Raw genomic sequence first — 71,566 nt, 5'->3', positions numbered from 1 at the left:
TTGAACCTGGAGGTATATTCTTCTCCCACTGATGAGCTTTGCCTCCCAAGCTAAAAGGAAACAGCCTTAGCTTGAAACCATCTTCAGATACTACATTTATCTTGGTCAGTTTGCAGACTCTATGACTGTGCTCTAGATGATCAAGGAGATCTTCCATGGGGAGTCCATGAAACCTAGATTTCTGAACCATGTTAAGTAGTGATGCCTTAACCTTAAAGTTGTTTTTTTGGACCGGTGGAGCTTGAATTCCTGCACGGTGCTAATGTGAATTTGCTCGGTCATTCTCTCCAACAAAGACCGGTTGTGGCTCTTGACGTCTGGGTAGGTTTGGGTGGGGCTGTGTCTGATTATCTTGAGACCGGTCGTGGTTCTGGTTAACCTGAGCCTGTCCCTGATGAACCTGACCTTGTGGAACCTGAATTACATTCCCATTAGCTCCATTACAAGCTCTTTGACCTTGAGCAGCTTTTTGAGCCTGGTGCTCATTCCCGACTTGCTGATCCATTCCCAACCTTGCTAAGTGAGCAGCTCTTTCTCTTTGTCTTCTTGCTTGACCTCTTGTGATCATACACCTGAAAACAAAGACAGAACTTGAAAAGGAATCAGTAAAACAAACTAAACTTGATCTCAAAAACTATATCAGAAACTAATGCTAACAATCCCCACACAATATGGCAACAGCGCCAATTGATAAACAAGAGATTTAAGCACTTAAAGGGTTATCAATCCCTTTTCTGTTGTAGCATAAAAGGTAGTCAATCCATATGTGTGGTAGTTAGGCACTAGTTTATGTGACAAGTTCTTAAGTCAAGTGAAACAAGAAAGGTTTGGTGACGACAAAGTAACAAATGAAAGCATAAACAAGAAACAAACAAGCAATGATTAATGAACTAAACAAAGTAATAAACAAAGATGATGATTATAAAGCAAATGATAAAAGCTAAACCTCTAGATGTGATCACTGATTAGGGTATTTTCAATGTTGATCCATGATGCTAAGAAAACAATGCAACACTTGTTACTCTTTAGTCTAGACTTCAAAAGCAGATTAACTCATTCCCATGACAATAATCCCTTTGCAAATCCCTTAATCAAGATTAATTCACTTTAAGCAAGACTAAGAAATCAACAAACATAAAGGTTCAAGTCTAATACTGACCAAACAGCTTCTACTACGAGAATACTGAATCTTACACACAAAGATATAACACGCAATCACATGATCGTAAATCCAATCAACATAGAACTCTAATCTAGACTAATCCTCTCATGAAGGTATTAATCTCTATACTAATCCTCTTTCATACCAAAATCCCATTTGAGAAGCATGAATCAATAAGCATTAAGCATCAGTTCTAATCTGTCATTTATGCATTAAACTATCACACTCACCTTGAACAAGGCATAAACCTTTAGCTTAGCTCTTTCAAGCATTTCATCAAACACCTTTTGGTTAGAGAAATGTCGACGCTCTAGATCACAGATCTAGCATTAAGAGCAGGTAACTTGATATGTTCATAATTTGCATAATTTAGGTTGTACATTTCATTCCAAATCATATCTTATTTCATGCATTTTAGGTATTTAGGTGTTGTTTTAGGATTTAGGGGTTTGCATTAGGTCCAAGTGACTCTTGCATGTTTTGGAGTGTTTACAGGTGATTTGGAAGCAGTTTGGACCTAAAAAGATGAAGCCAGGAGGAGAAATGGTGAATGGGGGCTTAAAAATGGTGAAATCAGCCTTTTGGAGATTCTCGGCGCTAGACTATACTGCGGGAAGCTTTTCTCGGCTATTTTCATGTACCGCGGGTGGATTTCTCGGCCAAAACGCGTATCGGCTGTTCAAGTTTCTTGGCCACAATTTCCGGATGCAGATACATATCCGAAATTGCATTACCGGAAGGTCTTGCCGAGTGATTCAGCCTCCGGGGTCTTCAGCAAAGATCAAGATAATGGAGTCTAGATCTCAGAACAGTTGGAAACGATGAGTTTGGAGCACTGAGCCGAAAGATACGGCCACCGAAAGACAGACCTTTCTCACATCCGTTCTGGAGCATTCTCATACGTCTGGAAAGATCGCCTGTGCTGGGAGTCTTAACGTCCGATTCAGATTACAGGGTCTTCAGAAACCTTGGATATGATCAGGTCACGGAACATCTGAGTTCATCCAGTTTGGTGCTGTGTGCTGAAAGATATCGTCTCCGGAGTAAACACTGGTCCAGGAGATTCCTTTTGATCGTTTCAATGCACTACAGATATGAGCCGTCCAGGGAACCTTCCACTTCCCAAGTACTGAAGGGTTCTTCACCAAAGTTCAAGATATTTTAGTTCTATTTCCATTGCATCTGGAATTAGGGCATTTAGATCTATATCCTGGAAGTTACGCTCCCCCGAATGTGAAGTGGTCCGAGGAGATTTGAAGTCTGCGAGATGGTTTTGTGACTTGACTAAAACGCAGCGCCTAAAGGATAATTTCTGGGAATTGTGATAACACCGTATTTTGACCACTTTTAAGGATCGTTTTGAAATACTTTTTCTATGTTTTTAATTGCTTTTAAGTACTTTTATCACGTTTTTCTAGTATTTGTAGTTCCAAGACTTTTTTCAGGTAACTTAGGGAAAAGCTTAACAAAATGGATAGAAAACAAGATTTCAGCTAAGAGTCAAACCGTCAGAAGTTCACCCCTGATTGAAGGTCTTCTCACCATCTGATATAGCTCAAATTTGGAGACCTTAAAGATGGAAGTATCAGCTTTCTAGTGCAATTTACAGATTGGCAATCCAACGGTTCAATCAAAAGACACGCGAAGAGCAAGATGTCCCGTAAACCAGCCGGCAAGCACTTCCACCCGCGGCCAACAAGCATTTTCCCGCGGTCAGGAGCATCCCGACCGCGAAAAACCACCCATTCCCCGCGGTCAGATCACTCCCGACCGCGGCCATCAACCTCCGAGCCCAAAGAGCCCATTTCTGAAGCCCACATTTGGAGAAACCCTAAGTGACGTCCAGAGAGGTCTTGAGCACTATAAATACATGTTTTAGAATACTTTTATTGTTTTTGCTTTAGCTTTTAGGGAGAGAAAGATTTGTTCTCTTGAACCCTTGTTCTTTCTTTTTCAATTTCGGTTTCTATTCTACTTCTTAATACTATGTCTTTGATTTCGTTCATTATGTCTGAGTAGTTCTATTGTTGGGATTAAGGGATTTTCGATGGGGATTTATATGTTCGATGAGGATTCCATGAGCTTTTGAGCCGAATCTTAGAACTTTTTCTTCTGAATTCGTTTTTACTGCATGGGAGTAGCGTCATGAACTACAATCTGATCCAGATGTTTGGTGACACGAAAGTGTTCATCAGGTATCAGATCTAGTTTGGGAGAGCAAAACAAACATAGGAGTAGAAACCTACCTATGGGCGATTTGTGAATTAGGACGAGTCTTAAACATAATGCATCTCTTCTCTTCCAGGGCCAGAGTGGAAACCTACTGGTCAGGGTTGAGAGAGATAGTTGTCTATGATCACGACAGTGGCGTATTCATACGTCCGTCACTCCAGTTCGAAAAGTTTAAGCTAAGATCTTACAAAATTTCCTCTCTAGCAATGTTTTGAATCGTTCGTACCCCTCAGAAAACTTCCCTGAACCCCAACGCTTTCTTTTCCATTGATTTACACCGATTTTCTTCAAGCTTTAGTTCAATATTGTCTTTCCTTTTTAGTTCATTTTCATTTAAGCATTAGAATATCCGTTTTTATCATTTTTAGTCATTTTCATTAAGTTTAGTTATAACGTCATTTAATTTCTGTATTTTCTTTTAATATTTCGTTTTTACATTTTAAACACACTACCAAACCTCCACAAAACCGTTTTTGTTCTAGACTTCCTTACTTTAACTTATTTCAAAGGCTTTTTGCAGGAAAAGATCCTCCTTCCCTGTGGATTCGATCCCTAAGTACTACAATTGATCAGCTGTCCACTTGCGGCTATTGATTTAAATTAGGGTAAAACTTGACACCCACAACACACACCACATCAAGTTTTTGGCGCCGTTGCCGGGGAAGGCACGCGTTTTCTTTTCTGAAAACCCCCGAGAAAGGTTAGTAAATCGACTCTAGAACCCCCTTTTCTGCAACTTTTCATTTTTCGGTTATTTTGTTTCCCTTTCAGAAGATATGGATCCTATAAATCGAAATATACAAAATGAGGAAGGTTTCTATAACACTCCTCAAGCCACAAGACGCAGAGAAGAATACCAAGGCTGAAATCTTAGCTACATGGATCGATACAGCCAGCCAAACCACCCTTACCACCGGCGCAGAGAGACTGTTCGACGCCGGGAAGATCCTTATGGCCCTCCTCCAACCTACTTCGAGCCACACGCCTATAATCCTCCACTTCAGAACCCTAGTCAGCAAGAGGATAACTTGAGGACCACCAGACGTTTGGGACGCCTCAAAGGGATGATAAACCAATTCCTTGATCAGCAGATTCTCACCGAAAACACCCTGCTCAAGAAAATTGATTCAATCTCTGAAGAGTTCAACAGAAAATTCGATGATATGGCCAACCATGTTCGAGTTTTGGAAGAGCAAACCCACAAGGACTCACAAACACTAGCTGGGATGATCCACTAAGTCGCAACAGAGCAGACAAGACAAGGGTATGACATCATACAAAACTTGAGTGATATTGTCGAATCAAAACAGGAGATTAAAGAAGTCAGAGAATCCGCCTCCTGGTATAGAGAGAAGACAGATGAAGAGTTGCAAAAGATCGAGCACAGGCTGAACAAACTCGAGCTCAAAGCACGGGAGATTGATGCAAGAATGGAGCAGATGCCCAACATTGAGCAAATTGAGAGATTTTCTAAGAAATCTCCCAAAAATCCTGATGAAGATGCACATCAACGCCCTGGTATGAGTTCATATGATGCTAGTCTACCCAATAAAGAAGCTGGAGAGGTTCGTATCAAGTACAAGAAGGAAGAGGCGGACTACGAGCAGTTTACATCCGCTGCCGCGGGTCCAAGCGTTCCGACCGCGGCCAATGCCTTGTTTCCCGCGGTCGCGACCCCTCTGACCGCGGGAGTTGGTCGTTCAGATGCTCCTCCGGGTTTTGAGAGGAAAATAATACACCTTCTGTCCCAACTTCAGCCTCCAGCACCTAAAAAAGCAACTCAGGAAGAAGAAAACCAAGTTTCAGATGAAGAACCAGATTGGCATAAATCATTACCTTGTATGATGGCAAAGGAATGTGTTGAAGATTCAGCTGATTCTTCAATCCAAGAAGACCAGACGTACAGCGAGATAAAGATGCCATACATTGATTCAATCATCAAATATGACGCTGCAGCTTTCTTTTGTGAATCCTATTCTGCGTTTGAAACACCAGCCAACACCTACAGAGAAAGGCAAGTTCGAATTCTCCATAAGGTCAAGACTGCAGGTCAGTTTCTTATCTCTTGTTCTATTAGAGAAGAAATGTTTAAAAACGTGCTATGTGATTCTGGAGCTTGTCTTAACATAATGTCCAAGGCAATTGCTTTGAGACTTGGTATCAGACACCTGCGCAGGACTAGAGCAAAGATTAGCCTAACTGATGATTCAAATGCAACACCTCAAGGAATAGCTCATGAAATTCCTTTGAGAATAGGAGATTGCATAGTGCCTGTCGACTTCTACATTGTCGAAACGAGAGATGCAACATATCCAGTGATTCTGGGATGGTCTTTTCTAAAACTTCCGGAGCTATAATGGACTGGCCAAACCGGAGGATTTCATTTGCTAATATCGACAAAGATGTCTTCACAGAAGCTGTTCCATACAACAGCAAAGCAGGAAAACGTTCTGCAGCAGAAGAGTTTGAAGAAGAACTTTGGAGTGACGAAGAACCTGCTAGGCAAAGCAAGGAGATGTCGAAAAAGACTTGTCTCAGGACAAAGTCTTCTTCATTGGAATAAGTCCCGTCCAACACCAAAAGTCGAGCTAAACGACTTAAAACAAAAGCGCTTAATGGGAGGCAACCCATTTAGGTATTGTTTTCTTTAGGATTTTTCTTTTTTTTTCTTTTGATATTTTTCTTTTTCTTAGTTTCAGGTGTTTCTTATAAAACAGGAAAGCCAAAAAAATCAAAAAACCCGAAAAGACCAAAAAGAAGGATGGTACCTGACTGCTCGGCCCAGCAGGAACCAAGGAGAAGCAGGAAGAGGCCGCGATATAAGCCCCCGTAGTCGCAAGTGTTCGGACCGCAGGAAACCTACCGTCAGCCGCGGTCGCGTGATCCTCACCGCGGCCAAGTGCTTGTTTGCCGCGGTCGTGCAGCCCCTGACCGCGGCACTTGGTCGTTAAGATCCAAATCCGACCCAAACCACCCCTTTCACCCCATTCCACCTCACCAATCACCCTCCACCTCATTCATCACCTTCCACCACCTTCATCACCACCTAATCACCTTTCCAAACCCCTTCGAATGAATCCGGTTCATCTCCACCAGCATCCCGGATCCAGGTAAGTTCTCTTTGTCCTTACCAATTCGATTATCAATGCATTTTTCTCATCCAATCTCGACTTGTTTCACACTGAGGACAGTGTGATTTAAGTCTGGGGGAGGATTTCATCCCTTTCTAACCACCTTTCTTTCATGAGTCTTGCATTATTTACACTTTTTGCATTTTTTTTAAAGTTTTTCAAAATCGCTTTTCAAAACAAAATACGTTTTAAAAGGGAATGGTGAACATGAATCAATGATAGTTGACTGTGTGCTTTTAGACTGTTCCTAGTGACTTGCTCATTCATGATTTAGGACTACACTAGGCGGTAGCTAAGCATATTTGAAACGAAGTACCCCAGAGGAATTTGAATAATTTCGATTTAGATGAAGGGATACACTATCTCTGTTTTATTTGGACTTAATTTGGACTTAATTTTCTCATTGAATCATTAGACCAGGAAAACGAATCATACATTCAGGACTCCTTTATCCTTTTACCACTCTCTGTTGATCATGAATGTCTAGTTCATCTTTAGCTAGTTCCCCACCTTAACCAATCCTCTTTCAAACCACATGCACTCTTGTTTTCTATTGTCTTATATGCAGATAAGTGCAAAAACGTTGGAGAGAAAGAGGAACGACACAGTTTTCAGTCACCAAGGACAGAGACCTGCGATTTGCCGGAAAAGTTCCCGGAAGGATTCAACACAAGAGGAAGCTCAGTTTGTCTTAGAAAAATCTCAAATTTTGGTACAATCTCGTCCTCTAGTCTCTCTCTCTTTAAAAGGCATTTCCTTTCCCAAAAAAAAAAAAAAAGAAAATCCGAAAATAAGAAAAGAAAGGAAATAAAAGCCTTAGAGAGTCTAGAGAGGTCGAATTTTAAATCTCAAGGCAACTGGAGTTCGATTTTATGGAGTTTTGGAGATTGTTTTCTGATTCCCGGAAAGAATCTAAGTCTGGGGGAACAGCTGTTTACAACAAAGGAGGAAGGATTATGCAACAACATTTGGCAAGAAGAAGTGACTGAAAACTGTGGTCATCAACAGGTCCTTATCTCTCTTGCTGTTTTGCATATTATCTTGCATCCTCCAGATCTTCAGTTAACCCAAAACACTTTAACTCCACCACTTAGATAGCCCTTTAATGCCAAACGCCGTCTACCCTGGATGATGTCTTTAATGAGAACTCACTATTGAACTTAATGAATATAGAGAGCTAGTTGACTGAAATCAAGATTTAAATTGTTTAAGTTTTGCATGACGGAAAAAGTGCACTAGTATCACTTGTGTTTTGGTGAGAATTTTCTAGACTAAGTTGTGGATTGATGCACTATCTTTGGTCCTAGTTTAGGAGTTCATGTCTATGAGATTTGTGCATTTCCTATTTTTGTTTTCACTTAACCAGTTTAGGCTTTTGCTTTGTTTGAGGACAAACTTAAGTCTGGGAGAGTTGATAACACCGTATTTTGACCACTTTTATGGATCATTGTGAAATACTTTTTCTATGTTTTTAATTGCTTTTAAGTACTTTTATCACGTTTTTCTAGTATTTGTAGTTCCAAAACTCTTTTCAGGTAACTTAGGGAAAAGCTTAACAAAATTGATAGAAAACCAGATTTCAGCTCAGAGTCAAACCGTCAGAAGTTCACCCCTGATTGAAGGCCTTCTCACCGTCTGACCCAGCTCAAATTTGGAAACCTTAAAGATGGAAGTATCAGCTTCCTAGTGCACTTTACAGATTGGCAATCCAACGGTTCAATCAAAAGATACGCGAAGAGCAAGATGTCCCGTAAACCAGCCGGCAAGCACTTCCACCCGCGGCCAACAAGCATTTTCCCGCGGTCAGGAGCATCCCGACCGCGGCAAACCACCCATTCCCCGCGGTCAGATCACTCCCGACCGCGGCCATCAACCTCCGAGCCCAAAAAGCCCATTTCTGAAGCCCACATTTGGAGAAACCTTAAGTGACGTCCAGAGAGGTCTTGAGCACTATAATTACATGTCTTAGGAACCCTAATCGATATCATATGCTATCTTTCTTATTGTTTTAGAATACTTTTATTGTTTTTGCTTTAGCTTTTAGGGAGAGAGAGATTTGTTCTCTTGAACCCTTGTTCTTTCTTTTTCAATTTCGGTTTCTATTCTACTTCTTAATACTATGTCTTTGATTTCGTTCATTATGTCTGAGTAGTTCTATTGGTGGGATTAAGGGATTTTCGATGGGGTTTTATATGTTCGATTAGGATTCCATGAGCTTTTGAGCCGAATCTTAGAACTTTTTCTTCTGAATTCGTTTTTACTGCATGAGAGTAGCGTCATGAACTACAATCTGATCCAGATGTTTGGTGACACAGAAGTGTTCATCAGGTATCAGATCTAGTTCGGGAGAGCAAAACAAACATAGGAGTGGAAACCTACCTATGGGCGATTTGTGAATTAGGATGAGTCTTAAACATAATGCATCTCTTCTCTTCCAAGGCCAGAGTGGAAACCTACTGGTCAGGGTTGAGAGAGATAGTTGTCTATGATCACGACAGTGGCGTATTCATATGTCCGTGACTCCAGTTCGAAAAGTTTAAGCTAATTTCTTACAAAATTTCCTCTCTAGCAATGTTTTGAATCGTTCGTACCCCTCAGAAAACTTCTCTGAACCCCAACGCTTTCTTTTCCATTGATTTACACCGATTTTCTTCAAGCTTTAGTTCAATATTGTTTTTCCTTTTTAGTTCATTTTCATTTAAGCATTAGAATATCAGTTTTTATCATTTTTAGTCATTTTCATTAAGTTTAGTTATTACGTCATTTAATTCCCGTATTTTCTTTTAATATTTCGTTTTTACATTTTAAACACACTACCAAACCCCCACAAAACCGTTTTTGTTCTAGACTTCCTTACTTTAACTTATTTCAAAGGCTTTTTGCAGGAAAATATCCTCCTTCCCTGTGGATTCGATCCCTAAGTACTACAATTGATCAGCTGTGCACTTGCGGCTATTGATTTAAATTAGGGTAAAACTTGACACCCACAACACACACCACATCAAATTGAGCTGCGTGTGGAGATGTGCGGGTAAGGTAACCCTGGATGAGGTCAAAGGCTCCCGAGCAGGAAAATTGCTAAGTCCAAAAATGTGCGACTTGAGCATGCGACTTGGCCGAGTAGTGAACTGAACCGCAGGAACACTCGCTGTTTACACCGAGTTGGGCATGCGACTTGGGACTGAAGTGGACCAACTCGCACACATACTTTAAGTCCCGCGCTACATGGTTGTCCGAGCTAGGGAGCAAAAGGGAACTGAACCGCATGAAGACTCGCAGTTTACACCGAGAGAGGAATGCGGCCTGGCTTACATGGTTTTATCTCGCTGAACCTTCTTTCTAGACCTGTGCGAGTTGGGCATGCGACTTGGGACTAAAGAAGGACCAACTCGCACACATATTCTCCCAGATTTCGTCTTGGTCATGTGAGTTCAAGAGAAGAAAGACTGAATCGCATGAAGACTCGCGGTTTACACCTAGTTGGGCATGCGGCTGAGACTGAAAGACTTAAGGCTCAGAAGACTGTTTCTATGGCTGTGCGACTTGGGCATGCAATATGGGAAGCACCTGACCAACTCGCACACTCGACATTTTACCCATCAAAGCCGGGTCAGGACCTGGTTTGTTCCGGGCTGACCCGATTAGTTTTAAGACCTATATATAGTTTTTTAGGGTTTTACCCTAAGGACTAAGCTTTATTCCTTTTGTTTTCTTGCCTCTTTTGTGAAAAGACTCCCTTTTAGAAGAGAAATATCGATTTTTAAGGGTTATAATCAAGAGAGTTTGAGAGATTTTGTGTTTAAAGCTGCAAATCCATCATTATCCATCTTCTCAATCTCCATTTCTCATCATTAATCATGCCAATCTTCTCAACTTGCAAAGGTTTAAGAGAGATTAGTATGATTAGTGAGTAGTCATCTTAATGAGGTTCTAGATGTGTAGGTTAGGGTGCTAAAGTGTTAGATTAGGAGTGCTTAGGGCTAGATTCATTGATTCATCTCTCTAAACAGCTGTTCTCTAGGCTAGATCCTTGCACATAACTTGAGATCTAGATTCTGGGAATTTCATGCACCAAAAGTGTTTGATGAAATTCCTGAAAGAGCTGTATTAGAGGTTTAAGCATTTGCTGCATGATGATGTCTTGTTATTTGCTTGAATGAACTTTTAGAACTGTTTATTAATGCTCACTGATTCATATTTCTCAAATGATGATTTGGTTTGAAAATGGATTAGTGTAGAGGTTAATGCCTTCATGAGAGGGTTAATCTAGATTAGAGTTCTTAATCATTTGAATCATGTCTCATCATTGTCATTAGCATTCCTGGTTTAGCACCAAAGCACCCTAGCCAACTATCATGTCTAGAATCTCATGCCTCCATCATCTCATATTCACATTACTTGTCATTTGCTTAGTTCTTGTTTGATCACTTCTTTAGTCATTAATCTTGTTTTAAGTTTTTAGTTGTCATTAGTCAATCAAAACCTCACGTGTTTACTTGAATTGAGAAACTGATCACATAGCTTAGTGTCTATCACCACATTCTTGGATTGACAACCTCTTATGTGCTACTTTGACAAGGGGATTGATAGCCATAAGACCCAAAAAAGTCTTGTCTATCATAACTAAGGAAAAGAGATGAGAATGTAGCACCTAAACATCACAAATCAAACATCTAAGCACCCTAATCTACACACTTAAAAACTTAAAATATGACTACTCACTAATCATGATGAACACACAATTTCCTTTGCAAGAGGTGATGTTGATCATGATTAGAAGCAAAGATGAGATGATGAGATGATAAGAAATATATTTAGAATGATTAAATACTGTAGATATCTCTTGATCAAACTCGTTTTTACACTAAAGAGGAAAGGAAAAAAAGAGAATCTAAAATAGAAGATAAGATCCTTAAGGTTTTTTCCAATTTTGCATTTATACTAAGTGAACCGAACCGGGTAAACCCGGAACAAACCGGGTACTGACCCGGTCTTAAATGGGTTTCTGGGTGACTACCTCGGTTTGGGACAGGTCCATGTCGAGGTCTTTAGGTCGAGGGTGTGGTGAATCTTGGCTGATGCATGAAGAACACATCTTGAATCTTGCATGATCTTTGTGCTTTGATCTTTCTTGAATCTGCAACCCTGGAGTAAGTTGTTTGTGAGTTTGAGCACGTGACAAGGTACCTCGGGATGTGGTATGGCGAGGTAGCAGGCATTTCATTCCATGAAAAGGAGCCTCATCCTCACATACCAAGGTGTTCTAGCTGAGGCTAGTTTTGACACTTAGTCGTTTATGACTTTGTATCTTCAAGAAAGGAAGCCTCGGTGTGGATCTTGGCTAGGTAAATGGTCGAGGAGTTGCCCTATTGCTTCGTGAAAACAGCCTCGGTGTGGCTGTATCGAGGGTCCCATGTCGAGGTGAAGGAACACACTTGGTACATGCCCATCTCTTGGAACCGGATCAGACATGCTTGTCTTCCGTTTCCCGGAACTCTTAGCTCACAACTCCAAATGACACAAGATCAAGTCCAAAAAAACGATGACTCAAGAATCTAGAACTTTAGTGAAGAACCCAACTCCATCAGAGGTCGGCAGTGTTTTCCAGTAAGCCGATCTTTAAGGCGCATTGAATTGGTCCAGAATGACTTCTGGATATGTACCTCTTCTGTTTCCAATATCTCCCAGGTCAGAGCTCCAAATCTCTTAATTCTAACAGTTATGGAAACTACATTCAACTATCTCAAACTCTTATGAGGTCACCAGAGACTGGATCGGATGGGAAGGCCTTCCAGTAATGGTTTCTTTGAGGCCGATCGGCGAGCAAGAAATGTTTTCCGAGAGACATGTGCCGCGGTACATGTTTTGGCCGAGGTTCCTATACGCGGTATGGATTTTAGCCGAGAAACATCGACCTGCGGTACAGTGTTTTGCTGCGAGACTCCAAATTGCCCTTTTTCACCATTTTTTATCATTTCAGCACCATTTCTTCACCTAGGGTACTTTCTCCACTCCAAATAACCTCCAAATGAACCTGTTTAACACTCCAAACTATGCAAAACTCTCTTGGACCTAATACAAGCTCCTAAGTTCTAAATCGATGCTTAAAGACCAAAAATGTATGCAAATAAAACATGATTTGAACTTAAATATGTACACTAAATGATGCATTTTATGAGTATATCATTCAGTGAAGAACCATATTGCGTCTAAGCCGCCGACTCAAGTCGTACACTAAGAGCGAAAAGGACGCACCAAGGGGCGGTCTTCTCGCAGGCAGAACATGCCAAAGGCGGTTGGTCAGACCGTCAGAGGTGTGACGCCATTATAAGATTCGAATCCAGTCAAGTCGGATCATGGGTGGATCCACCCGATCCACAATCCATGGGCTAACCTAGTATACTAGCCCGGGTCAGGTATTTTCTATAAATACTTTCTCCTTTCCTACGGGAAAAGGGTTCATTTTTTTCGCCATCTTAAACCTCACGATTTCTCTCTAGATACTTGTGGTGCTTGAGCCTAGGCATTCTGCATATTTCCGACCATCTCTCCGGTCATTTCACCTCATATCTCCTCCACGGCGGATCCTAAACCGTGGAGTCTTGCCACTCTCAAATTTTTCCTTTCTCGCTTTTTATCGCAAAAAGCCCAATCTAACACTCAGGCCCGAGTAGATCCTACGTTCTTCAAAGACTCTCGGCCCATCTTTCTTATCATAGTTTTCTGACTTCTTTCCGTTCTCCAAACAGCTATTTCGTGGTTTTTAGGTGTTTTTTGACTTGAACGTTGGAGTGCCTTTGGAAACACTCCCCTATCGTGTTTTCCGGACCTCTGACGTCTTTACTGTTTTGTAGGAGATGTGCCTCCAGAGGAGGACGGAAAATTCCTAAACATTAATAATATAAACATCTGGCTATTAAAATTGAATTATCTTTCTTCAGACTCCTCAATCTTACAGGTTGAAAAGAAGTGATTCTCTGATCTTTATGCTTAAGTATAATTGATTCTCTGATCTGACTGGTTATCGATCGTTGAGAAATGGCGATGAAAATTAGGGTCTGTTTTTTTATTTCCCATGCAATCTCTCAGATTGTTTTTTTTTTTATTTGTTTCAATCAAGGATAATATGGTTAATTATCACTTAACTTAGGTGTATTTTTGAAAATAGCTTCTTTCCCATTGTATTTTTGAAAAAAAAGTATTACCAAAGTGGTATTTTTTTAGATTGTCTCAAAATAATATTTCAAAAATCGAATTACAATAAAGATATATTATTATCTTAATCTGCTTGTAAACAAATATATTCATATAACACTGGAGTTCTATCAGAATATATTACAAACATATAAGCACATTTCGGTGATAGAAATAATCAAATCAGTTATTTTAACAATTTTTCTATAGTAGAAATCAAGGTATTACCAATTATATCACGAATTTGTCACAATAAAAGTAAATAAATTAAAAAAACAATGCTATCGTCCATTGAACTCATTGACTTAAGCATCAACACGATCAAAATCTTTTTTTTGAACGCTGCATTTTATTTCAGTTAGAACTAGTAATCGAAACAGAGTTTTAGCTCTAAAAATAGAGCATATAGATACAAAGAAACAGAACACCTCGACAAAACCATAGATGACTAAATTGGGAGCTCAGCACGAATGATGTCCTCAGTCAAGTTGGTTCACCCGAAGCTACATAGGATTGGTACCTCTTCTCCGTGATGACACTTTTTTGCAAATAGGAAGGCCAACATGTTTGTCTTTCGGGTTTCTTTTTCCCACATCCAATCAGATATATCACGCAAAGCCTCCAACAGATCCCCGGATTGTCCACGCAGAGCTGGCCACACTTGTGGCTTTTCTATTGCACCAACCAGTTCAATTGCCTCCGTAGCCAATATCACACGGTATAAGTGATGGCTACACATGCTTTCAATCGTCCTTAGATGCACTTTGAGTTTGGCGTCCGACAAGCTGATGATGTTACTAAAATCTCTGCGGCTATGGAGCATTACTACACCACGATGATCCCATACAATCCATGCCGCACCACATTTCTGTTCCTCCTTGCTCCATTTTACACTAATGTTACATTTTAAGAAACCAGGACCGGGAGGTTTCCACTTCACAAACGGAGTTTGATATCTGTCATTTCCAATTCCTGCTTCACCATTCTCTTTCTGCAAAGTGAACCAGTGATTAGAATCTTCAGATATTTTGCCTGCTGTTTCCTCTGCAGAGAAGGATCTAGCTTCAAATAGGAAGGTAATTCGATTCTTCCAGATCTGCCACAGAATCCCTGGGAAGCTACAACGAACTTCCTACGGTATCTCTTGATTCTTCATGCACCGAAATAAGTAAGAAAATTTTACATATACTGATGCCTTGTCAAAGCCAATGCTGGGAAAAGGAAAATTTGACTGTGCCCAAACCAGCCTTGCTACCGTGCATTCAAAAAGCACATAACTATTGGACTCTCCATCAGCAACTCCTAATGCATATCTGCTTTCATTCCTATAGACATCAATCCATCATTAAGCGCTTTCCACATAAACAGTCTGATCTTTGGTGAAGTTTGTACCTCCCAGACTTAACTTCGTAATGGGCCTAGAGCGGGTTGCAGCATTGCCTCCTTCATAGCATCAGATGGATTCATCTTTTTCTACAGCCAATACCCCGACTTGACGGAGTATGCCCCATTCCTGTTGTAAGCAGCCCACTCAAAGGAATCATCTTGTCTCCAACCCGGTCTTTGTGAGATCACTTTTTCTACATCACCAGGGACAATGACCTCTTCCACCTTACCTCTATCCCATGTTTTTGTTTGGGGATTAATCAGATCACTAGCTTTGAGGTTCAGGTCCCAGAATAACTTTCTTCTATAGGGGGCACGCGGTTGGTCATCAAAAACCCTGTTATCCAGCCACATATTGATTGTCTCACCGTTCCCACTGATTTTGAGACTTTTTTCAAGAAGCTCTCTTCCATATAATATGCTCCGCCAAGTAAATGATGGTCTACTCCCCATCGTAGCTCCGAGAATATCCGAGTTAGGGTAGTATCGGCTTCTCATCACTCGAGAACATAGACTTTCCTGAAACATTAGAAGTCTCCAAGCTTGTTTTGCCAGCAATGCTTGGTTAAACATCTCAATATCCCTGAATCCCAAACCACCAAGCTCTTTATCCAAACACAGCTTTTCCCACAAGACCCAATGCAACTTTCTTTTGTCTTCCTGTGCGTTCCATCAAAAGCTAGACATAGCGCTGGTTAACTTTTGGCAAGTAGTCTTAGGTAATTTAGATACCGACATGGCAAACACAGGTATTGCCATTGCCACCGAATTTAGTAGAACTTCCTTGTCTCCCATAGATAGAAAACACCCATACCAACCGTGGAACCGAGATGTCCTATTGTCCTGAATATATTAGCTCATCTCCACCTTGGATCCGCTGAAACACTGAGACAGCCCTAAGTATTTGCCGGCTCCTCCTTCATTGGCAATGCCCAGCTTGTCTTGGATCAGCTTCCAAAGGTCAATGGCCACTTTATCCCCGAACATGACAGAAGAATTGTTAAAGTTGATCATCTATCCCGAGATTCTTTCATAGTCTTTCACTACCTCATATACAGTCTCACATTGATCTTCATGTGCTTTGCACATAATCAAGCAATCATCTGCAAACAACAAGTGGTGAACCCTTGGACCATTCTCAGCAAAGTGGATTCCTCTTAGCCGGTTGTATCTCTCCGCATTATTCATCAGAAATGTGAAGCCCTCCGTGCATATATCAAACAGAAAGGGGGAGAGAAGGTCTCCCTGTCTTAGTCCCCTCCCAGGTTTAATCATACATTGCGCCTTCCCATTGATCAAGACTGTATATGTCACAGATCGAACGCAATACATAAGTCATGAGATGAACTTAGCATGAAAACCCAAAGCAGAGAGGAGAGCTTGTAAGTAGTCCCATTGGATCCTGTCATATGCTTTTGACATGTCTGTCTTAATGGCCATATCTTCACAAGCAATTCGAGGGTGTGTTCGCAGAGCATGGACAGACTCATGAGCAATTATGATATTGTTTGATATCAACCGATCAGAGATGAAGGCAGATTGTGTTGGCGATACAATATCTTGTAGCCATGGTTGCATTCTTTTCACCAGAATTTTGATACGATCTTATAGATAACCGAGCATAGGCTGATCGGTCTCAAATATGTCATCATGGTTGACTTTGGAACTTTCGGGATCAGGCAGATTTGTGTATAGTTCCATTCCTTGGGAAATTCCCCTGTTTCAAAAAACTTATGCACCTCAGATGTTACTTGTTGTCCAAGTATGTCCCAATATTGCTGAAAAAACATACCATTCATGCCATCCACACCTGGGGCATTCGATGGATTAATTGAGAAAGCTGCTTCCTTTATATCCCTTTCTGTAACCTCCTTCACCAATGCTTCATTCATTTCAGTAGTTACACGAAGTTGAAAATTTTGAAAGAAGTCTCCAAGGTCTTTATTCCTTGATGTTTTGAACAGTGCTCTAAAGTAGGTGCTCGCTACTTCCCCCATAGAGCCAACAGAAGTGACTTTACAACCATTCTCATCTATCCTAAAATTGATCTGGTTCCTCTTTCTCTGGGCTTTTACCGAGGCGTGGAAAAACGTTGTATTACAATCACCACCTCTCAGCCATCTATCCCTACTTTTCTGTTTCCAAAACAACTCCTCCTCCCGATATGCCTTTGCTATCTCCAACTTTAGATCCTTCATGTACTCGAACCAGGGATAGAGAAAACAGTCCTCGACCTCCAAATCATGTTGAAGCTTCAATATACGGTCTATGGAGTTGCTTTTGTTTTCACGTTTCCACTTGCTTAGGGATTTACTACATTTTCCAAGTCTCTCCATTAAACTTAGAGGCACTACCTGATGAGTTCCCAGCCATGCTGATCGGATTGCCTCTTTCACCATTGGTTTACCGATTAATCTGCTGTCAAACTGGAATGAGCCTCAGTTGTTTTTTTGTCTATTCATAAGGTATACAAGCACAGGTTTGTGATCAGAACCCAATTTTTCCAAGAAAACCTGATTGGCCTGAGGGAACTCTTGCTTCCAGGCCTTGTTACCAAAGCAACGATCAAGTTTGATCTGTACCCAATGCTTGTGTCTAACTCCAGACCCGGTAAAACCATCACCAGCACTTAGCAGCTCATCCATTACACATGTCCGCAGCATCTCTGCAAAGTCTTGAAAAGAGTTATCACTCCGTTTGGGGCCACCCAATTTCTCTCCATTATGCAACATTTTGTTAAAGTCTCCAATCATACACCAAGCCTCCTTACGCTGAGACCCTATTCACATAAGTCTCTCCCACACATGATTCCGACCTTTAACTTCGGGGTCTCTATAGACAAAGGAGACAAAAAAAAACTCAAAAGCTCCAAACTGTACAAAGCAGTCGATGAGGTTTTGGTCAGCAAACTTCACCTCCACTACTACATTATTTAAAAAAAAAGAGAGCTAAACCTCCACTCCATCCTACAGGCTCCTATCATACCCCAACCATGCTTGAATATCCACTAACCCATTCCTACATCTTTTCGTTTCCATGAGAAATAACAGTTCAGGAAAATGTTTATCACGCATCTCCCTGAGACGGGGAATTGTCAGGTCTTGTGCCCGGCCCAAGTCCTGACAATTCCAGCTCAGAATGCTCATTGGAATCGCGGCAGTCCCTCTTTCAGGACCACCTCCAAACTGTTACACCTAGCGATTTTTTATACCTCTCGCTCTCCACAATCCGCCTTCCTCTTGGGAGACACACTGATCGTCTTCCCCGCCATTTCCATACCTTCAGTGTTACACTTTGTCTCTGTTTCTTGTGTCTTCTTTCTGCGACTCGTATTGGATCTCTTTCTGCTTACTTTTTTCTTGGAGGACGTACCAGATGAACTAGCATCCGAGCTCCCAACAGAGAAACCATTCGACACCGAACAAAATCAAGAGATTTCTGATGTGAAGTTTGCTGCATCTTTTCAGGGAGTAAAGTCACAGGGGCCACATCATGTCGAGCTGGTTTTGCTGCCTTAATGGCAGCTGACATCAACTTCTCTCCAACATTCTCTGAACCTTTTGATCTCTGTGAACCTTCTGATTCACGCATCTCATAAGTCGGACTTTTCCCTTTATCTAGCTCAGAGGTGATCACAGGTGGGGCTTCCAGGCGCAGCATTGATCACTGCCCCACCTAGTCATCCTTAAGGTCAAGAATGGATTGTTTCACACGCTCCTCACGGGCTTTGCACTCTGGTCCTTGCGCAGGCAGAAGATACAGCCGCATATCCTGCATAACTTCAGGTGAAATCCGTAGTCTTCCCGAGTATGGGTCAGGTCCCACTTGTTCCTTAGTTATGATACCTAACAGAGGGTCTGACTCTTTCAACACTGGTTCCGTGTTGCATTTAGCATTTAGGATACTCTGCCTTCTTGCATTAGCCTTGTCTTTAAGCATTTGGATCAACAATGGACACTTATCCTTTTCATGAGTCAATCTTTGGCAAGAGTAACACCACTATTGAATCCTCTCAAAGTCATACCAGACGGTTGTCGATCCTCCTTTCAGAAGATTTACAACCTTTGAGCGTCTGACCGGTCTAGACACATCGAAATTAACCTTGACACGCACGTAATCTTTGCTCTGTGGCTTTTCTGGATCAAAAGCTATCTCGATTACCTTTCATATGATATCTCTAAGCGCATAAATCGAGGCTTCAGTGTAGTACTTAACTAGGATGTTAAGGATCTGGATCCACACTGGCATGAATTACAGTAGTCATCCGGTGGATTTTTAACCCAACGGTCGATCACTATCGACCACTCATTGAAAGTCCAGACTCTTTTCTTCAGAACCTCTTCCAAGTCGTGTTCATACTTGAAAATAAACTGGAACCTTTCCTTCGACAGCTCCACTCCTCTTAAACGGTCATAGACTTGCCACTTCCTTGGCATGTCAAGTATCAGGTATGTCATATTTTGACATTCCGGATTAAGAGTTATGCCCATAATACTCATTTTGTTTCTTTCACTCGAGAAGAATTGAGGAAGGACAGGCAACGTGATCGACCACTCATTGAAAGTTCAGACTCTTTTCTTCAGAACCTCTTCCAAGTCGTGTTCATACTTGAAAATAATCTGTAACCTCTCCTTCGACAGCGCCACTCTTCTTCTTCTTCTTCAATAGATAGAGCGTTGAAAGCCATGTCACTTCCCAAGAAAACACACCAGATTATTTCTTTTGCTTTTAAGGTTCTTAGGTTGCCAAGGCGGCGCTTAAGAACAGAATAAAAATATAGCCAAAACCCTAAAAATAACAGGAATATTTCCAAAAGATTCACCAAATATATGTTATATCCGCCAAAAACCTTTAAACTTAAGAGGAAATAATCCAGCCAAAAAGCCCCACTTTTAAAAATAAAGACTCTAACTTTTAGAGAGAGTCCTGAGCTAAAAGGGAGAGTCAATTCTAACAAAAACTTGAATAAGATTCAACACGATCAAAATCAAACTCTTAGCACTGATGATGAGACCGCAAAATCAAATTTGTTTGAAAATAATAAATTGTTTGGCTACATTATCATTCTGAAACATATATATCATTAAAGCACTGACTCTGATTTTTTTTATACAAACTCTGACATGCCACAACTTGTTTGACTCATGTATGTGTGGCTGCAAAAACACATCAAGGGCCCGCTTCGGGTAATTTGGACCAGGAACTAAGATACTTAGAAACAAAAACTCCCTTTGCATGCACATATCTGGAGGAAGGTTATATGGCGTAAGGATCACAGGCCATAATAAATATTGCCTACCAGACATACCAAATGGACTAAACCCGTCAGTGCAAAGACCAAGATAAACATTTTGCTTAGATCTAGCAAAGTCTGGATGTACGGTGTTAAAATGTTTCCAAAATTTCCCGTCAGAAGGGTGAGTCATTTTGCCATCTGTTTGTGAATGTTCTGCATGCCATCTCATTGAGGCAGCTGTCTGTTCAGATTGATATAGTCTTTTTAACCTATCAGTTATAGGAAGATACCACATTCGTTGGTACGTAGTCTTCTTACGCCCAGCAATTTGCGGTCTATATCTTGGCTTTTGGCAGAAACAACATTCTTGAAGCTTCTCATCATCTCTACAAAAAAGCATACAATTATCAATACAAACATCAATCATCTCAGAAGGTAATCCAAGACTAAAACCAGCTTCTGAATATCATAATACGTTTAAGCAGCCAAATTATCATCAAGCAAATACTCTTTAATAAGATCTGCCCAATCCATGAAAACTTCAGATAAATTGTGATCAGTTTTTATTGTCATCATCCGAGCTGCTAATGATAATTTAGATAAACCTTCTCTACATCCGTCGTAAAGAGGCTGTTTTGTTGCGTTTATCATATCATAAAAGCGTTTCGCATCTGCATTGGGCTCCGCAGCAATCATATTCCGGACAGTCAATGTTATTGGCTTGAGCCAACTTTTTGATGAGGCCTCTTCCTTGTGCAATCGTCTTTTGTCCAAAATCTCCATTGCTGGCTGTATCTAGTGGAAGTCTGTACTTTGGTTGCAAACCTCTGTAGAATGTGCTCAGCAGGCTTGATCCAGGATATCCATGGTGGGGGCAGTCACATTCATACTCTTTAAAAGGCTCCCAGGCTTCATAGAAAGGTTCGGCCGGTCCTTGCTGGAAACTTGAGATCTTGGTTCTCCGTAAGTTCGACCTTGACTTAGTATATTAAGATTTCAACCAACGGTGAGCTTTATCTGCTAATAAAAAAGGGAACACCTTACACTTAAGATAATCTTCTGGAACTTGGTTCGTTCTCATCATGCTGCAGATTTCTTCAAAAAGCTCAATGTGATCCATTGGATGTTCGGAGGAATTCCATGGAACTGGTTTTGTTTCACCAAAGACATTATTTGAGGCTTGACTTCAAACTCATTCCGGTTCAGGAATGGTACTTGAATTGCAGATCGATTTTGAAATTCTGAGTGGGTGCATCAAAATCAGCTATGCGATAATTCCTGGCTTGTCTTCGGTGTTAATTTTCTTGTTGAACAAGACGGTTATTGCGTCCATTCGGCTGCATCTCCTGGTTGTTACCATCGGCTACATTGATAGGTGCATCAAGATCTTCACGTTCTTCTCTCTCTCAGTTCTGAGGAATTCTTGGAGGGATCTCATTCTCCTCTCCATCTTGTCGAGAATGATCACCTTCTCTGTGATCATTTTCTCAATTTTCACCATGTTCGGACCCATCCTTGTCCAAATTTAAGTTGCGGTTAACAGGATCTCCAGGCTGGTCGTCGTCGACCATTCCTTGCGTTCATCTAAGTCTTCGAAGTTCTCTTTCGTGTCTGTCTATCTCGTCTAGAATTGGAATATTTTTACAGGTCTGCGCCTGATATTCATGCAATTTTAGGTCGGATACTTAATGAAAACTTTTGTAACACTAACTATCTAGATCAGATACGACGTGATCAATCAAGCATACATGCATTAAGAATAAGAATAAACAGAGAACATAGTTAAAATCTCACATCTAAAAACTTAGATGTCGTAATCGATTATGAGAGCCCCTTTCGTGAACCCTATGCCCAACTCGGGATCTACTCAGCCATGGCTGAGGTCGACATCATCATTGGTTTTAATGAAAGGAATCAAAACAGTAAAGAAAAGAGATGAAAGAAAGCTTCTCTATTGATGTACTAAGAGTTGGAGAATCCTGTTAAAAAAATCACATAAAACGGCTAGAAAAAGGGTTTATGTAAAAGTTTGAAAAATTTTCTCTAAAAACGACCTAAATTACAAGTATTTATAGTCTTCAAGGGATCAAGGGATCACTCAAGAAGGAATAAACTTTAACAGAATGCTAAGGGTAAAAGGCAACTGGTGCATACAAGAGCAGAATCCCATCTACCCAATGCCCCATGAAGATCACATCCTAGCTACTCCTCTCTTAAAACATTCATTACCTTATCAACCCTCTCCTCACTTCACTCTCGTTCTTTTTCTCACCAGGGGATTCATCTTCTCAACCTTAAACTCGGGTTTTGGGGTCTGAATATTCCATTTAGCTCTTTCTCATACAACACCTTCTAGCCTCTTTTCTTTTGTTTTCAAACACTTGAGCCTTTTTGGCTTCTTTTCTTTCTTTTTACTTAGAGGCTAGACTTTCTTTTTCAAAACACAAGAGCTTTTCTTTCTTTACACAGCAGACCCCAAATCTCTTTCTTTTCTTTTTCAACCCCTGGTTTTCATCTCAAACTTCCTCTTTTCCACTCAGTGTTTCTCAAGAACTCTTCCTAGCCTACTCTAGACTCATGATGCTGAGCTAGATCTACATGAGACTCTACTCTTGTCGCCCTAAACCCAACACTTTCTGTCAAGTTTATTCAGAAAAAGGCCTCACATCTCTCACTATAGTGTTTCAGGCTTCAAGGAAGGTTTGGTTAAAGGCAGGGAACTGTTTCAAAGTGAGAGAACAGCTATTTGAGCTAGCAAAGAGTGGTAAAAGGGATAAGAGAGCTCAAATATTTTAAGGGTACCCATGAGTTCACAATGACATGCACAAGCAATGATAATTAGATTTTTGAATTAAGGATTTCACTTAGACTAGGCTGGACTAATCAAAGCTTGATTCACTCAACAAGTTCAAAGCATGGATCAGTCTTGATTTCATTCTTGTTTACATGCAACAAAGAACTAGAAACTAGGGCAGTGAACCGAATTCTTAAAGTTATATTCTCTCAAGGAAAAACCTATCATTACTCCCTTGCATTGATGCAGCCTACATGAATATGCAACTAGACTCAATCCTAAAAATGAGAATGCAACTACATGATCATTTTTTGTGAAAATTTTTCAAATTTTTCATTTTTTTTTTGTTTTTTTTATATGCACTTAGATGAAACTATATGAATGTATGCAAGAATGTGACTCAAGACTCAAAGTGTAAAATAAGAACAGAGAAAACATGATTAGTAAAAGATGAAACTCCTCCCCCCCACTTAAATAACACAGTCCCTTGTGTTATAAAAGCATGAGAAAGGAGTTAAAGCAAAGCAAACAAGTAAAATGCAAAGAGTAAAAGAAGATCTACATGCATATGTACAGAGTTTGGAGTGTTTACCTCAATCGCTGAGGTCTGATCCCAGGTAGTGGGATGGGTTGGAGGTAGAACATGATGGAGTTGAGTATCTCAGGTGAGTCTGGTAGGAACGCTGTGGCCGGGTTGACCCAGTCTTCTTTTCCTGGTGGGAACACAAGGTCATGAGCGGCTGAGCTTTCTCCCACTTCTTCTCTTGTATCTTGTTTGGGTGAGGCAGCTGGAGCTGTGAGTTTCTTCACCTTCTTCTTTAGTTGCCTAACACAGTCAACGAGCTTGTGGATCGTTTTGTCTTGCCATTTGCACCATTTTTGAAGGCTGTTAACTCGTGAATACAGCTTCCTTGTGTGATAATCAGGTTCACCCAAAAAATAAGGATCAAAATGGTACCGCCCTGCTCCCATCCTTCTGTCAAGATCTATTGGCTCCTCATTCTCACAACCGGTGGTCGTAGTTGTGCTCTGCTCTTCAACTGGCTCTTTACCCTTGGAACTTGCGGTCCTCTTGCATTTGCGAATTGGAGGGTTAATGGCTGGGTTCTTTACCAGAATTCGTTGAAGTAGAAGCCTTGGTTTTCTTTGGTGCAGCCACATTCTTTGCTTTCTTCTCAGCTGGATTCTTTGGCTTTCTCTGTTTCTTCTGTTTCTTGAAAACTTTATGCCCAAAAGGTATAATCTGATCCTCTAAAGCTCCAGCTTTCTCTTCTTTCGATTTCTCCATGGCCGCTGTTATTTTTGTTCCTCCCATCCTGCATTTTCTCAAACAGCTGTGAGCACCAAAGCAAGAGAACGACAAAAGTTTTCCAAAAATACACCAAGTTCAGGGGTGGTACAGATCGATTTCACTAGAATAGAATGTGTCTCAAGCTGGTTAAAAACTCAATAAACTCAAAGCAATGGCAAGAAGCAATGCACACAAAGAGTTCAGCATGAGACACAATTTCTAAAAAAAAAAATCGAAATACTTGATGAATTTAAAGAAATTTCCCAAAAATTCCAAGAACAGGTCATTCTCAAGCAAGATCCATGCATTTCCTATCCATTCTACTTGCACAACATTCACAAAATGATTCCAAGGTATCAAGAGGCCTATTAAAATCGATTCCATGTGTTTCTTGTTCATGAACAGTATATTAAGACATGGAAAAGGTGAGTTTTAACAGACTAAAATACCTTGGAATCTTCAAGTTTCGAGTGAAAAACGAATGTGCAGCAAGAAACTAGACAGGATTACGAGTTCAATGCAGTTGGAATTCCTCAATTTGGTTCAAGAACGAGAGAGATATGAGTGTTTAAAGTTCAAGAAATAGAGAGAATGAGGCAAACTCGTGTGAGGAAGAAGACCAGGTGGGGAACAGCTGTAAAGGGCGCGTCTTTGACCGGTCAACATCTGTACGGTCAAGACTTTTCAAAAATTTTGCCACGCCTTTGTTGACCGCGGCACGTGACCGTGTCAAACGCCGAAGGTTTGTGCTTTCTCTGCCGCGGCCTAGAGCGTCCCGTGTCATCTGACCGTGGCAGTCCCCGAACGATTGCTTCTTTTCCAACATGTGCCACGGCCAAGTCTTCTCCCCGTGGCAAACTCACCGTGGCAAGCACAAAACCTTGGTCATTCATTGTTTTTTCTTGCCACGGTCATGTCTTCTTCCCGTGTCTCTTGGCCGTGTAAAACACGATCCTAGGTCCATTCTTCTTTGCTTTGCCACGGCCGGCTGCAGTCCTGTGTCCCTTAACCGTGGCAAACCCCGAATGGTTGCTTCTTGTGCCACGGCCACACCTAGGACCGTGATTCCTCTCTCGTGGCTTAGCTAAAAAGCTTGCCACACCTTGTTATCTGACCGTGGCCGGTGACCATGCTCAAAACCGAGCACAAGCTTTTGCCCACTCCTTCATTCCTTTTCATCTTTGAACACTCAAACCTGTAACCTGTAGACAATAAACAAACCCATCAAAACATCCTAAAACATAAAAAAGAAAGAAATCAAAAGATTAAAAGCATATTTACAAAAGATGCTTGGGGTGTCTCCCAAGAGCACTTTGTTTAAAGTCTCTAAGTTTGACTTTGGAAACCTGTTTAACAGGCTGGTGGTGGATCAAGAAGGGGAACTGATGTAGCTTCCTCCTTCCTTTGTGAGACCAGGTAGTTCTTGATTCTTTGGCCATTTACCACAAATTCTTGACCATTCTTGCCTTCTAACACAACAGCTCCATATGGCCTGACCTCAAGAACCTTAAAGGGACCAGACCATCTAGACTTAAGTTTTCCAGGAAACAACTTAAGCCTAGAGTTGAACAGCAACAACAGATCACCATCCTTGAACTCCCTTTTCAGAATCTTTTGATCATGCAGAGCTTTGGTCTTTTCTTTATAAATTTTGGAGCTCTCAAAAGCCCCAAGCCTGATCTCTTCAAGTTCATGGAGTTGAATGACCCTTTTCTCTTGAGTTGTCTTGATATCAAAGTTCAGCAACTTCACAGCCCACAAAGCCTTGTACTCCAGCTCAACAGGAAGGTGGCAGCTCTTCCCATATAGCAGATTGAAAGGTGATGTCCCAATTGGAGTTTTAAAGGCAGTTCTATAAGCCCACAATGCATCATCTAGCCTTTTGCTCCAATCTTTTCTGCTTGAGCTAACAGTCCTCTCAAGAATGGCTTTAATCTGTCTATTAGATACTTCAACCTGGCCAGTAGTTTGAGGATGATAAGGAGTAGCTACCTTGTGTTTCACTCCATGCTTTCTCAGCAATCCCTCCAAGGTCTTATTCACAAAATGAGATCCTCCATTAGAAATGATAACCCTTGGTACTCCAAATCTTGGGAAGATAGTGTTCTTGAACAACTTCACTACTACCTTGGAATCATTGGTAGGGGAAGCAATAGCCTCAACCCACTTGGACACATAGTCCACAGCAACTAGTATGTACTGATTCCCATAAGATTAAATCAAAGGCCCCATGAAGTCAACTCCCCAGCAATCAAAGATTTCAACTTCTAGAATTGGATTTTGAGGCATCTCGCTCCTCTTTGATATGTTCCCATGCCTCTGACAGGCATCACATGCTGAAACAACTAGCTGAGCATCTTTGAACATTGTGGGCCACCAAAACCCACTCTGAAGAACCTTGGCCACAGTCTTGAATGCTCCCATGTGACCCCCAAAAGCTGAACCATGACACTCTTGCAACACAGGTTGCATCTCCTCCTCAGCAAGACACCTTCTATACAGCTGATCTTTGTTCAGGACATACAAGTAAGGCTCATCCCAATGGTATCTTTGGACATCCCTGAAGAACTTCTTTCTGTGGTAAGCATCTAGTTCAGGTGGTTCCACTCCACAAGCAAGATAGTTCACAATATCAGCAAACCAAGGCATCCTCTTCTCTTGGATGCTATCCACTTCTTCAAACTCCAAATAAGAGTGGAGCACCATCAGTGATTCCTCAGGAAGACTGTCATTAAGAGGGACTTCAGAGTGACTCTCAACCTAGAGAGATGGTCTGCAGCTCCATTCTCTATACCCTTTTTGTCCTGTACTTCCATATCAAACTCATGAAGTAGAAGAACCCATCTCAATAGTCTTGGCTTAACATCTTTCTTGGTCATCAGATACCTGAGGGCTGCATGATCAGTATATACAATGACTTTTGATCCCACCAGGTAGCTTCTTAATTTATCAAAAGCAAAGACTATTGCCAGCATTTCCTTCTCAATGGTGGAATATTTCTCTTGGGCAGAGTCAAGGGTTCTACTAGCATAGTAGATGACATGAAGCTTCTTATCCCTCCTCTGGCCAAGTACAGCCCTGATATATTCATAAATTGCATCATTTAATATACATATTCTAGTCCAAATCATGTCTTATCTAATGCATTTTAGGTCTTTAGGCATTGTTTTAGGACTTAGGAGATTGCATTAGGTCCGAGAGAGTTTTGCATGTTTTGGAGTGTTAAACAGGTGCTTTTGGAGCCAATTTGGAGTGGAGGATGTGATTCAGACGAAGAAATGGAGTTGGAATGATCAAAAATGGTGAAAAGGAGCAATTTTGGGTTTCTCGGCAAAATGGTGTACTGAAGGTCGAAGGTTCTCGGCCAAAATCCTTCCCGCGGGTAGCTTTCTCGGCCAAAAACACGAACCGCGGTCAAGTCTCTCGGCCAAAATCTCCGGGTGCAGACACGTTTCCGAAATCTCCCGTCCGGGAAACCTTCCGGTCAGATTCAGCTGTCGGAGTCTTCATAAACGTTGGAGATAATTGAGTCAAGAGTTCATAACAATTGGAATCAAGGCATTTGGACCACGGAGCTGAAAGATATGGTAATCGGAAGACGAACAGGTCTCGCCCTCATTCCGGAGCAATCCGATATTCCTGAATGATCGCCTGTCCGGGGAACCTTCCGGTCCGATTCAGTTGTCAGGGGCTTTATCAAAGTTGGAGAAGATTGGATCACGGTTCTAAAGCAAGTAAAATCATGGAATTCGGAGTCGTGAGCAGAAATTTAAGCTCGTCGGAAGAAACTCCTGTCTCGCTGCCGTTTTGGACCGAACCGATGAGCTCCGACGAAGGCGAAGGACGGTGCACTTCCAGGCCGATTCAGTTTCCGGAGCCTTCATAAGAATCATAGAAATTTGAGTCCTCTTTCCAGAACGTCCAAGATAATTCAATTCGGAGCTATGAGTAGGAAGATACGGTCTCCGGAACGGACACATGTCTAGACGCCTCTCTCTGATCGTGTAAATGCAGTGCAAAGATGAGCCCTCCAGGAAGCTTTCAACTTCCCAAGCACCGAAGTTTCCTTCACCAAAGTTTTAGATATATGAGTCCTCTATCCTCTGCAACTTAAATCACTCAATTCGGACAAGTATATTAGAAGTTACACTCTCCGGAATGCGAAGTGGTCCAAGCTGCTCTGAATGCTGCGAGAAAGCCTTGCGACTTGGTTAACTCGCAGGCCTGAAGACGAATGCCTGGAAATTGATGCTGCGAGTTGAGAAGTGCGGGTAAGCTATCAATGGATGAGGTCTAAGGCTCCCGAGCAAGAAAATTGCTAAGTCCACAATACTGCGACTTGGGCATGCTACCTGGGAGACACTGGAACCAAGCCGCATGATCACTCGCAATTTACTCCGACTTGAGCCTGCGACCTGGGACTAGGGATGACCAACTCGCACATGTACATTCCCCAGAAACCTCCTTGGTCCTGCGAGTTGAAGAAGAAGAAGATTAAGCCGCAGCAAGACTCGCAAAACACTCCTACTTGGGCGTGCGGCTAAGACAAAGCGATTTAAGTCTCACAAGACAAGTTCTTCATCTACTGCGACTTGGGCATGCTACCTGGGAGATACTGGACCAACCCGCAGGATTTCCACTTGACCCAACTTAGCCGGGTCAGTACCCAGTTTGTCCTGGGCTGACCCGGTCCATTAGCACTTAGTATATATAGTTTTTTTTTTGGGAGAAAAACCCTAAATGTTATCTTCTACTTAGTTTTCTCTCTAGTTTTCTTTCCTTTTTAGTGTAAAACGTTTTTGATTAAGAGATATCTGAAGGGATTTGATCATTCCAAGTCTGTTTCTTATCATCTCATCATCTCATTTCTACTTCTAATCATGATTGACATCATCTCTTGCAAAAGATTAGATGTGTTCTTCATGATTAGTGAGTAGTCATCTTTTAAACTTCTAGGTGTGTAGATTAGGGTGCTTAGATGTTTGATTGGTGATGTTTAGGGTTTAGATTCTCATTCCATTTCCTTAGTTAGCTGCTCCTAATGCCAGATTTCCTTGGGAAAGTGGAATCTGGGTTCATAGGCATTTCATGCACCAAAAGTGTTTGATGAAATGCCTGAATGAGCTAACTTAAGGGTTTATGCCTTTTTCATCATGGGAATGATTTGTTTAATGCATGAATGACATATTAGAACTGTTTCTTAATGCTCATTGATTCATATTTCACAAATGATGATTTGGTTTGAAAGTGGATTAGTGTAGAGATTAATGCCTTCATGAGAGGATTAGTCTAGATTAGAGTTCTAAGTTGAAATGTTTGAGATCATGTGATTGCTTGTTATGTCTTTCTGTATAAGATTCAGTCTTCTTGGTTGAGAGATTGTTTGGTCACTTATTAGGCTTGATGCATTATGCTTGCTGATTGCTTGATTATATCTAATGGTTGTTAGACTTGATTAAGTGATTTGCAAAGGGATTATTGTCATGGGAATGAATTAATCTGATTAAGAAACCTAGACTAAAGAGTAGCAAGTGTTGCATTATGTTCTTAGCATCATGATTCAATATCTAAAGCACCCTAATCAATGATCACATCTAGAAGTTTAGCTTTTATCATTTGCTTAATCACCATCATCTTGTTTTGTTTGCTTGCTTAGTTCATTAATCATAGCTTGTTTGTTTCTTGTTTTATGCTTTCTTGTTGCTGGTTTCACAAAACTCATCTTTGATTACTTGACTTAAGAACCTATCACATAAACTAGTGCCTAACTACCACACATATGGATTGACACCCCTTATACTACTTTGACAAGGGCATTGATAACCCATCTAAGGCCTTAAAAACCTTAGTTATCAATTGGCGCCGTTGCCATATTGTGTGGGGATTGTTAGCATTAGTTTCTGATATAGTTTTTGAGATCAAGTTTATTTTGTTTTACTGATCACCTTTCAAGCTCTTTCTTTGTTTTCAGGTTTATGATCACAAGAAGCCAAGCCAGAAGACAAAGAGAAAGATCTGTTCACTTGGAGAGGTTAGGAATGAATCTGCAAGTTGGGAATGAGCATCAGGCTCAAGAAGCTGATCACGGTCAAAGAGCTGGTAATGGGATTGGAATTCAGGCTCAGGTCCATCAGGGACACGCTCAGGGTAACCAGAACCAAGACCGACCTCAGGTTAATCCACCACAGCCCCACCTAAACCCACCCATACGTCATCAGCCACAACCAGTCTTTGTTGGTGAGAATGACCGAGCTTATGCACACCAGTATGGAGCAGGAATCAGGCCACCTCCTGTCCAAAACAACAACTTTGAGGTGAAGGCCTCTTTGATCAATATGGTTCAGAATCAGAAGTTCCATGGCTTACCTATGGAGGATCCCTTGGAGCATCTGGATCAGTTTGACAGAGTTTGTGATCTCACTAAGATCAATGGGGTATCTGAAGACAGCTTCAAACTGAGATTGTTCCCATTCAGCCTTGGAGATAAGGCACATCAGTGGGAAAAGAACCTCCCAAGAGGATCCATCCACACATGGGAGCAATGCAAGATTGCCTTTCCATCCAAGTTCTTCTCAAGCTCAAGGACTGCAAATTTAAGGAACCAGATTTCCAGCTTCACTCAACATTCTAATGAGACCTTTGGAGAAGCTTTGGACAGGTTTAGAAGCTACACAAATAAGTGTCCACATCATGGCTTTTCAGAAGCCTCCCTCCTTAGCACTTTGTATAGAGGAGCTGTTCTTAAGATCAGGATTCAGTTGGACACAGCATCAAATGGAAATTTCTTGGAAAAAGAAATCAATGCAGCTATGGAACTTGTTCAGAACTTAGCCATGAGCCAAGACACTTATGGGGAAGATTATGATAGAAGCTATAGAGGAGAAGATTCTGGTAGACACCAAGTGCTGGAAGAGAAGTTTAAAGTGTTGAATATAAAGCTTGACAAAGCCCTAGCTGCCACTCAAAAGCCTGTACACTATGTGAGTGAGGAGAAGAGATGCTTCACAAATATCAATGAAGAGGGTCTCACTCAAGAGGAGTTGCACTTCATTGGAAATCAAAACAAGTTCAATGGTTACAACAACTTCAACAACCACCAGAACTTGTCCTATAGGAGCAACAATGTGGCCAACCCCCAAGACCAAATATACCCTCCTCAAAGCTTTGTTCAACAGAATCAGTACCAAGGTAACTCCCAAGGTCAACAGGATTTTCAGCACCCAGCGGTTCAGAATCAAGGGAATAGCTTCACAAATCAAGTCAGCCTACAGCCAAAGGCTCCACCTCCTGGTTTTGGCCCACCAACTGTTCAAAAAAGTCCTGATTTCAATGTTCTTCTCCAACAGCTCTTACTAGGACAAACAAAAGATGGTATCTGACCTGGAGACACTGGGCACTGAACTAAAGTCTATTAAAAAGAACAAGGGCATCTTCACTTCTGAACCACAAGTCTCTCTTCCTGGTAAAGCTCTTCAAAAATCAAAAGATTATTGCAATGCCATCTACTCCAATGAGGACCATTCAGCTGCTGTGCAAGAGATTGAAGACCTCCTTTATGGTCAAGTTTTTACTGAGAATGCACACACTCAAGTAGGTGAGGACACCATTATAGATGATTTCATGGGCTTCTTACATGAATTCAATGAGGACATTGAGAGCAAAAGTGTGGGGGCAGCCGGTTCAGTTCTTTCTGTTCAGCAAGGGAATGATTCAGTGTCTATTGAAACAAAGGAGCTGCCAACTGGTCAAGCAAAGCTAACAGATTGTGCCTCCACCTCTGAATCAACTCAGATGAAGCCCACCTCCCTCCCAAAGCTAGGCAACCCAGGGAAGTTCACTATCTCTTGCACTCTTGAAAACTTTAGAGTTGAGAATGCTTTGTGTGATTCAGGCTCAAGTGTGAGTATAATGTCTAAAGATATGATGGAGAAGCTAAAGGTCAAGTCTATAACGTCCTACCCTTCTTCTATCACCTTTGGTGATTCCTACTCCAAGAAACCATATGGATTTTTAGAAGACTATCCACTTCAAGTTGGTGAATGTGTAATCCCCACTGATTTTGTCATCATGAAGATGAAGAAGACCAAAGAGCTCCCCCTATTGCTTGGAACTGCATTTCTCAACACCACTGGTGCAATGATTGACTTTGACACTCAAAGAGTGGTGCTTACAAAGGTGGATAAGGATGCCTTTTACCCTGTTCAACCACCTTTAGCTGAATTTTGTGGATCAGTTGTTCAAGAGATAGAACCCCCTAAGGTACTTGAGATGAAGTATGTAGGAAGTGCTGGGATTTTAGGTGGATCCCAATCTCTCTCAGATGTGGAAATGGAAAAAGAACCTCACACCAACTCTGTTTACAAGGATGGGACTGAACAGCCATTGATCAGAGAAGAAGACATCTTGCATCTCATGGTTTCCTACACTTAGTGATCTAAGGATGATTAACACCAAAAGTGATGGCTCAGCATCAGAAGACAAGAGTATTAAACCTGATCTTTCTTCTCAAGACTTTGATCTCACTCCTTGGGTTGATGATGATGGTTCTCTGAAGTATAAGCTGGATTGCAATGGGAAGCCAGGTCTGTTTGCTGAAGCGAGGGCATGTCTCACAAGGGCCATCTTTGATAAAGACCCAGATGGTATTCAAGAGCTGGTGGACAAAGGTCTCAAGGTGGGATCTCAAGGACAAGGGTCTAATGGTTCCCAAAGGCAGCAAACCAACTCAGCTTTCTTGCTCAGGACCATTGAAGTGCTGAAGAGCATCAGTGCTCAACCTCACCCCAGCTGAAAACAGGTTTTTCAAAGTCAAACTTAGTGACTTTAAACAAAGTGCTCTTGGGAGACACCCCAAGCTCATCCTTGTATATAATCTTTTTATTCTTTTCTCTCATTTCTTTTTATGTTTTAGGATCTTTTGATGGGTTTTGTGAGTTGGTCTCAGGTTCTAGGTGATTTTTGGAGGACATAGCTCAGTGATGAATGGAATGGAGCATGTGAGAGAGCTGAGAGAAGTGTTTAAGGACTGAAAAACTTGGAGAACGCTTCAGTGCTACCTAGGTGTGCGGTTTGGATCAAGAAGAGCCCAGGCCGCAGCAGGACTCACAATTTACTCCGGCCTGGGCGTGCTACCTAGTGAAAGATGTCCAGGCCGCAGCAAAAGAAGAACAGGCCAAGAGTTCTAAGTCCCAAACTCTGCTACCTGGTTGTGCTACCTAGGAACAAGAGAAACCAAGTCGCACATACACTCTCAATTTACTCCAAGTTAGGTGTGCTAGCTGGGAAAAGAGAAACTGGGTAGCAGCAAAAAGAAGATGGCCGAGATATCTTAAGTCCAAAAATGTGCGACTTGGTCGTGCTACCTGGAAACAAAGGAAGCTAACTCGCATGAAGACTCTCAATTTACTCCAAGTTAGGTGTGCTAGCTGGGAAAAGAGAAACTAGGTAGCACCAGAAAGAGGAATGGCCGAGTTGTCTAAGTAAAAAACCCTGCGGCTTAGGTGTGCTACCTGGGAAACACAAGACCAGGCTGCAGCAAGGGAGTTCAGGCCAAGCCAAATCCATCTCCAGTGGTGTCTGGCCTCATCTGGTGCAGATACTCACTCCCATTTTGCACAAGAACCACACCAGGTATCACTCCAAACACTTGTAAATGAGCATTTAGCATTTTTCTTTATCTTTTGCATTTCATGTTTGATTTTCTCTTTCTCATGCTTTTATAACACAAGGGACTGTGTTATTTAAGTGTGGGGGAGGGGTTTTGTGTTTACTAATCATGTTTATTCTGATCTTATTTTCCTTTTCACTTTGAGTCTCATTTTGCATTCATCTAAGTGCATATAAAAACCCAAAAATGGAAAAATCTGAAAAAATTTTCACAAAACAATGCTCATGTAGTTGCATTCACATTTTAGGATTGAGTCTAGTTTGCATTTTCATATAGGTTGCATCATATGCAAATGGGAGTGATGATAGGTTCTTTCCTTGAGAGTACATCACTTTGAGAATTTGGATTAAATATGCTTGTGAAATGACTTCTGTGCTTGCAAGGCTTGAAATGGTTTGAATCTGAGAAGCAAGTTTGAATTGAACTCAACTCTAATAAGTGAAAACCTTGAACTTGACATGAAATTATCTTGTGATGCATTGTTTGAATAAGCTTGTGGATACCTATATACATATTTGAGCTAAAATCCTGTTTTTACCACCCTCTTCCTTAGCTCAAATAGCTGAGTCCACATCTGGATCAGTTTTCCTCACCTTGAACCCATCCTTCCTTCAAGCCAAATTTTTGTGTGTGATTGAAAGGCCACCTTGGATCAAACTTAGAAGAAAGTGTTAGGTTTAGAGCGACAAGGGCAAGTCTCATTGAGTGTTAAGTTCCATCATCAAGGAGCTGAGAGATTTGGTGAGAACTAAGTGTGGGGGAATACTTGTTGGTGAGTGGAAAAGGGAGAGATGAGTGAAATAAAAGGAGAATGATGAGAACTAGGGGATAGAAAAAGAAAAGAAATCAGTCTTGGAGTTTTGAGTCAAAGAAAGTGAGCTCTAGTGTTTTGAAAAGAAAAAGTCTAGCCTCTAAGTGAAAAGAAAAGAAAAGAAGCCAAAGAGCTCAAATGTTTTAAAAAGAAAGAAAAAGAGGCTAGAAGTTACAAAAGAAAGTGAAAAAGAGCTATGTAAAGTTTGAACTCCAATACTTGAGTGTGAAAATGAAAAGTGAGTCCCCTAGAGAGAGGGAATTGAGTGTGGAAAGTGAGGTTCTTGAGAGGTTGAGCAAGTGAGAAAGCTTTGAGTAGAGTGTGGGGTGGGATGAGTCCTTGCCCTTGTATGCATAGGTTGCTTTTTACCTTTAGCATTCTGCCAAAGTTTGATCATTCATAGAGAGATCCCCTTGCTGCATTGAACCCACTCAGGCGCTGATGAGACCATTTTAGTCTCATTACCTCACCCTAGCCAAACTTTGCTTGTTTGAACATTGCATCATTTGATCCACTTGGTAAAGAGCTTAATGAATGTCAAAGAGTTGAGGAATAAGAGAACTTGTGGAGATTACTGTTGAGTTGATACATCAGAGTATGGTCTTGCATTGCATATTGAGCATGAACTTGAATTCTCTTAGTGGTCACTTTTCTCTTTCAAAGGAAAAATGAGCTCCCAATGCATTCAACCTCTCTATCTCATTTGTTCTTTTTGCTTGAGGACAAGCAAAGGATAAGTGTGGGGGAGTTGATATATTCATAAATTGCATCATTTAATATACATATTCTAGTCCAAATCATGTCTTATCTCATGCATTTTAGGTCTTTAGGCATTGTTTTAGGACTTAGGAGATTGCATTAGGTCCGAGAGAGTTTTGCATGTTTTTGAGTGTTAAACAGGTGCTTTTGGAGCCAATTTGGAGTGGAGGATGTGATTCAGACGAAGAAATGGAGTTGGAATGATCAAAAATGGTGAAAAGGAGCAATTTTGGGTTTCTCGGCAAAATGGTGTACTGAAGGTCGAAGGTTCTCGGCCAAAATCCTTCCCGCGGGTAGCTTTTTCGGCCAAAAACACGTACCGCGGTCAAGTCTCTCGGCCAAAATCTCCGGGTGCAGACATGTTTCCGAAATCGCCCGTCCGGGAAACCTTCCGGTCATATTCAGCATTCATATACTTCATAAAAGTTGGAGATAATTGAGTCAAGATTTCATAACAATTGGAATCAAGGCATTTGGACCACAGAGCTGAAAGATATGGTAATCGGAAGACGAACAGGTCTCGCCCTCATTCCGGAGCAATCCGATATTCCTGAATGATCGCCTGTCCGGGGAACCTTCCGGTCCGATTCAGTTGTCAGGGGCTTCTTCAAAGTTGAAGAAGATTAGATCACGGTTCCAAAGCAAGTAAAATCATGGAATTCGGAGGCGTGAGCAGAAAGTTAAGCTCGTCGGAAAAAACTCCTGTCTCGCTGCCGTTTTGGACCGAACCGATGAGCTCCGAAGAATGCGAAGGACGGTGCACTTCCAGGCCGATTCAGTTTCCGGGGCCTTCATGAGAATCAGAGATAATTGAGTCCTCTTTCCATAACGTCCAAGATAATTCAATTCGGAGCTATGAGTAGGAAGATAAGGTCTCCGGAATGGACACATGTCTAGACGCCTCTCTCTGATCGTGTAAATGCACTGCAAAGATGAGCCCTCCAGGAAGCTTTCAACTTCCCAAGAACCGAAGTTTCCTTCAAAAAACGTTGGAGATATATGAGTCCTCTGTCCTCTGCAACTGAAATCACTCAATTCGGATAAGTATATTAGAAGTTACACTCTCCGGAATGCGAAGTGGTCCAAGCTGCTCTGAATGCTGCGAGAAAGCCTTGCGACTTGGTTAACTCGCAGGCCTGAAGACGAATGCTTGGAAATTGATGCTGCGAGTTGAGAAGTGCGGGTAAGCTATCAATGGATGAGGTCTAAGGCTCCCGAGCAAGAAAATTGCTAAGTCCACAATACTGCGACTTGGGCATGCTACCTAGGAGACACTGGAACCAAGCCGCATGATCACTCGCAATTTACTCCGACTTGAGCCTGCGACCTGGGACTAGGGATGACCAACTCGCACATGTACATTCCCCAGAAACCTCCTTGGTCCTGCGAGTTGAAGAAGAAGAAGATTAAGCCGCAGCAAGACTCGCAAAACACTCCTACTTGGGCGTGCGGCTAAGACAAAGCGATTTAAGTCTCACAAGACAAGTTCTTCATCTACTGCGACTTGGGCATGCTACCTGGGAGATACTGGACCAACCCGCAGGATTTCCACTTGACCCAACTTAGCCGGGTCAGTACCCAGTTTGTCCTGGGCTGACCCGGTCCATTAGCACTTAGTATATATAGTTTTTTTTTGGGAGAAAAACCCTACATGTTATCTTCTACTTAGTTTTCTCTCTAGTTTTCTTTCCTTTTTAGTGTAAAACGTTTTTGATTAAGAGATATCTGAAGGGATTTGATCATTCCAAGTCTGTTTCTTATCATCTCATCATCTCATTTCTACTTCTAATCATGATTGACATCATCTCTTGCAAAAGATTAGATGTGTTCTTCATGATTAGTGAGTAGTCATCTTTTAAACTTCTAGGTGTGTAGATTAGGGTGCTTAGATGTTTGATTGGTGATGTTTAGGGTTTAGATTCTCATTCCATTTCCTTAGTTAGCTGCTCCTAATGCCAGATTTCCTTGGGAAAGTGGAATCTGGGTTCATAGGCATTTCATGCACCAAAAGTGTTTGATGAAATGCCTGAATGAGCTAACTTAAGGGTTTATGCCTTTTTCATCATGGGAATGATTTGTTTAATGCATGAATGACATATTAGAACTGTTTCTTAATGCTCATTGATTCATATTTCACAAATGATGATTTGGTTTGAAAGTGGATTAGTGTAGAGATTAATGCCTTCATGAGAGGATTAGTCTAGATTAGAGTTCTAAGTTGAAATGTTTGAGATCATGTGATTGCTTGTTATGTCTTTCTGTATAAGATTCAGTCTTCTTGGTTGAGAGATTGTTTGGTCACTTATTAGGCTTGATGCATTATGCTTGCTGATTGCTTGATTATATCTAATGGTTGTTAGACTTGATTAAGTGATTTGCAAAGGGATTATTGTCATGAGAATGAATTAATCTGATTAAGAAGCCTAGACTAAAGAGTAGCAAGTGTTGCATTATGTTCTTAGCATCATGATTCAATATCTAAAGCACCCTAATCAATGATCACATCTAGAGGTTTAGCTTTTATCATTTGCTTAATCACCATCATCTTGTTTTGTTTGCTTGCTTAGTTCATTAATCATAGCTTGTTTGTTTCTTGTTTTATGCTTTCTTGTTGCTGGTTTCACAAAACTCATCTTTGATTACTTGACTTAAGAACCTATCACATAAACTAGTGCCTAACTACCACACATATGGATTGACACCCCTTATACTACTTTGACAAGGGGATTGATAACCCATCTAAGGCCTTAAAAACCTTAGTTATCAAGCCCCAACTGCAAAATCAGATGCATCTGTTATAACCTCAAAAGGAAGGGACCAGCCTGGAGCCTGGACTATTGGTGCACTGACTAATGCATCCTTGATCATCTTGAAGGCCTCTTCACACTCAGCATCAAAGATGAAATCAACTTCTTTACACAACAGCCTTGTCAAGGGCCTGGCTATTCTTGAGAAGTCTTTGATAAATCTTCTGTAAAACCCTGCATGCCCAAGGAAGCTCCTTATCCCTTTGACTGAAGTGGGAGTTTGCAGAGTCACCATCACTTCCACCTTTGCTCTGTCAACCTCTATGCCCTTCTCAGATATCTTATGCCCAAGTACTATTCCTTCCTGCACCATGAAGTGGCATTTCTCCCAATTCAACACCAAGTTATGCTGCTCACATCTCTCCAAGACCTGTGACAAATTAGAGAGACAATCCGAAAAGGAGGAGCCATAGACACTAAATTCATCCATGAACACCTTCACCTTCTCTTCAATAATGTTAGAGAAGATATGCATCATGCAACGTTGAAATGTGGCAGGGGCATTACAGAGACCAAAAGGCATGCGCCTGTATGCAAATGTGCCATAAAGGCATGTAAATGTTGTTTTCTCTTGATCTCTTGGATCTATTGGGATTTGAAAGAATCCAGAGTACCCATCGAGAAAACAAAAGAAGGGGTGGTTTGCACGCCTCTCTAACATCTGATCAATGAAAGGCAAAGGAAAATGATCCTTCCTAGAGGCTGCATTGAGCTTTCTATAGTCTATACACATTCTGTGTCCTGTTACAGTCCTAGTAGCTATCAGCTCATCCTTCTCGTTTTTAACCACTGTGATCCCACCCTTCTTGGGCACAACATGAACAGGAGATACCCATCTTGAGTCAGAGATTGGGTAAATTATCCCTGCCTCAAGAAGCTTGAGTATCTCCTTCTTAACCACCTCCTTAAGGTTTGGGTTAAGACGTCGTTGATGCTCAATAGAGGACATAGATTGGTCCTCTAGGTGTATCCTGTGGGTGCAAATGTCAGGAGAGATCCCTCTAATATCAGCCAAAGAGTATCCTATGGCTCTCCTGAACTTTCTTATCTCACTAAGCAATGCACTCTCTTGATGCTCTAATAAGCTATCATTGATGATTACTGGATATGTGGAGTTTAAGCCCAAGAATGCATACCTTAGCCCTGTTGGTAGAGGCTTGAGCTCAACAGGGGGTGCATCAGCCTCATTCCAATCCTTTTCCAAGCTGCATTGGCTAATTTCTGCTCCTTTGATAGCCAAGACCTCAGACCCACTTTGTTCCAGCTCCAAAAACCTTGTCTCAGGACCAAGTTCTCTAGCATTGTCCAAATACAACTTTGTTGGGGTCGGTTTTCACCCCAAGCAGATAAAACCATCTCAAAATGACTAAGTATGGAAGAAGGACAAAGTAGCCGAGCCGTGCTCACCAAGACAAAGTAGCCGAGCCGTGCTCACCAAGACAAGTGGGAGTGCCGTGCTCACCAAGACAAGTGGGAGAGCCGTGCTCACCAAAACAAGTGGGAGAGCCGCGGTCACCAAGTGGGAGAGCCGTGAAGATAGACCAGTGGGGAAAGCCGTGAAGATAGACCAGTGGGGAGAGCCGTGAAGAAAGATAGATGGGCCGAGCCGTATCGTAATGGGCCGAGCCCCACTCCAACATGCTTGGACCGAGACGCGCCTCGGTAAGGTGGACCAGATCATGTCTCGACTAAAATGGCAAGTGGGCCGAGCCTTGGAGAAGTTAGATGGGCCGAGCCGTGGAAAAGTTTAGATGGGCTGAACCAAGGCCTTGAGAGACGAAGCCCATAGAAACCCTAGGCGAAATACAAAGGCGGTGAGGCGCACGAGGCGATAAGGAAATATTCCAAAAATCTCTCCCGAGATTCTCAGCTAGGCGGTTCAGAGAATTAGTTTATATAGATGATATATACAATTCATTCTGTAACTTTTGCAACCCTAAGCAATAAGAGCTAAGCACTTTTACAGCAAGAAAAACTTTCTTTCGATCTTACTGTTCTTGACGATAAACCCTAGAAGTTTCCGATCCCTTAGTTTTCCTTAAACAAATTTTTGGTTGTGCGAGTTTTGGCTCACACAATTTGCCGCCGTCTGTGGGGACTCGAAACTTTCTTACTCTAAATCGACAAGACTTTAAGATCCGAAGAACATGGCGAGCGACACCCTCGATGATAACAACAACAACGATAACGGCGCGGAGAAGGACGCTCCAGCATCAGGCACAACGACGGCGACGACCGAAACCCAAGAGGAGATGCGAAACACGATGGCTGCGTTGATGAAGAAAATCGACGAGCAGGACAAAAGAAACGAGGCGATTACGGAGAGGCTCGACGCGATGGAAGCTGAGCGACTACGCCCAACTTGGATAGCAGGAATTCCCGACCCGATGGATGGAATCCGGAGACGCTTTGATTTCTCAACACCTGCAGAAGCCTCAGGGATCGGCGCAAGAAACCCCTCGACTCCTTCAATGTCTCGTCTCCTCGACGAACAGACTCTCGCGGCGACCCGAGCAACATGACCGAGCCGCTCCCTCTTTGTTGAAACTCAAGGCGACGAGCCGGCAAAGAAGAAAACGATGTGATCGACGTGGACGCCCAGCAGAACGACGGAATCACGAATTCACAACAAACCGGCTCGGCTCGGCGAATAAGTCAAGAAGAGCTCGCCTCGGCACTTGATAACACCGTATTTTGACCACTTTTATGGATCGTTTTGAAATACTTTTTATATGTTTGCTTTTAAGTACTTTTATCACCTTTTTATAGTATTTGTAGTTCCAAGACTCTTTTCAGGAAACTTAGGAAAAAGCTTAACAAAATGGATAGAAAACCAGATTTCAGCTCAGAGTCAAACCGTCAGAAGTTCACCCCTGATTGAAGGCCTTTTCACCGTCTGATCCAGCTCAAATTTGGGGACCTTAAAGATGGAAGTATCAGCTTTCCAGTGCACTTTACAACTTGGCAATCCAACGGTTCAATCAAAAGATATGCGAAGAGCAAGATGTCCCGTAAACCAGCTGGCCAGCACTTCCACCCGCGGCCAACAAGCATTTTCCCGCGGTCAGGAGCATCCCGACCGCGGCAAACCACTCATCCACCGCGGTCACACTTGTCCCGACCGCAGCCTTCAACCTCCAAGCCCAAAAAGCCCATTTCTGAAGCCCACATTTGGAGAAACCCTAAGTGACGTCCAGAGAGGTCTTGAGCACTATAAATACATGTGTTAGGAGCCCTAGAAATCGTGTGTAACCTAGTAACCTAATATCATCTTTCATTACTTCAAACTTTTATTGTTTTTGCTTTAGCTTTTAGGGAGAGAGAGATTTGTTCTCTTGAACCCTTGTTCTTTCTTTTTCAATTTCGGTTTCTATTCTACTTCTTAATATTATGTCTTTGATTTCGTTCATTATGTCTGAGTAGTTTTATTGTTGGGATTAAGGGATTTTCGATGGGGATTTATATGTTCGATGAGGATTCCATTGGCTATTGAGCTGAATCTTAGAACTGTTTCTTCTGAATTCGTTTTTACTGCATGAGGGTAGCGTCATGAACTACAATCTGATCCAGATGCTTGGTGACACGAAAGTGTTCATCAGGTATCAGATCTAGTTTAGAAGAGCAAAACAAACATAGGAGTGGAAACCTACCTATGGGCGATTTGTGAATTAGGACGAGTCTTAAATATAATGCATCTCTTCTCTTCCAGGGCCAGAGTGGAAACCTACTGGTCAGGGTTGAGAGAGATAGTTGTCTATGATCACGACAGTGGCGTATTCATACGTCCGTGACTCCAGTTCGAAAAGTTTAAGCTAAGATCTTATCAATTTTACTTTCTAGCAATGTTTTGAATCGTTCGTACCCCTGAGAAAACTTCCCTGAACCCCAACGCTTTTTTCTCCATTGATTTACACCGATTTTCTTTAAGCTTTAGTTCAATATTGTCTTTCCTTTTTTGTTCATTTTCATTTAAGCATTAGAATATCCGTTTTTATTATTTTTAGTCATTTTCGTTAAGTTTAGTTAGTACGCCATTTAATTTCCGTACTCTCTTTTAATATTTCGTTTTTACATTTTAAAGACACCACCAAACCCCCACTAAACCGTTTTTGTTCTAGACTTCCTTACTTTAACTTATTTCAAAGGCTTTTTGCAGCAAAAGATCCTCCTTCCCTGTGGATTCGATCCCTAAGTACTACAATTGATCAGCTGTGCACTTGCGGCTATTGATTTCAATTAGGGTAAAACTTGACACCCACAATACACCACCATCAAGTTTTTGGCGCCGTTGCCAGGGAAGGCACGCGTTTTCTTTTCTTCAAAACCCCGAGAAAGGTTAGTAAATCGACTCTAGAACCCCCTTTTCTGCAACTTTCCATTTTTTGGTTATTTTGTTTCCATTTCAGAAGATATGGATCATATGAAACGAAATTACTACTATGAGGGAGGTTTTTACAACACTCCTCGAGCCACTCAACGCCGAGAAGCACAATACATTCGTGATCCCTCCTCAATGGATCAGAATTCAATTCCGAACCACCACAAAAGAGGACATTGCAAGCACTACAAATCAATTCGTGAAGGTTTAGAGGAAAAAGGATTCTGCTGGGAGACCATAACAACTTACAATACCCACGAAGATATCCATGATCGTCTCTTTGATGAAGATATGTCGTCTGTCTCCCAAACCGAGATTGATGATATGCTTCAGGAGCTCAATGAATCTATGGATGATGGGTATTGGGTATCTTGTGAAGTAGATGGAGAATCCTCCATCAAGTTTGTTAGAAAGAGGCCATCAAATGAAATTCCTTTGGATCATCACGTCGTGGAAGCCAGCCATCAAGAAAAAGGAGAACCTCTTTCCATCCCTAGTGACGATCTCGTCTCTACCGATTCATTCAAGTGTTTTGGAGACGACAAACAAGAACATAAGTCCCTTCCTCTTGATGAACTAAAGCCTTGTTCTCCTTCAGCTCCTCACCACCTTGAATGTAAGACAGACCACGTGGAAGATAAGACACTAATGGTGACATCAAAACCACCATTGGAGGCGCTTTCTAAGACGAAGGATTCCGAGAAGTTTGATGCCCCATTCTCAATCAAGGAAGTGAAATTTCGTGATTCTCTTTGTGAATCTGGACCTGATGTGAATCTCATACCAAAGACCATTGCAGAGAATACAAGTATTTCGATTTTTCATCCCTCAAAGATTGATATTCACTATGGAGATTTTTCTGGTGCAGCTCTACTTGGTTCCAAACCAGAATTGCCTTTTCAAGGGAAAGGTTGTCTTGTTTCTACTGGTTCCCATGCTATGGAGATGAGAAACAATGCAACAAAACCCTTAATACTTGGTATTTCGTGTCTAGCATATGTTGGAACACTCATCAACTACCTGCATCAACATATGAGTTTCCTGAAGATCAACAAGAAAACCCCATACCCGGTGATTACTACAAGGAACTCTCATTGTCTGACAATAGGAGGCGTAGATGATCCAATATTTGACCCTGGAGGAACTACAAAGGATGTTGGATACGTTCTAGAAAGAAGAGCATCCGAAGAAAATGCTGGATTTACAAGTTTGACAAACAAAGGTATTTTCCTATGCACACCTTTAACCAATGCTCATATAAGAGGTGATGCAGACTTAATTGAAGGAAGAGTGGAGTTTAAATGGCTCTCAAGACTCTTTTCCGAAGACTCTCCACAAGGAAAAAGAATTGGAGACAAGAAGCAAGAGGATCTGAACATCTTTCCTAGGATATTCGGCACCGCGGTCGCGTGTGCGCTACCAGCGGCCAAACCACCTTTTACCGCGGTCGCGACACTTCCACCAGCGGCCAATGCTCTTTTTACCAATTCTCCAACAGTTCAAGCCATGGCGACACCTCTACAAGCAAACTGTCCTCACCTTGGATGCTTAACCATCTCCACCACTTCAGATCATAAAGAATCATCTGTCCTTGTATCTTGCAACATGGTTCAATGTCATGAAGTGAGAGAGACCTTATTCACCTCATCATACAAGCATCTAAGACGTTCTCCTGTCACAAGTGGTGTTGAAGACTCATACCTCAAAGAAATTCCAAGACTGATTTTTGATCCTGGAGGGGGCTACCATCTCGAACCTGCTAAGCAAAGCAAGGAGATGTCGGAAAAGACTTGTCTCAGGACAAGGTCTTCTTCATTGGAATAAGTCACGTCCAACACCAGAAGTCGAGCTAAACGACTTAAAACATAAGCGCTTAATGGGAGGCAACCCATTTAGGTATTGTTTTCTTTAGAATCTTTCTTTCTTTTTCTTTTGATCTTTTTCTTTTTCTTAGTTTCAGGTGTTTCTTATAAAACAAAAAAGCAAAAAAAAATCAAAAAACCCGAAAAAATCAAAAAGAATGATGGTACCTGACTGCTCGGCCCAGCAGGAACCAAGGAGAAGCAGGAAGAGGCCGTGATATAAGCCCCCGCGGTCGCAGACGTTCTGACAGCGGGAAACCTACCGTCGGTCGCGGTCACGTAGTCCTGACCGCGGCCAAGTGCTTGATTGCCGCGGTCGTGTAGCCCCTGACCGCGGCACTTGGTCGTTGACATCCAAACCCGACCCAAACCTCCCATTTCACCCCATTTCACCTCACCAATCACCCTCCACCTCATTCATCACCCTCCACCACCTTCATCACCACCTAATCACCTTCCCAAACCCCTTCGAATGAATCCGGTTCATCTCCACCAGCATCCCGGATCCAGGTAAGTTCTCTTTGTCCTTACCAATTCGATTATCTATGCATTTTTCCCATCCAATCTCAACTTGTTTCACACTGAGGACAGTGTGATTTAAGTCTGGGGGAGGATTTCATCCCTTTCTAACCACCTTTCTTTCATGAGTCTTGCATTATCTACACTTTTTTCATTTTCCTTAAAGTTTTTCAAAATCGGTTTTCAAAACAAAATACATTTTAAAAGGGAATGGTGAACATGAATCAATGATAGTTGACTGTGTGCTTTAGACTGTTCCTAGTGACTTTCTCATTCATGATTTTGGACTAGACTAGGCGGTAGCTAAGCACATTTGAAACGAAGTACCCCAGAGGAATTTGAATGATTTCGATTTAGATGAAGGGATACACTAGCTCTGTTTTATTTGGACTTAATTTGGACTTAATTTTCTCATTGAAGCATTAGACCAGGGAAACGAATCATACATTCAGGACTCCTTTATCTTTTTACCACTCTCTGTTGATCCTGAATGGCTAGTTCATCTTTAGCTAGTTCCCCACCTTAACCAATCCTCTTTCAAACCACATGCACTCTTGTTTTCTATTGTCTTATATGCAGATAAGTGCAAAAACGTTGGAGAGAAAGAGGAACGACGCAGTTTTCAGTCACCAAGGACAAAGACCTGCGATTTACCGGAAAAGTTCCCGGAAGGATTCAATACAAGAGAAACTCAGTTTGCCTTAGAAAAATCTCAGATTTTGGTACAATCTCGTCCTCTAGTCTCTCTCTCTTTAAAAAGCATTTCTTTTCGTAAAAAAAAAAAAAAAAAAAAAAAAAAAAAAAAAATCCAAAAATAAGAAAAGAAAGGAGATAAAAGCCTTAGAGAGTCTTGAGAGGTCGAATTTTAAGTCCCAAGGCAACTGAAGTTTGATTTTATGGAGTTTTGGAGATTGTTTTTCTGATTCCCGGAAAGAATCTAAGTCTGGGGGAACAGCTGTTTACAACAAAGGAGGAAGGATTATGCAACAACATTTGGCAAGAAGAAGTGACTGAAAACTGTGGTCATCAACAGGTCCTTATCTCTCTTGCGGTTTTGCATATTATCTTGCATCCTCCAGATCTTCAGGTAACCCTAAACATTTTAACTCCACCAGTTAAATAGCCCTTTAATGCCAAACGCCGTCTACCCTGGATGATGTCTTTAATGAGAACTCACTATTGAACTTAATGAATGTAGAGAGCTAGTTGACTGAAATCAAGATTTAAATTGTTTAAGTTTTGTATGACGGAAAAAGTGGACTAGTATCTCTTGTGCTTTGGTGAGAATTTTCTAGACTAAGTTGTGGATTGATGCACTATCTTTGGTCCTAGTTTAGGAGTTCATGTCTATGAGATTTGTGCATTCCCTATTTTTGTTTTCACTTAACCAGTTTAGGCTTTTGCTTTGTTTGAGGACAAACAAAGGTTTAAGTCTGGGGGAGTTGATAACACCGTATTTTGACCACTTTTATGGATCGTTTTGAAATACTTTTTATATGTTTTTAATTGCTTTTAAGTACTTTTATCACGTTTTTCTAGTATTTGTAGTTCCAAGACTCTTTTCAGGAAACTTAGGGAAAAGCTTAACAAAATGGATAGAAAACCAGATTTCAGCTCAGAGTCAAACCGTCAGAAGTTTACCCCTGATTGAAGGCCTTCTCACCGTCTGATCCAGCTCAAATTTGGAGACCTTAAAGATGGAAGTATCAGCTTTCCAGTCCACTTTACAGCTTGGCAATCCAACGGTTCAATCAAAAGATACACGAAGAGCAAGATGTCCCGTAAACCAGCTGGCCAGCACTTCCACCCGCGGCCAACAAGCATTTTCCCGCGGTCAGGAGCATCCCGACCGCGGCAAACCACTCATCCACCACGGTCACACTTGTCCCGACCGCGGCCTTCAACCTCCAAGCCCAAAAAACCCATTTCTGAAGCCCACATTTGGAGAAACCCTAAGTGACGTCCAGAGAGGTCTTGAGCACTATAAATACATGTCTTAGGAGCCCTAGAAATCGTGTGTAACCTAGTAACCTAATATCATCTTTCATTACTTCAAACTTTTATTGTTTTTGCTTTAGCTTTTAGGGAGAGAGAGATTTGTTCTCTTGAACCCTTGTTCTTTCTTTTTCAATTTCGGTTTCTATTCTACTTCTTAATATTATGTCTTTGATTTCGTTCATTATGTCTGAGTAGTTTTATTGTTGGGATTAAAGGATTTTCAATGGGGATTTATATGTTCGGTGAGGATTCCATTGGCTATTGAGCTGAATCTTAGAACTTTTTCTTCTGAATTCGTTTTTACTGCATGAGGGTAGCGTCATGAACTACAATCTGATCCAGATGCTTGGTGACACGAAAGTGTTGATCAGGTATCAGATCTAGTTTTGAAGAGCAAAACAAACATAGGAGTGGAAACCTACCTATGGGCGATTTGTGAATTAGGACGAGTCTTAAATATAATGCATCTCTTCTCTTCCAGGGCCAGGATGGAAATCTACTGGTCAGGGTTGGAAACCTATGATCACGACAGTGGCGTATTCATACGTCCGTGACTCCAGTTCGAAAAGTTTAAGCTAAGATCTTATCAATTTTACTCTATAACAATGTTTTGAATCGTTCGTACCCCTGAGAAAACTTCCCTGAACCCCAACGCTTTTTTCTCCATTGATTTACACCGATTTTCTTTAAGCTTTAGTTCAATATTATCTTTCCTTTCTAGTTCATTTTCATTTAAGCATTTTTATTATTTTTAGTCATTTTCGTTAAGTTTAGTTATTACGCCATTTAATTTCCGTACTCTCTTTTAATATTTCGTTTTACATTTTAAAGACACCACCAAACCCCCACTAAACCGTTTTTGTTCTAGACTTCCTTACTTTAACTTATTTCAAAGGCTTTTTGCAGCAAAAGATCCTCCTTCCCTGTGGATTCGATCCCTAAGTACTACAATTGATCAGCTGTGCACTTGCGGCTATTGATTTCAATTAGGGTAAAACTTGAACCCACAACACACCACCATCAGCACTAAACAGCGTTCGAACCGACGAAGTCTCCGATCCGATTCGTGGCGACAACTCAACCTAGGAGGAAGAAAACCTCCAGTGGATCGAGCAGGCAGAGCGCGAAGACGAGCCGAGGAGAGAGAAGCGAGAGCGACCCCCCCAATCAAAGGGAATAACTCACGCACAAACTCTTGAACTCAAGGAGCTGCGAGCCTCAATGGCTCGGACAGTAGCTGAAATACGCGCCATGAAGTCCTAAGTGCACAACGCAACAAGCGCCGCGCCCGAAATCGACCGAATGCTTGAAGAAACCCAGAGAACTCCATTCACGGCAAGAATCACGGAGGCAAGGATTCCCGAGCCCGGGAAAGTGAGAATCCCGTTCTACGAAGGAACAACCGATCCGAAAGCACACATCACAGCGTTTCGGATAGCAATGGGACGAGCCTTCACAAAGAACGCCGCTAAACTCACCGAGCGTGAAGTAGATGCCGGATACTGCCTGCTCTTCGTGGAGCATCTTAAGGGAGCCGCACTCGAATGGTTTTCGAGGCAGGAGCGCAATTCAATCGGCAGTTTTCAACAGCTCTCCGCCTTGTTCCTCAAACAATACTCGATGTTCATGGACAGATGAACGTCTGATGCCGACCTGTGGACACTATCCCAAGGACCAAACGAACCACTACGGGATTACATGGCAAGATTCAAGGCAGTCGTGTCCAAAATAGAAGGGATAAGTGACAATGCCGCGCTCGAGGCTCTGAAACGATCTTTGTGGTACAAATCCGATTTCCGACGGGAGATGGCTCTCAACACGCCGCCAACAATTCAAGACGTTTTGCACCGATCATCATACTTCGTCGTAAACGAGGAGGAAATGAAAAACTTGGACGAGTAGTACGAAGCAACGAAAGCGGCAATCCGAAGCTCAATTTTGCCGCGCCCCGCGAAGAAGGGCAACCCATCGAACAACGCAACAACGCAGAGCTCGGATGAACCTAGAAGCGGAGGTGCCCATAACTATCTGGTAGGCACCGGACGCGGAAGAGGAGAGCCGCGCAACAACACTTGGGTGAGAAAATCCGCCAACTACGACAAGAAGGCTTTCTGTGAGTATCACCAGACCTACGGGTGCTCAACGGCACAATGCCGAACCCTAGGAGCAAAACTCGCGGCTAAGATGGCAGCGGGAGAGCTCCAAAACGCGGTCAACCTCAAAGACCTCGTCCCTAATGAACCACAAGGAAGAGCCGAGCCGAGCGGCGCGGCGGAACCCGCGAATCCTCCCCGACGAGGCGATAACTCCAAGCGCGACAGGATAGGCGAACCCGAAGAGTGACCCGAGCCCAGGCAAAGGATCAATATGATCATGGGTGGATCTCAATACTACCAAGATACCGTGTCCTCCATCAAAGCCTATCAGCGTCGAGCCGAAGCAAAGGAGAATTGGACAGAACCAACTGACATCCCAAACACAGTGATCTCCTTCGCCGAGGAGGAAACGGCAGGAATCGATCGACCTCACAACGATCCGTTGGTGATTGAGTTAACGATCAGGGATCATGACGTAGCAAGGGTGCTCATCGATACTGGAAGCTCAGTGAACGTTATCTTCAGGGAAACACTCAGAAGAATGGGAATCGACCTCTCCGAGGTGGGATCCCCAAACCTCTAACTGGATTTTCAGAAGAAACGACGATGACTATGGGAACGATCAGGCTTCCTGTGGTAGCTGGCGGAGTCACTAAGATCGTCGAATTCTGCGTCACTGATCACCCAGCAATCAACAATGTGATAATGGGAACTCCGTGGATCAACGGAATGAGGGTGGTACCCTCCATTTATCATCTCTGCCTTTAATTCCCAACTCCAGCAGGTGTCAAAACGATCTGGGGGAATCAGAAGGAGTCACGAATGTGCTGCCTATCCGAGCACAAGCTGAGGAACCCCGTCACCGATGCACGAGCAGACATAGACCGTAAAAAGATGAAAACAGACCGAGAGCCCGCGAACGAGCTCTCGAAACTCTTATAGCAATTACAGATCGCGGAGAGCCGCGAAACACGCGCCGAGCCGGTATGTGATGCGGTGGACTCGGTGTGCATAGACGAGGCGCGTCCGGAGCGATGCGTCGAAATAAGAACAAAACTGGAAGAGCCTCTGAGAAGCGAACTCCTTTCCCTCCTCAAGGAGAACATCAACACCTTTGCCTGGACAGCGGAAGATATGCCAGGCATAAGCATCGACGTAACCTATCACGAGCTGAATGTGGATCCGACCTTTAAACCAGTCAAGAAGAAAAGAAGGAAGCTCGGCCCCGAACGAGCTAAAGCAGTGAACGACGAAGTCGAGAGGTTACTCAAAGTAGGATATATCGTCGAGGCCAAATATCCGGACTGGCTCGCTAAACAGGTTTATTTCCCGCTCCACAGACAAGTGCCTGCCCTTCTACGACACCCTCCGAGGAAACAAGAAATTTGAGTGGGACGAGCGATGCGAAGCAGCTTTCCAGGAGTTGAAGAATTATCTGGCGAGCCCACCGATCTTAGCAAAACCAGTCGAAAGAGAGCCGCTCTTCCTCTACATCGCAGTGTCTGCTACAGCTGTAAGCGGAGTACTTATCCGAGAAAAATGATCCGAGCAAAAACCCATTTTCTACATCAGCCAAACACTGACCGATGCCGAGACCCGCTACCCCCAGATCGAGAAGGTCACCCTAGCCGTCGTAGCCTCGGCCCGCAAACTGCAACCGTATTTTCAATCACATTCGATTGTTGTGCTCGCTACACTTCCGCTGCGATCGATCCTACACAGCCCGAGCCAATCCGGTCGGCTCGTCAAGTGGGCCATAGAGCTAAGCGAGTACGACATCGAGTATCGGAACAGGTCGTCCGCAAAGTCACAGGTGCTCGCAGATTTTCTCATTGAACTTCCTGCCGAAGCAGCAAACAAGCCGACTCTAGACGAAGTATGGACGCTGCACGTCGATGGCTCGTCGTCTAAACATGGCTCGGGGATAGGAATCCGTCTCACCTCTCCCACCGGAGAAATATTGGAGCAGTCTTTTCGCCTGAACTTCCACGCCTCGAACAATGAAGCAGAATACGAAGCACTGATCGCCGGCATACGACTAGCGCAGGAAATCAGGGTTCGAAAGATAAGGACTTTTTGTGATTCACAGCTCATAGCATGCCAGTTCAACGGAGAATATGAGGCGAAGGATGGACGAATGGGAGCTTAACTCAAGGTGGTCCGAGAGTTGGTGCAAAAGTTCGACGAGTTCGAACTCACGCGAATCCCCTGAGGAGAAAACACTTCCGTTGACGCCTTGGCAGCACTCCTTCGACCTCGGACCCAGACCTCAGACGGACGATCCCAGTCAAATTCATCGAACGTCCTAGCATCGAAGAGGTGGAAGGAGTTCGGCTGATAAATCCTCCTGAACAAGAACCAGAGGACAACGAAGCCATTCCTATGGACGAAGACACCTCACCAGCCGAGCCGGAATACGGCTGCGACAAAAAATGGCTCGGAGCTATCCGAGTGTATATCGCCGATGGAGAGGTTCCAACTGAAAAATGGGAAGCCCGCAAATTCAAAGCTCAGGCCGCGCGGTATGTCCTTGTCGATGGCGAGGTGTTTAAATGGAAATTTTCAGGGCCTCTCATGACATGGGTCGAAGGACCGGAGGCAAGAAAGATCATGCACGAGGTGCACAGCGGCGCGTGCGAGAACCATTCCTGCGGAAGGTCGCTCGCTATCAAGATAAAACGGCACAGCTACTTCTGGCCCACGATGATCAAGGACTGCGAGAAATTTACGGCGAAGTGCAAGAAGTGCCAGCGGCACGCTCCAACAATTCAACAACCTACCGAGTTGCTCTTGTCAATTTCGTCACCTTACCCGTTCATGAGATGGTCGATGGACATCGTCGGACCTCTACATCGCTCGAAGCAGAAGCGTTTTCTGCTCGTCCTCACGGATTACTTCTCCAAGTGGGTCGAAGCCGATTCCTACGCAAGCATAAAAGATGTTCAAGTCAAACACTTCGTCTGGAAAAATATCATCTGCCGACAAGGGGTCCCCTACGAGATAGTCACCGACAACGGATCCCAGTTCATCTCAACACGCTTTGAAGCCTTCTGCGAGAAGTGGAAAATCCGCCTAAGCAAATCTACGCCAAGATACCCTCAAGGGAACGGGCAAGCCGAAGCAGCCAACAAGACGATCCTCGACAGTCTGAAAAAGTGGCTCGACGCCAAAAAAGGACGGTGGGCAGACGAACTCGAAGGAGTCCTTTGGTCTCGTCGGAAAATTCCGCGCCGAGCCACTGGGGAAACTCTATTCGCTTTGGTCTACGGAACAGAAATCGTAATTCCCCCCGAGGTGGATTTCCCAGGTATTCGACGAAGACTTCTACCAGGACAGGAGGGCTTGAACCACTTAATGATGCTAGATGAGCTCGACCTAATCAACGAAAAGCGCGACCAAGCCTTAATTCGAATCCAGAACTATCAACAAGCAACGGCGCGATACTACAACAAAAACGTTCGTAGTCGAAGATTCAAAGCAGGGGAGCTCGTCCTCCGAAAGGTCTTCCAAAACACTGCCGAGAAGAACGCATGAAAGCTCGGGGCAAATTGGGAAGGTCCTTACAAGGTTACAAAAGTGGTTCGTCCAGGAGTCTACGAACTCGCAACACTAGCTGACGAAGCGATTCCAAGATCATGGAACGCAATGCATCTAAAGAAGTATTATCACTAAAGCTACAGCACGGCCAGCATGAACTATGGGACGGCTTGATCCCTGCAAAGGGTAAGTAGGCAGCCCGTCCTCGGACGGGTTCAATTTTGTATTTGTTACCTCCTTTAACTCTACAATTTTAGCTTGCTCACTTAGGAACATCGCCACTTCGGCCCATTTTCAGTTCGTTTTGAATCATCTACTTGTTTCACGTTTACCTTGGATTTCTATTTCGTTCATTGTCGCTTCGGCTAGTTTCTCATTCTTTCTAAATCAACAACTTATTTTAACAAGCTCGGATTTTTAAATTGATTCACTCATCAATTCGGCGAGTAATCATACCACTTCGGCATGATATCGTGACCTGATTACCTCAGACCTTTATTGGTCCTCGTCTCGTTGCTGGCCACAACGGGGCAACAAATACAAAGTTCTCTAAACGGACTTTTACCACCTTTCCTAGGACGAGGGTGCAAGTTACATCCTACACGGATAAAAATTGAGCGCGCTATACAAATATCAGACCAAAAACGTATCAGGTCACCACGGTTTACTATCGCACACGAGATTATAAGTCGGGACTACATCGCTTTCTCTAAAACCGAAGTAAACTCTTAAAACCCGGACAAAATACTCATCCTCTCGGAAACGCCAGTCTACAGTCAAATTCAATGAGACTACCAAATCATCCTTGGCTAACAAAAACAAAACGTCTCGTCGTTCTTACGGCTCGGCACCATACACAGCGAAAATGCCTCGTCGTTTACACGGCTCGTCACCATACAAAGCAAAAACGCCTCGTCGTTAAATATGGCTCGGCATTGCCAGCAAAAATTTGCCTCGACATTATCACTTAAAAATTTTCCAGAATCACCTAAAAGACGCGTTACAAAACTACCTCCCAGCTCGGGATTAAGAATCCAAACGGGATCCTCAAAACAACTCACCCCTTAGCCCGTATTCTATCAATTTCAAAAATTTTCATCCCTGAAAATTTTTTCTAAGCCAACAGTTTTCGTAAACATTCTCACGGAAACAACTGAATCAGAAAACGGCTAAGGAAAAGAATAACATAACCAAATGCAAAAGAAATAACAATTGTCAGGAGGATAAAGCCATCTAGGCACCAGTAACATATGAGTTCAAAAAGCAGATAAAAATCCTAAGTACAGAAGCATGTGAAACAAAATAGGAGAAAGCAGAGAGTATCAGGCCACGGACCGCGTTTCACGCTCGGGAAGGAGGTTCGAGAGGACCGGCGTACCCGCGTTCGATCCGTTCGGATCTACGACGCCTAAGTTGGCCGCTGTCTCTTCGAGCGGCTCGTTACCAAGGCTGGTGTCGACCGAGTCCGGCGATACGGGTGAGAAAACCAGCTCGCCTCGAATCTCGGAGGCGATGCGTTCACACGCGTCGTCGTCGGCATATTCGCTCTCCCAGCTCTTTAGCTGTGCCTCCTCATCATCGAGCGTTGGGGCGTCTGGTTTCTTCAGGACGGCAATCATCGCAAGGTTGACCTTGATTTGCCCCAGATCGTTCTCGTCGTTTTTGGCTTTCTCGAGCTTGGCCAGACCCTCCTCTACTTTGGCGAGGCGCTCCTGAAACTTAGCGGTCAGCTCTCGCCTCGCCTCCTTCTTCGCACGTTTGACCTTGGCTTCCAACAGAGCATCCTTGGCCTCAATACGCCTTTTAAGCAACGCCACCTCGGCGCTTTTGGCTCTCCTTGCTTCCTCCAGGCGAATCACCGAGGCGGAAACTTTGTCAACGTCTGCGCGGAGAACTATCTTCTCCTCTTCCAACCTCGACACTCTGGACATCGCCTCGTCAAGTTTCCTCTTTGCCGCCGCGGCTTCGTTCTGAGCCTCTTCCAGCTTTGCCCTTGATGCCGCGGTCTCATTTCGGGCCTCGTCCAAGCGACGTTCGACCTTAGACAGGTCCGCCTCGTACTCGGCCATCAGGTCGTTAATGGCCGCGACAAACTGCAAAGAACAAACTCGCGTTAAACACTTAGTAAACATTTGCAAAAATAAAGGAAAGAAAATAGAACGTACCTTGGTACCGCGCTGTGCAATCGCGCCGTACGACCTCGGCCTCCTCAGCTTCTCCGGAGGAGGAAGACGCGTGTTCGCGTTATTTACACGCGAGAACATGACGGCAGAGGCGTCGGGGTCGTCGACGACCAACTTGCGCGCGGCGGGGTCCCTGGGCGTCGGCTTCCGCCTCTTCTTGGATGGCTCATCCTTCTGAACAGCAACGCCCTTCCCCTTATCAGCGGTCGAACGTTTTCGGCTCGGGTCATGTTTCTGAACAACTGAAGTTGGGGGCCTCGTCGACTTCGGGAGGGCTAAAATGGCGGAGTCCGAAGGAGTTTTGCTCCGCACCGCCGAATCATCCCCGGACACCTCGGGAATAATTTCGCCTGGTTCCACCTCGGGCGCTGCATCTCTCTCGACCGCTTCGGCAGTGTTGCTTTCTGCGGCTCGGCGGGTCGGGTTGAGGGATGGCCTTGGTTTGTGCTGGAACCGCCTCGGTCTGCGCTTGAGCCGCCTTGGCAGCTCGTCTCGCGGCCGCCTCTTCTTCACGCCTCTTCCTATCTCTTAGAGTGATTATCACCATTTTCTCTCGTGTATCCCTTGAGGAGCTTGAAGATGAAGAACTGACAGGGACTCCGCCAAGGATAGCTCGGGCTTTCTCTACTCTCTCGAGGGTGAAATTCTTCCTCCAATTGACCTTCCGAGCCGAAAGAGAGTCTCGAACAATAAAGAGATCGTCGGGAATCGGGGGAAGAAAGCACCGAACTGCAAAACAAAACAAAAAAGAATAAAATTTTCAGAAAGGGAAGAGGATACCAAAAAACAGTTCCGAGCCGAGGCAAATCTTCGGATAGGCTACCAAGTGGTCCCCAAGCGGTCTTGGTTCTTTGAACGTAATCCTCGCCGACCGACGCCTCGTTCACCAAGTCGTAGAAGAAGCGTTCAGTCCAAAACTGGTCCTTGCTGGGAAAACCGCCTATGATCCGTCGCTTCGCCTTGTTGGAAATATAGAATCTATTTCCTTTCGGAGCTTTCCTGATTTCCAGCAAGTTCAGCAGGTGATTCAGCATTCAAAACTTCGAACTAAGATGCCAATCATATGCCGTAATCCCCTCGGCATGATTTGCCCAATCGAGATCCCGTGTTTCCAGAGATATTTAAGGATCACTCCGGGGATCGGGAACCAGAGAAAGCAAAGCTCGAAGAACACCTCGTACAGAGTGAAGTGATTCTCTGGAGGCTTGTCGGCTCGGTCGCTCTTCTCTGGAACGACAAACTCCACCGCCTCGGATATCCCGAAGCGATGCCTCAACGCCTCGAGCGACTCAAGGGAGCAAATCGTAGAGCCAGGCGGGTCAGGTTTTTGTCTCTTAACTCGTGGCCCTCGCCCAGATGTGGAAGCGCCTCGGGACGCCATGAGACGTTCCAATTCACGCTTCGCCTCGAAAAGGTCAAAGGGAAATTCCTCCTCCTCGGCTTTAAGTGCGGCGCGATTAATGTCTTCATCAGGAACGGGATCCTGGGGACGGCTTGTCGAAACCGACGGCTCGTCATCCGGAGAGCCGACATCTGACGGATTTGCATGATTTGACGCCTCGTCAGATGAAGGATTGGAAGGGCTCGGTGAAACAGACGCCTCGGGGGATTTTGTCGTACCTCTCGCCTCGGCATCTACGCGGCTCGGCTCGTAATGATAAAGTGAATCCAACGAATCGTCGGAGCGGTTCGACATAATTTACGACTTATACAAGAGTTACAGCACGACTCGACGAGCCTCCGCCGGAAAAAGATCTGGAACGGCGGAGACCTCGGAAACCCTAGACGGAAAATAAATAAACTAGAGAGAGAAAGAAGAGAGAAGGGAGAGCTACCTTTAGTAAAAACGAGTGAGCCTGAAGATAATGAGGAAGAATGTAGGAGCTCACCCATTTATAGGAAAACCGAAGCGCGTGAATTCCGTGTAAACCTCGGGAAACCGTCTAAACAGCGCGTGGGATCTGCGGTGAAATGGCTAGACCGAACTGCGTCGGTCACACGCGCCAATGGATCAGGAATTTTCTCTCGGAAGACCAACAGTTGGGATACCCAAGTTTTCAGCCGGTATCTTACTAAAGTAAACGCCTCGGCATTAACTCTCTCTTGAAACGCCTCGTCGTTAACGAAACGGCTCGGCATTAACTCTCTCTTGAAACGCCTCGTCGTTAACGAAACGGCTCGGCATTAACTCTCTCTTGAAACGCCTCGTCGTTAACGAAACGGCTCGGCATTAACTCTCTCTTGAAACGCCTCGTCGTTAACGAAACGGCTCGGCATTAACTCTCTCTCTTGAAATGCCTCGTCGTTAATGAAACGGCTCGGCACAAACTTTCTCTCGAAATGCCTCGCCATTTATTCGGCTCGGCATAACCTTCTCAATTCGCCTCGTCGCGGCTCATCATTACTAAACGAAATCGCCTCGTCACGGCTCATCATTACTAAACGAAATCGCCTCGTCCTTAACTTGCCTCGGCATCTTCGGTACCCTCTCGAAACACCTCGGCACCCTCGGCACTCCTTGGGAACGCCTCGGCGTCTTCATTCCTAAAACACCTCATCTAGGCTTACCTCATAACAGCTTGACTCGATGGTTTATCCTACGGTCAGGAGTAATGGACCTCGTCACTCTTGCCTCCGAAACTGACGAGCTGGGGGGCTAACTGTTGGGGTCGGTTTTCACCCCAAGCAGATAAAACCATCTCAAAATGACTAAGTATGGAAGAAGGACAAAGTAGCCGAGCCGTGCTCACCAAGACAAGTGGGAGAGCCGTGCTCACCAAGACAAGTGGGAGAGCCGTGCTCACCAAAACAAGTGGGAGAGCCGCGGTCACCAAGTGGGAGAGCCGTGAAGATAGACCAGTGGGGAGAGCCGTGAAGAAAGATAGATGGGCCGAGCCGTATCGTAATGGGCCGAGCCCCACTCCAACATGCTTGGGCCGAGACGCGCCTCAGTAAGGTGGACCAGATCATGTCTCGACTAAAATGGCAAGTGGGCCGAGCCTTGGCGAAGTTAGATGGGCCGAGCCGTGGAAAAGTTCAGATGGGCTGAACCAAGGCCTTGAGAGACGAAGCCCATAAAAACCCTAGGCGAAATACAAAGGCGGTGAGGCGCACGAGGCGATAAGGAAATATTCCGAAAATCTTTCCCGAGATTCTCGGCTAGGCGGTTCAGAGAATTAATATAAATAGACGATGTATACAATTCATTTTGTAACTTTTGCGACCCTAAGCAATAAGAGCTAAGCACTTTTACAGCAAGAAAAACTTTCTTTCGATCTTACTGTTCTTGACGATAAACCCTAGAAGTTTCCGATCCCTTAGTTTTCCTTAAACAAATTTCTGGTTGTGCGAGTTTTGGCTCACACAAACTTGTACCCCTCAATTTCTTCTGCTAAGAGCCCATTGTCTCCTTGTTCCATGGTTAGAGTAGCTTGAAGAGGGTCCTCAATGTTCAGTTCCTCAAGCAACTCATCAGCCAACTGATCCATTGTTTCCACATAGAAGCATTGACCCTCAATGGTGGGTTTCTTCATCATCTCATTCACATCAAACTTGAGCTTCTCAGACCCAAGTTGAAGCTTTATTATCCCACCTCTCACATCAATAGTAGCTCCTGATGTGGCCAGGAATGGCCTGCCTAAGATAAGAGGATCAACTGGTTCCTCATCCATTTCCAGCACAACAAAATCAGTTGGAACCTCAAAACCACCAATCTTGACAGGTAGATCTTCCAACATACCAACAGGTAATCTAACTGATCTATCTGCAAGGATAAGAGAGATCCTTGCAGGTTTGAAAACTCTAAAGCCCAGCTTCTTTGCTATGGAGAATGACATCAAACTGACAGAAGCTCCCAGATCACAAAGACATCCTGAGAATAGAAGAGGTCCAATGGCGCAGGGGAGTGTGAAACTCCCTAGATCAGTCAACTTTCTTGGTATGGACTTCTTCTGAATGATAGCACTGCATTCATGACTTGGTACCACCATGCCTTGAAGCTCTTTAGTCTTGTTCAGAATGGCATCCTTCAAAAACTTACCCATCTTTGGCATCATTAGGAATGCATCAATGAGAGGCATAATGAGTGGTGTCTCATTGAGTGCTTTCTCAAAAACAGCTCTTGCCTTGTCTACAAGCTGCTTCTTAAACCTCCCTGGAAATGGGAGCTTGGGTTGGTATGGAGGTGGTGGCACATATATCTTTTCTGGTTCAGGTTTCTTTTCTACCTCTTTACCCTTTTCTTTCCTTGGTCTCTCAGCAACTTGATCATCTTTTAAGGCTGCCTCCCCCTCAGTTTGATCATTGTCCTCAATGATCACATTTTTTTGCTCAATACCAGGTAACTCCTTTCCACTCCTCAGTGTAATGGCCTTAGCATATTCCTTGGGATTGTGTTCAGGTTTTCCAGGTAGGTGGCCTTGGTTCCTTGAGCTTGAGGCCTGGTTTTGCTTCAGTTCTTTGATTTCCTGCTGCAATACATTCTGGCTTGCAAATATCTGTTGACCCTGAAGCAGTTGTTGCAGAATCCCAACCATATCTGACCCCATTTGTGGCTGCTGCTGAACTGGTGGTGGCTGAAACTGGTGTTGACCCGGTGCCCGCTGCTGGAACTGCTGTGAACTGAAACCAGTACCCTGAAATGGTTGCTGTTGCTGACCAAAACTCTGATTCTGAGCAAACTGATTCTTGGGTTGGAATGACCCTTGAAAGTTGTTCTTGGGAACAAAGTTCTTTGGAGCTTGAGAATTGGGATAGACCTGGTCTTGTGGGTTTGCTGCATTGGGATTCCTGTAAGAGAGGTTCTGATTTGCATTGCCATACTGATATCTCTAGAACCTCTGATTCCCAATGTAGTTAAGCTCCTCCTGTGTTAGACCTTCTTCACTTATGTTCTCAAAGATTTGAGAAGGTTCCTCATACTCTCCTACAAAGTGCATTGGCTTTTGAGTGGTGAATTTTAACTTGTCCAATTCACTTCTCAACTCCTTAACTTCTCTAGTGAGCCTCTGTTCTGAGCTTGAACCTTCAGATCTATTTGATCTGTCATAGTCTTCACCATAAGTGTCATTGCTCATTGCTAAGTTCTCCACTAGCTCTAAAGCAGCATGAATCCCCTTTCCCAGAAAGTTTCCATTGGAGGCAGTATCCAGCTGTTTCTAATCTTGGGAAGAGCTCCTCTATAAAGTGTGCTGAGAACAGAAGCCTCACTAAACCCATGGTGTGGGCATTGGTTGGTGTAGCTCCTGAATCTCTCATATTCTTCACCAAAACTCTCATTGCTGTGCTGAGTGAAGCTAGAGATTTGATTCCTTAGTTTAACAGTTCTGTAGGTGGAGAAGAACTTAGATAGGAAGGCTTGCTTGCATTGCTCCCACGTTTGAATGGAGCCTCTTGGAAGATTCTTCTCCCATTGGTGAGCTTTGTCACCAAGACTGAAGGGGAATAATCTTAGCTTGAAACTGTCTTTAGAAACTCCATTTATCTTTGTTAGATCACACACTTTATCAAATTGATCCAAGTGTTCCAAGGGATCTTCCATTGCTAATCCATGGAACTTTGAGTTCTGGACCATATTCAACAAGGATGCCTTCACTTCAAAGTTGTTGTTTTGCACAGGTGGTGCCTGAATTCCAGCTCCATACTGATGAGCATTTGCCCTGTCATTCTCTCCAACATAGACCTGTGGCTGCTCATATCTCCTTTGCTGGTGTTGGAAGGGCTGATGTTGGTGGTGCACCTGTTGTCTTTGTTGTACATTGGCTTGATGCCTCTGCTGATGAGTTGGAGCTTGTCCCTGGTGGTCATAAGCTTGCTGTTGATGCACCTGTTCCTGATGAACATTACCCTGATGTAACCCTTGACCAACTCCATTACCGTCTCCATTACCCTGAGCCTTTTGCTCCTGAACCGGTTGTTCTATGTCCACCACATGCTCTCTTTGGTCTTCCATATCAGCCTGATCAATCTGTCTTCCACGCCTGTCCCTTCTCCTCCTTGGTACCAAAAGATTAATGTTGTCGTTTAAGGGGAAAGGTGGACCACAGCTTCTTGATCTGGACCTGGTGTTCATGCACCTGAAATCACAAACAGAACTTGAAAGTAATCAGTAAAAACAAAAAATAAGCACTTGATCTCAAGAACAGATCAGAGCTTAATGCTAAACACTCCACAATTTGGAAACAGCGCCAATTGATAGACAAGACTTTTGAGGGTATCAGGGCTATCAATCCCCTTGTCAATGTAGCACAAAGAGGTTATCAATCCAAGAATGTGGTGATAGACACTAAGCTATGTGATCAGTTTCTCAATTCAAGCAAGCAAATGTGGTTTTGATTGACTAATGAAAACTACAAACTTAAAACAAGATTAATGACTAAGAAGTGATCAAACAAAGAACTAAGCAAATGACAAGTGATGAGAATGTATGTATGATGATGAGAAAGGTCTTAGACATGATAGTGGATTAGGGTGCCTTCAGTGATAAACTAGTGAGCTAATGAATCATATGATCAATGCAATCCATTCAACTTAAACATCATTAATTAAGCTAATCCTCTTATGAAGGTATCAACTCCTATGCTAAAACAGTTTCTAACCTAATCATCATTAGTGAAACATGAATCAACAAGCATTAAGAATCAGTTTAATCTGTCATTTAAGCATATAGACAATCATTCTCATGATGAATAACACTTAAACCTCTAACAACCTTGGTTCAGACATTTCATCAAACACTTTTGGTGCATGAAATGTCCAGAATCTAGACCACATATGATTTGTATGGATCTAGCATTAAGAACAGGTTGTAGAGAATGGAATATGCATGATCTAACCCCTAAGCTCACTAATCTACCACTTAAGCACCATAATCTACATATCTACGACCTTAATAATGGATTACTCACTAATCATGATCAACACACTAGATCCTTTGCAAGATGTGTTGTTAATCATGACTAGATCATCAAGTGCCACGGCCAAGTCTAAAGTCGTGATTCGTGGCCGTGTCAAGTCCCGAATGTCTGAACGATCACAAGTGCTGTCTTGCCACGGTCAAGTGTAGACCGTGGCATTACCCCGTGGCAGTTTCCGAATGCAAGTAAAATCCTTCCGCGGCCAAGTGTTACCTTGCCACGGTCAAGTGTAGACTGTGGCGTGAAGACCGTGTCAAACCCCCAAGAACTGCAATCAAGTGCCACGGTCAGATGTGGACCGTGACATTCCACCGTGCCATCTTTCCCTTAGCATAATTTCAAGGCCTTAATAAGGGTTATCAATCTCGCAGCGTTCAGGGCTCCTCGGACCACTTCACATTCAGGGAAGCGTAACTTCTAGGGTACTGGTCTGAATGGTGTGATTCTAGTTTCAGTGGATAGAAGACTCAGACATATTCAACTTTGGTGAAGGAATCTTTGGTGCTTGGGAAGTGGAAGGTTTCCTGGAGGGCTCATCTTCGCAGTGCATTGACACGATCAGAAAGAGGCTTCTAGACATGTGTCCATTCTGGAAACGTTATCTTCTTGCTCATAGTTCCGAATTTAATGATCTCAGACGTTCTGGAAAGAGGACTCAAATATCTCTGATTCTGATGATGTCTCTGTAAGCTGAATCGGTCTGGAAGTGCACCGTCCTTTGCATTCTTCGGAGCTCATCAGGTCGGTCCAAAACGGCAGCGAGACAAGAGTTCCTTCCGACAAGTTTAACTCTCTGCTCACGCCTTTAAATCCTATGATTCCACCTGTTCTGGAACCATGATCCAATCTTCTCCAACTTTGATGAAGCACCCAACAGCTGAATCGGACCGGAAGGTTCCCCGAACAGGCGAGTTCGGAAATGTGTCTGCACCCGGGAATTTTGGCAGAGAAACTTAACCAGCCGCTACGCGTTTTGGCCGAGGAATCCACCCGCGGTACATGCAAATTGCCGGGAAAAACCTTCCTGCAGGACGTGAGAATGGCCGCGAACCTCCAGAAACCCATTTTCACCATCTTTCAAGCCCTGATCCCCATTTCTCTTCCTGGATTCACCTTTTCAACTCCAAATAGCTCCAAATACACCTGATAAACACTCAAAACATGCAAAGACTCATTGGGACCTAATGCAACTCCTAAGCATTAAAACAAACCCTAAGGACCTAAAATGCATGAAATAAGATATGATTTGGAATGAAATATACAACCTAAATGATGCAAATTATGAACATCTCAATTGAGTGTCGTTGTCTGTGACGAACCCATATGGTACTCCGTGTCGGCAGATAATGAACTTCCAGACAAACTTCTTGACATTGATTCCTTGCATTTTGGGGTATGCCTTAGCCTCGACCCATTTGGTGAAGTAATCGGTGACAACGAGTATGTATTGTTTCTGGCTTTTCGATCGTCGGAAGGGTCCGATAATATCCATTGCCCATCGCATGAAGGGATATAGTGCGGTCAAAGTCATCAGGAGTTCGGTGGGTAAGTTGATCATCGGGCCGTGACGTTGGCATTTTTTGCATCGTGCAGCATACTTCTCACAGTCTGAGAGCATTGTAGGCCAATAGTAACCGGCTTTTTTTTATTTTGAATGTTAAGGAACGAGCTACGGAGTGGTTTCCTCCTTCACCTTTGTGTACTTTCTGCATGACTTCCATGATGTCGTTCCCGCGGACGCAAGTCAGAAGTGCGCCGGCTGCGTCCCATCTGTATAAGCTTCCTTTGATGACGACGTAGCGAGCTGCTCGAGCTTTAAGTCGCCGAGCTGCCCACTTATCCGCAGGAACTGTGCCATCGCCTATATAACCTACGATCTCCAAGGTCCAGTCTTCGGGTTCTTCTTCGCCTTCAGCCTTAATGTCGATCGGGACGTGTTGTCCTTATGACTCATCATAAGCATTGGATTCAGTGTCGATAGGTGCATCGGTTTTAACATTGAGGTTGGCGACAGGCTCCATGGTCTTCTTCTTCCTCGTTAGGGGTAGTGCTAAGTTTGTATGCGTTTCTTAATCACGACATCATGTAATGATGTTGCAAACAGGCGCCGGGTCGATGCTAGGTCTGTCGATTGCCTCGACTGGGATCGTTTGTCGAAGATCAGGGTCCGAATTAGATGCCAAGGCAGCTAAGGCATCAGCTGAGGCGTTCTCATCTCGTGGTATCTTTGTGAGTTTGAAGGTTGTGAAGTCTGAAGCAAGATCTTTGAGGATCTTTAAATATGCATTCATGCGATCGTTCTTAGCTTCATATTCTCCATGAAACTGGTTTGCAACGACCTGAGAGTCGCAGTATGCGTGAATGTGTTGAGCGTCGATTCCTTTGGCGAGTTGTAGTCCAGTGATAAGTGCTTCATACTCGGTGTTGATATGTGAATATCAATCAAGGGACAAAACAGTAATTTAGATCAGCAAACTCGGATTTTATTAGATCGATTCAAGAATACAACTGAGTTCGGTTAAATAACGAACTAAGACTTATGAAACTAAGAAGCTAAGGTATTGAGTTCTCAGTCTCTAAGTCTCTCTTGAATTTCTTGTGTCTTCTGGTGTCGATTCCTCTTCCTTTATATATGTCTTCTAAGTCGGTCTTTGCCGGTCTTCTCTGCGATATAGGACCGAGAAGACTTTCCTTTTCCTTCGGTCGTTTTTCTTTTCTCTCGACAATTTCCTTTCTTCTTGGCAATTTCCTTTTTCCATTCGGAGAACTTCTCGGTTCCTTTGAGAAGCTTCCGACCGACTTTGGCTTATTGGGCTATGTCCGGTCCAAGAACTCGCTCAGCCCAATTTTCCCAGTACGGTTCCTTCGTAAACCGAGCTTCATTTTGTGCCAATCTCGGTTTGTACCGGAGATTTCACCTCCAACAGTTAGCCCCTCCTCAGTTCGATGAAAGAGAGTGGCTTTTAGTCGAACCCATTCGAGCCAAATTTCAAAATTTAGGTCGCAAACCGAGCTCGGAAACTTCAGTCGGTTTGCTTTCCCGAGCGTTTCATAACTCGAATTTAATGTGGAGCGTGAATTCTGAAATTTCGTGGAAATCGAGGAACCACAATTTCCATTGTTTACTTATAAAGATGTAAACCTACCTAGCATTCATTATCTTGCCTCAACATATATAAGGTACGCTGCTCTCCCTTCTCTCTAGATTTTGTTTCTTTCTCTAGATTTTTATCTGTAGCTCTCTTTAGTTCTCTCTGCTTTTTCCGCCGTAATCTTTGAATTTTCCGGCCGATCTTCAAGTTTTCCGATCAGTCTTCAAATTTCTCCGATCCATCTTCAAATTTCTCTGATCCATCTTCAAACTTTCCGATCTATCTTCATCCTGTTCTTCGTTTTCTTTTAATTTCTTCTCAATTCTTCCTTCGAACTCATCTTTTGAACTGAAAATGTCTTCTGATTCTTCGACCAACTCTTCTTCTCATCAAATTCTCCTGGAGAATCGTCGTGAATCTTCGGAACCAAGTTCCTCCTCGTCAAATCCTTCCTCATCAAGCTCCTCTCGGATGGCGAGTAACCCATCGGCTTTAGTTCGCAAGAACTCTAGATTGGTCGGTGCCAATAGCAGCTGACCTCAACTGAGAATGGAGGCACCTGAGCAACTAACAGCCGAGACTCATGAGACTGGAGCTCGGATCGGGCCAGACAATCATGAGATCAAAGAGATCGAGGAGGTCATCGAATCCGAGAGAGAGACTCCACAAGGTGACAACGCCGGTGTTAACGACGCCGAGGACAATCTCGATGCGGTGAACGCTGCATCGCCACCGATGCCAAAGCGGAAAGTCGTTCGTCCTTACGATGTTCCGGCTTCTTCTCTTTCTCCAAGGATTATTCGCACCATTCTCGAAACCCACGGACTCACAGATGATGTCGTTTTTATTACTCCTGATGCTGGAGATCGGCCATGGAACGTTCCCGAAGGCTGCCGAGCTTAATCCTCCGGTTCCTACTACATCAGAGCTTGCTCTTCCTGGAGATCAAGCCGAGGCCTCGAATATTAGAAAGAGGCAAGAAAGAGATCCTGCTGACCGATCTCTGGAACCTGAGCCGGTGAAAAGGGCTAAAGTCTGCTTTGATTACGACGAAGAGGTCCCTTTCGAGGAGAACGTTGACGCCTGTGCCGACCTCTACCATAATATTTCTAGTGAGGTCCCAAGTCTTCCAGCAGTATCCGAGCTCTAATTCCCTAAATTGTACAAAGGGATCGCGCGTACAACTGCCGTGGTAATTTCCTGGTTCCATTCTTTTCTTATTTCTTTCCTAAGTATGAGTTCTGATTCTGTTTCTATTTGCAGCTCGCCAGCCAGACCAATAATTTGGTCACGGCATAGGAGGTTGCTCTGTATGATGAGCAGGTGAGGGTTGCAGAATTGGAGGACCGGATCTTTAAGGCTGAAGACCGCCTTGCGACCGAGCTTCATATAAATGAAGAGCTTCACAACGCTGTGGATCTGCTGAAACAGGAAAGCTCGGAGCTCAAAGCAGTCAAGGCTGAGCTGACAGAGGCGCAGACTTTACTGTCTCGAGAATTCAAGAAAAATAAGGAACAGCTGCATGGCTTAGCAGCTCGCTGGAGAGATCGGGCAAGGAGCGTTCATGCGAAGGCTTGCAAACGCTTGGAGAAGGTCATCCGAAGTTTGGATGACGCTGATCGAGCTCGTAAGCCTTATTTGGTTGTTAATCAACTTACCGGAGTTCTCGGCTTCATCAAAAAGCTGAAGAATAAAGGTGTATACGAGGTTCCTCCTGAGATGGTGGCTGAGATCGAGGCGAAGCATGCCGCAGCGCTGAATGAGTTTCGTTCGGTTGATGCATATGTTCTTACGGAGAAAGACAAGCGAATGTCTCCTCTTCCAGAAGATGGTGAGGAGACTCCAGCCGATAATCTGATTGGAGGAGAGCCAGATCAAGCGCGAGGGGAGCAGTTCGGCTCAAACGAAGAGATGCTTAACGCGGTCCAGACCGCTGCTTCTAAGACTGTTTAGTCTTTTATTTCTTTCTCTTTTTAATCGAACTTAATTTCCCTTTAATGGGTTATTTTATTTTGTATGCTTTTGGTAACCCTCAGTGGGATTTTATATTTTAAACTTATTTTCCTTTCGGAAGGCTTTTATTATATGCTTTTTCATTCTGCATTGAGTATCTTTACATCTTTTTCATGTTTCGAAAAATCTGCTAAGTAATAGGTCGATGTTTATTGAGTTTAATTCTAACTTAATTTTATCTTCGGTGGCGAGTTGCGTTAACTCGGCTTATATGTGCAAGTGTTGAGAACTTGGCTTACAGTGCGAATCCGAGGAGTTCGGCTTAGGGTGCGAGCATTTGAGCTCGGCCTGGGGAACCCAAGTGAGTCGTATTGTACTGGAAGAGTGAGTTTGATCGAACTCTTGTAAACGCACGATACGAGCTCAAGGTTTTCTAAGTCGAACCTAAGTATGCGAGATGGGCTCGGCTTATTGTTCTTGGTGACTTAGAATTTTCAATGCGGGACTGGCCCCGGCTTTATAATGTGGACTTTACCACAGCACCATGTGGGTGTTAGCGAGACGGATCTCGGCTTTTTAAGTTTGCATTCATGTGGAATGCTATCGAACAACTGGCCAAGAAGTCGATGTTGGTAAAGTAGGAGTTCGGCATCTCGCGAGTATCGAACTAAAACTTGGACGTTTTTACTTAATAAAATTTTATTGATGTTATAGCTGGACTCGGTCACAAGCTGCGTTTGCACCGAGCTTTTCAGCGTTCTTTTGTTTGGTGTTCTCGTAAACTTTGCAAAGTACGAGATCGCCATCTTCAAAATGACGGCCTTTCACCTTCTTGTTGTAGTAACGAGCTGCCAGTTGTTGGTAGTTTTGTATCCTGAGTAATGCTCGTTTGCAGTGTTCTTCGACTAAGTCAATTGTGTCGAGCATCATGTCTTTATTCACGTCGGGCTGCTGAGTGAGCATGGTTCGGCGAATACTAAGAACGTTGAGTTCGGCTGGACACATAGCTTCCGTACCGTACGCGAGAAAGAAAGGTGGTTGACCGGTAGAACGTCGTGGCGTAGTTCGATGGGACCATAAGACGCCATCGAGTTCGTCCGCCCAAGTTCCCTTAGCCGTATCCAGTCGCTTTTTCAGACCATCGATAATGGTTTTGTTTGTGGCTTCGCCTTGTCCGTTTCCTTGTGGGTACCTCGGTGTGGAGAAACTTAAGCGGATTTTCCACTTGGCGTAGAAGTCAGTGAAAATTATCGAAGTGAACTGAGTGCCATTGTCTGTGACGATCTCGTACGAGACGCCGTGTCGGCAGATGATGATTTTCCAGACAAACGTTTTGACGTTGATTCCGTGTATCTCGGGATACGCCTCGGCTTCGACCCACTTGGTGAAATAGTAGGTGACGACCAGAACGTATTGCTTCTGGGTTGTAGACCGGCGAAACGGACCGATGATGTCCATTGCCCAGCGCATGATGGGATATGGTACGGTCGAGGTCATCAGTAGTTTGGTAGAAAGATTAATCATCGGGTCGTGACGTTGGCACTTCTCGCATCGTGCAGTGTACTTTTCGCAGTCGGAGAGCATAGTAGGCCAGTAATAGCCGGCTTTTTTTATCTTGAATGCTAATGACCGAGCTCCGGTGTGATTCCCTTCTTGTCTTTCGTGTACTTTCTGCATAACTTCCATGATGTCGTTGCCGTGAACACAAGTTAGAAGTGCGCCGGACGCGTCCCATCTAAGGAGAGTGCCTTTAATGACCATGTATCGAGCTGCTCGAGCCTTAACGCGCCGATCTACCCATTTGTTTGCGGGGCCGTTCCGTCGCCAATGTAGCCGACGATTTCTAAAGTCCAATCTTCGGGCTCGTCGTCGCATTCAGCTCCGATGTTGATTGGGACGTGTTGGCTTTCGGATCCGTCTTCGTGATCGGACTCGTTGTCACCTTGTTCATTCATATCGGTATCAAGATCGGTGACAACTTCCTTAGTCTTTTTCTTCCAGGTGAGGGGTGGAGCGAGGTTGGGAGGGGCTCATAGTCACGTTGTCTCGTAATAACATTGCAGCTCGGAGCGGGCTCGATACTTGGTCGTTTGATTACTGCGACTGGAATGGTTCGCTGGAGGTCGGGATCGGAGTTAGTCGCAAGGGCGGCTAAAGCATCGGCGGTAGCGTTCTCGTCTCGCGGTATCTTCGTGAGCTCGAAGGTCAAGAATTTCGAAGCAACATCTTTGAGGAATTTGAGGTATGCGTCCATGCGATCATTCTTGGCTTCTTATTCTCCGTGAAACTGGTTAGCTACGAGTTGAGAGTCGCAGTAGGCGTGGATGTGTTCGGTGCCGATTCCTTTGGCGAGGCGCAATCCGGCGATTAGTGCTTCGTATTCAGCTTCGTTGTTAGATGCCGGGAAGCCGAGGCGGAATGATTGTTCGATTATCTCGCCCTCGGGGGCTTTGAGATGAATTCCGATGCCAGAACCTTAATGGGAAGAGGAGCCATCGGCATGGAGGATCCAGCGTTGTACAGCCGGAATTGCATCGACGAGCTCGGGTGGGAGTTCGACCAAGAAGTCCGCCAGGGATTTCGTCGCGGTCCTTCCTCGGTATTCGATATCATATTCGCTGAGTTCGATGGCCTGATATACTCATATTTTGTCATGTTTAGGATTTCATTTTTGTCCAAATATTGAGTCTCATGCATACATTTAGGTAGTTTTACATATATTTGACTTTGCTTTTGTCATTAGTTAGGAATTGCATTAGTTCCTAGAGATTTTTGCACTTTTGGAGTGTTTACAGGTCATTTGGGGCTAATTGGGAGCAATTGGGACAAAAGCCATGGAGAGACCATCACCTTATGTGCATCAGACTCGGACAAGTGTTATGGAGCCGACAATCCCTCAACTTTATCACCTGAAAAAGAGGACTTGCACCAGGATTCAGCCTCTGTAGTCTTCATACATAATGTAGAGGGTCGAGTCTAGTTTCCATAACACTTGATATAGTCCTATTTGGAGTTGTGAGCTGAAAGTTACGGCGATAAGAAGCAGTACATGTCTTGGAGCGGATAAAGGACCAAAGCAACGCGCATCAAAGAACCGGTGGAACGGAGCCCTTTCCGTCGTCATCTGAACCCGAACCCTTCACCAAAGTTGGAGATGAAGGAGCCATCTGTCTCATGGAGTTGACCGATCAAGGTTTGGACCAGTGAGAAAGGAGTTATGAAGGATTTGGTGCAAGCGGTCTATATTCATATCGAGAAGGAGTACCGACCAAAATCAGGTCGGTATTACCTTGGAACCTTGACGATTTTAGCTGGCTTTTGGAAGCCAAAATGCCGAAGAAATATCGACGTCCTGCACCGACTGAATCCTGCTCGGTATTGATCCCCTGAAGCTATCCTTAACGCTGCACCGAGGTGAGTTCAGCCGGTGTAGCGCCTTGGGGTAACCACTTTCAAATTGCCGAAGAAATATCGACCTCCTGCACCGACTGAAATCTGGTCGATACATTCTCGAACCAGAACGTTTTTATGGGCATTTTTGGGACCAATACCTAGTTTGTTCTAGGTTGGCCCATCAAGAAACTCTACCTATATATATGTTTTAGTCATTATCTAGCAGACTAAGCTTTGTTTTCTCTTGTTTCTCTTTGCCTCTTTTTTGAAAACCCAGATTTTGTTAAGAGAAATCTCAAGGATTTAATCAATCTTAATCTGTTTCTTATCATTTTTTCTTCTTATCTTTGCTTCTAATCATGTTTAACATCACCTCTTGCAAAATATTAGGTGTGTTAAGCATGATTAGTGAGTAGTCATCTTTTAAGCTTCTAGGTGTGTAGATTATGGTGCTTAGATGTTTGATTTATGATGTTTAGGTTTTAGATTCTCATTTTCTTTCCTTAGTTAGCTGTCTCTAATGCCTTATTTCATGCACCAAATGTGTTTGATGAAATGCCTGAATGAGCTAACTTAAGGGTTTATGTTTTGAATGACATGGAAATGTTTGTTTCAAGCATAAATGACATATTAGAACTGTTTATTAATTCATATTGATCATCATTACCACTAATGAGAGTTAGGTTTGAATGCTGATTACTATAGTGGTCATTGTCTTGGGAAAGAAATGATCTTGCTTTGAGTTCTAAGTTGATTGGAATTTGAGATCATGTGATGCTTGCTTTATCTTTCTGTATAAGATTCAGTCTTTCTTAGCTCTTATTTTGATGCACAAAGAGGCTGTCTGGTCATATTAGACTTGGAACCTTATGCTTGTTGATTGCTTATTCACTAATAGGAATTAGTCTTGATTAAGTAATTTGCAAAGGGATTTCTGTCATGGGAATGAATTAATCTATTTTGGAAGTCTAGACTAAAGAATTGCAAGTGTTGTATTGTTTGCTTAGCATCATGAATTAAGTATTGAAAGCACCCTGATCAATGATCACATCTAGAGGTTTAGCTTTATCTTTATTTGGATTTGAGCCTTTGCTTTGTTGTCTTGCTTGTTTAGTTCTTAATTACTGCTTGTTTGTTCTTGCTTGTTTTATTATATGCTTTTAGATAATCT

General features: G+C 43.4%; 2 protein-coding genes and 3 non-coding genes across 5 annotated transcripts; 2 read left to right on the top strand and 3 right to left on the bottom strand.

Moving 5' to 3' along the window:
• Positions 1-18,780: 18,780 nt before the first annotated feature.
• LOC112087256 lies at positions 18,781-19,562 on the bottom strand. The gene is made up of 3 exons (XM_024157285.1): positions 19,386-19,562; positions 19,168-19,266; positions 18,781-19,068 (listed from the first exon to the last, which is right to left on the bottom strand). The coding sequence occupies exons 1-3, from the start codon at positions 19,560-19,562 to the stop codon at positions 18,781-18,783; spliced, it is 564 nt and encodes a 187-aa protein (XP_024013053.1).
• A 1,639-nt stretch (positions 19,563-21,201) lies between these two features.
• Positions 21,202-21,308, top strand: LOC112087368. The gene has a single exon (XR_002900051.1). It is a non-coding gene; the product is annotated as a small nucleolar RNA R71 (small nucleolar RNA).
• Positions 21,309-31,016: 9,708 nt separating this feature from the next.
• LOC112087381 lies at positions 31,017-31,123 on the bottom strand. The gene has a single exon (XR_002900064.1). It is a non-coding gene; the product is annotated as a small nucleolar RNA R71 (small nucleolar RNA).
• A 23,059-nt stretch (positions 31,124-54,182) lies between these two features.
• LOC112087255 (uncharacterized protein At3g60930, chloroplastic-like) lies at positions 54,183-56,739 on the bottom strand. The gene is made up of 5 exons (XM_024157284.1): positions 56,111-56,739; positions 55,867-56,042; positions 55,632-55,772; positions 55,026-55,564; positions 54,183-54,953 (listed from the first exon to the last, which is right to left on the bottom strand). The coding sequence occupies exons 1-5, from the start codon at positions 56,737-56,739 to the stop codon at positions 54,183-54,185; spliced, it is 2,256 nt and encodes a 751-aa protein (XP_024013052.1).
• Positions 56,740-60,253: 3,514 nt separating this feature from the next.
• On the top strand, positions 60,254-60,360 carry LOC112087423. Its single transcript, XR_002900104.1, has one exon. It is a non-coding gene; the product is annotated as a small nucleolar RNA R71 (small nucleolar RNA).
• Positions 60,361-71,566: the final 11,206 nt, after the last annotated feature.

The sequence above is a fragment of the Eutrema salsugineum genome, unplaced genomic scaffold (assembly GCF_000478725.1).
Source record: "Eutrema salsugineum unplaced genomic scaffold, Eutsalg1_0 scaffold_18, whole genome shotgun sequence".
In the NCBI taxonomy this organism is placed as follows: domain Eukaryota; kingdom Viridiplantae; phylum Streptophyta; class Magnoliopsida; order Brassicales; family Brassicaceae; genus Eutrema; species Eutrema salsugineum.
The sequence above is the reverse complement of the archived record's forward strand: the minus strand, read 5'-3'. Positions and strand labels throughout refer to the sequence as shown.

Excerpts from the sequence above, each read along its gene's own strand:
- LOC112087255 (XM_024157284.1), bottom strand. The coding sequence starts at position 56,739 with ATGTCGAACCGCTCCGACGATTCGTTGGATTCACTTTATCATTACGAG. Across the intron at positions 56,043-56,110 it reads ATCATGCCGAGGGGATTACG|GAAAGCTCCGAAAGGAAATA; the intron begins GCATATGATTGG and ends GCTGGAAATCAG. Across the intron at positions 54,954-55,025 it reads TTGCACAGCGCGGTACCAAG|TTTGTCGCGGCCATTAACGA; the intron begins GTACGTTCTATT and ends TGTTCTTTGCAG.
- LOC112087256 (XM_024157285.1), bottom strand. The coding sequence starts at position 19,562 with ATGACATACCTGATACTTGACATGCCAAGGAAGTGGCAAGTCTATGAC. Across the intron at positions 19,267-19,385 it reads CGATAGTGATCGACCGTTGG|GTAATCGAGATAGCTTTTGA; the intron begins GTTAAAAATCCA and ends ATCATATGAAAG. Across the intron at positions 19,069-19,167 it reads GACCGGTCAGACGCTCAAAG|GATAAGTGTCCATTGTTGAT; the intron begins GTTGTAAATCTT and ends ACTCATGAAAAG.